Source organism: Haliotis asinina, chromosome 11, assembly GCF_037392515.1.
Source record: "Haliotis asinina isolate JCU_RB_2024 chromosome 11, JCU_Hal_asi_v2, whole genome shotgun sequence".
Lineage (NCBI taxonomy): Eukaryota > Metazoa > Mollusca > Gastropoda > Lepetellida > Haliotidae > Haliotis > Haliotis asinina.
In genome coordinates this window covers 50831585-50886289 of record NC_090290.1, presented here as the reverse complement: position 1 = coordinate 50886289, position 54705 = coordinate 50831585, and the positions used below count along the sequence as shown (strand labels likewise).

General features: G+C 40.9%; 2 protein-coding genes across 2 annotated transcripts; one reads left to right on the top strand and one right to left on the bottom strand.

Annotated features, from left to right (window-relative positions):
• The first annotated feature begins 26063 nt into the window (after nt 1–26063).
• On the top strand, nt 26064–38630 carry LOC137255589 (uncharacterized). The gene is made up of 5 exons (XM_067793025.1): nt 26064–26081; nt 31626–32725; nt 33119–33288; nt 33562–35646; nt 35970–38630. Exons 2-5 carry the CDS (start codon nt 31662–31664, stop codon nt 36317–36319), a joined length of 3669 nt encoding a protein of 1222 aa, XP_067649126.1. The 5' UTR covers nt 26064–26081; nt 31626–31661; the 3' UTR covers nt 36320–38630.
• Nucleotides 38631–42405: 3775 nt separating this feature from the next.
• On the bottom strand, nt 42406–47471 carry LOC137255914 (leucine-rich repeat and immunoglobulin-like domain-containing nogo receptor-interacting protein 1-B). The gene is made up of 2 exons (XM_067793504.1): nt 47406–47471; nt 42406–44982 (listed from the first exon to the last, which is right to left on the bottom strand). The coding sequence occupies exons 1-2, from the start codon at nt 47418–47420 to the stop codon at nt 44026–44028; spliced, it is 972 nt and encodes a 323-aa protein (XP_067649605.1). The 5' UTR covers nt 47421–47471; the 3' UTR covers nt 42406–44025.
• Between the last annotated feature and the right edge of the window lie 7234 nt (nt 47472–54705).

Here is a 54705-nt window from a genome sequence, read left to right as displayed (position 1 = left end):
GCTGGGGGGAAAAGTGGTTTCAATAGCTGTGCTGCGCCATAACGCATGCGCAGAGAATAGGTTCGCGGAGCTTGAACAGTATGCATGCCCGGAATATGAGGCCGTGAGCAGTAGTCTCATCTTGGATGTGTACACAAACAAGTAAATAATCTACTCGTTACATATAAAAAAATGTTGATTGTGGTAAGCAGCTTCTGTCACAGAGAAAGCTCAATGTCTGGTTTATTGACATCTGTATGTCTGCCTGCCTATCTGCTAGAGACAATGTGCAATACACAGCTTCAATCATTGACCATATGCAATTTGAACTTAACACCTATCAGACTATACGCCATAAACAAAATAAACTGATTTATGACTCGTGCACCCCAGTCCTGCCTCTGCCACATTATGTAATGAGGCAAACATGCATACACATGTACACATGACATGTTTTTATTTGTAAACAAACTACATCCATTTTTCTCGGATGACTTGGTCTGACGGAAACTGGTACAAAGTCTTGTCAGTTTCAAGTCCTGCTTTGTACTTGGACGAATGACAGTTTCCAACCATGCAGTAGTTCACCATCTCTACTGAAATGATGGATCGAACGCAAATTCAGAGAGCATGTATTTACAAAACCAACATGTCTATGTACGTTCTTCATGGATAACAACTTCTTCTAGTGTAAATGAGTTTGTTTGACAACGGTATATGAATCCATACTGAAACGACTCATCAAGTACAGTAAATGGAGTTGTTATCCATAAAGAATCTTACTTTCTTGTGACTAACCATACTTCTAAATTGTCCGTCAAACAGATCATCTTTCTGTACACGTAATGAACCCTCAGCGTATCAGGGAATGAAACAGCCAATCGGAAGCCGTCGTTGCACTTGAGTGTACAGCGACCCGCTAAGACTGGGTTCGGGCTCCCGAGGGCTTCGTTTGGAGGGAAGTAAGCCCAAGTACAAAATATTGTACTTTTCAATCGCGATTGTACGCTTATAATTTAGTTTCTTTGTTTTTTACAGACGGCAAAGTATATTATATGTCATGAATAAGTGATAAATGTGTTTTAATTATGTTTGAATTTTTGGTTGCATGAGACCTTTAAGCAAATCTTCTGCATGCACTCTATTCAGATATTGTCCTGAAGCAGTCCCCACGGCCTTTCAAACAGATGTCGCTCACACCTGTCTGAAAGGTATTGCCCGCCCACTGGTAACATTTCATTTATGTATTACAATATGATACGAATCTGAATCATCATTGAATGAAAGAAATAACTCACAAATGGACCGTTTTCCTGTTCCTGTGGTGCGTGGAAAACTTTTCCCGTATGATCATGTTACATTCAGCACAATTCACCAGGAAAGTAATACAGGATGCTAAATCGCTACTGCGCTAGTGTGACACTTGCTTCAAATGTATTTTAAATTTCATCATAAGGCCAGATATGGTGATGTATGGCATGATATTCCGGACATGTAGGGTGTTGTTTTTTTTCTCAGCTGGCACGTTAGGATGGAGTAGCCTAGTGGTTAGGGTGTCCGCTCTCAGTGCAGATATAACTCCAGAGTAAGACGTAACACCAGGATACAGTGGCAGTGAAGACGCCTAGTAGTCAGGTGTTCCTTTCTCACTCTAATGAACCGGATTTGAGTCCCTGCATCAGCACAATTTGCAATTTCGGGTGTCCCCTGCCGTTATTGCTGGAATATTACTAACATGGGAGTAAAACTAAACTCCCGACGGTCCTTCGTATGTTTATCTACCTTCAGCTGTTGGCACTATGTAGCCTGTTTTATATTGTATTGTCCTTTGTGTTTAAGCTGTTTTGAAGTTACACACTAGTTCTAAATTCATATGTGTGATAATCTAGTTATTTTACTGTCCTTTGCTGACAGCTTTTCACAATTTACTATTAATTACTAGGTATAATACATGTAATTAATTGTTCTCGTCACTATATAACTGAAATAGTGCTTATGTGACAATTGATCACTCACTCACAAGTCTAGTCCGCACTTATGGTTGATGCAAACTAACATGACATGGATCTCCACCCCAACTTCACACCCTTGCACTTCAGTGTCAGCATGTCTTCGTTAATTCCTCTAATGCTAGGCGACACGCAAGGTATTAACAAGTAACTTCACAGGCCGGGATCAAACCAGTAAGATTTCTCTTTCCCTTGAGTCACGAACCGTTCTGTTATGAGAACAATGTTCAAAGAATCCGATCCTCATTTGTGAGCAATGTCGTATCTACTTGGAAGGATCATATTAGTCGTAGACAGCAGATGGAGGTCTTCTCACTTCTTTTAGTTCTTCATGCTTCACAATTTCCATTTATCAATTATTTAATAAATTCAAACTTCATTTACTAGTCACTCAGTTTGTGTCAAGTATATAAAGTTACCAAATTTCTATTCGTATTTCACTCTCAGCCTAAAGATGCAAACAAATATATATTTTACTAATATATAATGATGATTTTGTTCTTGAAGAGAGACTATTGAAATACGTATTGTTTGAATCATTAATGAACACCATATATGATGGTTGTCAGTAGATAATAACACCCCGGGTTCCCTTGTACAACACAACCGTAGTCTTTGTGAAGGTATGGGAGATACAGTCACCTTAGTGATAACATCGCTTTGTACAAAGGCACCATAGACCGTCACTGTAACCGCGAACAACACCGTACCTGAATGCATCGATAACATGTACCGAACCACCAGGTCATTCTACATGCAAACAAACTTCCTGGTTCCTATTCAAGCCTGTTCGAGTATATTTCCCGTACATAATTAAAGCGTAATGTGAGTAAGCCCGAAAGGATTGGCATTCTTTGGACACAATAGCACGGCAGCCCATATCGACGTATGCTTGAAAATATAATAATAAATTATTACAATTGGTATCTTCATCACGTGACACTGAAATTTCAGGAAAGTCTTGTGTAATCATGTCCTTTATTAGGTATTGCAATCCAGAATTGGAAAATAATCAGATCTGACCAGATATAATTGGATGAAGTGTTTTACATCCCTGTAACCTTCAGGTAGAAGTATGAACGCCGTATGGTCCTGTATGTTTTGCAGTACTAAATACAATGCGCTGCTAACCTCCAGTCACCCTGCCTAAAACCAACCTCACTCGCTCACTCATTGTTTTTGAGTGACTACGCTGTCTGAAATGCTTGGGTGTTAGATGAACAATGGTGACATCCGAGTTCGTTAAACTCTCAGACAATATTATTGTTCTGATGCTACAAGTATGTTAAATCACGTCTGATCAATTACGAGAAATTACGCGTTGTGTGCAAACCGAGGAACATGAAGCTGGATTTGCATGAGGCTGGTTTTAGATTAGATCCCAAACGCTCTGTAGGCAGAGCGTGTGGTTGAGTAGCCCAGTTATAAATTACTTGCCTGTATATATTTGATGTAATTGATACTAGTTCAAACAAACAAGTGCCTACGTCTTTGAGCAACACTAATCAGTATCGAGTCTTTGTTGAGATCCGAAGGCCACAGTTCAAGACTAGAACTACATACATACACACGCACGCACGCACGCACACACGCACGCACGCACGCACGCACGCACGCACATATACATACATATGATAAGATAATTTTTCAAATTCATAATAGATATATCACGTTGCAGGAACCATATTTCCGTCCTGCTGATGTTGCATATTGCTGTGTTTCAGAGAGAGTGTGGATGTCCGCTTCGTCACTGCTAATGACCATTGTTCTCACCGAAATGTTCATGTAGAACCTTTACGCTTTTACAAATCTAATTATGCAGCAGTTAAAGATTAGGTTGTAGCTGCACATTTAAGTTGTTTCATAAGGAACTGGAAAATGTGTATGAAGTACATAAGTATCGAATATTCACCGTTTAAAAGTTTAAAATTAAACATACGTGTATGCTTCCTGTTATCTGGCTGTTCAGATCAACTTTCTCAGGAAATGGGCATAACTGAGAAAACCTTCGTACTTCTAAAACAGAATACACTTTGTTACCAATTTGGTCCTGTAGATGTTTTGATTGTTGAAAGCTCCACTGAGAATTATTCCTCCTATATGATAGTGAAATGTACATAATCGAAACTGGACTAGGCAATCCAGTCATGAGCGCCGATCTACGCAACAGAGAAAAGATGATGTATCTCCACTAAATCAGGGAGCCAAGTCCAGTTAGTCCCGTTAACCGACTTTCATTATTTACACGATACTAAGTTAACACATTACCAGGACAGACAAAAACTGACAAAAACGCACCTGGAGAAACAGTCCATAAAACCATATCATACCGATTCCGTGGCCAGACAATATTCCCCATAAGTATGTGTGCATATATGCTCAATAAAGAAAAAATAACACATTCACAGTAATATTGTCAGTTTTAGTAATAAGAAAAACGTCGCAGCTCACTAGCCTGTTTGTGATATATGGGTCACAGCTGAGCGTGAAATATACAAAATGTAATAATTACAAGTTTTGGAGACAAATGATTTCAAAACACAATCCAATATGGCAAAAAGCTGTCTTCGCAGTTCGTGTTCGTGTATTTTCGAAAACATTCCAACCGATTCTAGGTTTGTTAGGGAATGTTCAGAATTATCACTGGTGATTTGACGAAAAATTGATGTTTGTGATCCATATCATACGCTATCTGCCAGTTTTCTCCAGCATCAACAAGAACGCAGACGTGTTGAAATTATTTGAAACGACAACCTTAGCAACACTATGATAGGGTTGGGCAAACTAAGGTGATCGTAAGTCACTAAGGTAATCTTAATGCAATGTTAAAGAAGCCGTCGTTAGACTTGAGTGCATATATACCCGCTATGATTGGGTTCGGTCTCCTGAGGGCTTCGTTTCGGGGGAAGTAAGCCCAAGTACAAAACATTGCACTTTTGAATCGCGATTGTACGCTTATAATTGTGTTTATTTGTTTTTTTTAAAAGCAGCAATGTATATTATATGTCATGAATAAGTGATAAATGTGTTTTAATTATGTTTGATTTTTTGTTGCATGTGACCTTTAATATTTAAGGAGATGAAGAAATCTTAGCGCTAGTATTGTTTTGTACAACGGCATTTAGGTCCGTTATGGCGACGAACATTTCTTACACTTGTCGTTACCAGGGTTTCCAGGGAAACAGGTTCAATGATCTATTGTACTGTCAATAAAATTGATTTTATGTGCGTTTCAGTAATTGTTATGTAGCTTCATTAAATGATCAACTACATTGTGATTATCCATCATTGACGGTATGTATGATAGAGAAAACACTTCTCCTCGGGTTTGGTGACAAAGAAAAACAGGAGGGGTAAGGAAATTTCCCACATAAAGAATGTCAGTTAAAGTTAACCATAGTAGAGGTTACTTCGTGAAAAGAGCCCCTAACATTTAGGTTCATGGCCGCTCTGCATGCCCATCGTTGCTAACGTGAAATTACAAACGACGGAAAACTTGTGAATGTAAATGAATTTTCACCAGTGTATGTTTTTATCACTCGAGCAAAAATTTTGTCTTCAAACACATGACAAGACGTATATCTAGTAATGAAATAATAAATCATGAAATATATTTATCCTAATTCTTATAACAATAACCTTACAACGGATCTTTTTTCAATAAAAAATTACATGTATTGATATATTTCACAAAATACTGAGGAAAGAAATATCATGTTTGCAGCTGTTTATACTCGCGTTGAATGTGGCCGTTCAAATAACAGTTGCATCAAATGATTACTCTCTGACTAATTTGAAATTTTGGACTGTATGGCGTGCTAGTTACATCCTTGTTAGAATTTCTGTATATTGGCCTCAATTTCGTACTTACATATATACAGACATGTGTTATATGTTAATGTCTTATGTGGTGCAAATACTGACTTTGGTATTGGTCCAGGAACTTCCCTCGTTCCTGTTACTGACCTTTGCATTAATGTTCAGTTTCACTAAGAGGGACGCAGAACTTCATGTACACATTTGAAAAGAACCGACATTCTGTTGAAGCAATGACACTTCGAACACAAATAAAGCTACAAGGGATACCGTTTGGTGGCAACAGCCCGACATGACTGTTCAGAATAACTCAAAGAGGGTGTTCGGACGAGTCGACAAGAGTGAAGTAAATGAAAATCTGGCAATGTGAAATCTGTATCAGGAACAGGATTCGTCGTCAGGATTTACTTGTCTTTGTGCGTAAATATGATTCCCACTGAATGCTTCTTTGTTGGCATGACCTATTGCTTCATTTATTCAAACACAACTGGTAGTAGTAATACTTCGTAATACACGACACCGCTCTACACCATATAACACTTTTATATCAGTTTCATCGCACATCAACAAGCATGTAACCATGTTGAAATTAGTTACCCTTATCATTATTAAATGTCTAAAAGACTAACAAACATTTGGCACTTTGAGTATGTACTAATATACACTTATGTGACAAGCACTTAAGTAATTAAATAGCATCATCTTATCTAATTATACATGACGTGCAAGGTGCGGCGGTCAGCAGTGTACATTGGAAGGTAAGCGTTGTCGTCAAAGTCGTAAGGTTAACTGCCTTTGCCAGTTATATTGAGTCAAAAAGAAACTTCACAAAATGCATTTTTTAAAAATAATGAATATTTTTTCTCTGATGATACATCTATGTATCCGAAATGGGATCCGTACCTGTCGACTCTAGAAAAAACACGAGCAAAACCCACTCAAACCCACCCATTCGTCGTACAGGATTATCATAAGAGGCGTCTAAACGACCAGGTGATCAGACTTGCAGACACATGTCATCGTTTGCTGGTTGCCTAGATCGGCGCTCCGGATGTCAATTATTGATTGCACTGCCTAGTCCAATTATGTACATGCCAATGACATATAGCTATGTAGCTGGAATATTGCAGGTTTAAACATCATCATCAACAACAACAACAAGAACAATCAACAGGAGAAAGTTGGTGACAAGTCCAATTTATTTTAGGAATAAATTACAGATGTCAGTTTTGCCTATTTTCTATGAATGTTGGTCTGAACTGCTGGACAACAGAAGGTGCATATGCAGGTTTATTGTTTAATGCTGGATAAACTTGGCTGTTCTACATGTATGTAGTTCAAACATATTTCCCAGTTTGGTTTCGAACTTGAACGTGTAATGTTTGGGACATATAGTAACGTTTAGCAAAAGCTTAGTGCAAGCATATTTCAAACATAGATTTCTCCTGCCCAGCATGTTGCATTGTCGGCTGCACGAATTCATATAATTCACAGATTGATTCAGCATTATAGTACACCCCTAACTCGCGACAGTTAGAGATGCGGACAAAACGCAAAGCAAACGTTACAGTCTTCAGACAATAAATGCATCTCTCGTAAATTATTTCTTGCTTTCAGTGATTGTGCAATATTAAATTAGACTAATTACAATGTGGTTGTTTACCGGTTCATAATTAGATTGTTTGAATGCGTAAAGGTTTTACATGAACATTTTGGTGAGAACAATGGTCATCAGCAGTGATGAAGCGGACATCCACACTCTCTCTGAACCTGAAACACAGGAATATCAACATCAGTAGGTAGTACGCGTTTCTACAACGTGATCTAGTTATTATGAATTTAGGGAAGTTATAGTATCGTGACTGACCTGGTGTAACCGGCCTGAGTATACCCCAATCCTAGACTATACCCGAGGTTACACTGGGCTACCCTATACCTAGGCATATTCAGGGTTAACCTAGTTTATACTCAGGGGTATGTCCACGACTAGGCCATATTATACCCCCAGCCCAGATTATACACCTGCAACAAATGGTCTGACACCTTATCCGGATGCAAAGCATAACCAGTCTAGGTTTCAAGCTGAAGCTGGCGGGATATGTCAGCCATGACACTGACTTACCTACTGTACTGTAAACGTAAATGTCACATCTTAACAAACTGGCTTTTGACATTACTCCTGCATCTGTTGCTGGGCAATGGTGTATTTCAACCCCTGAGGCAAAACGTCAACGCCTCGTGCAGGAGGTTTTGGTGTAAACAATCTACCTGTACGTACCACAGCCTTGCTGATTTAAACTTTCTGTTATTGTATCAGCTGTTGTACAGTCGGGACCCAAACAGTCTCGGTAGGCGTAACCGGCGCTGAAATATGTCAAAAAACTTAATGAGTGTAGATCTTACAGAATGACAACACTTGCGACATCTGTGATATTCTGTTACCAGATAATACAATTGCTGGTGGAACAGCCAGTCGAGGAAGCTGCTCGAAATTGTTTTACTAGCATGTTGTCCCCCAAGTACAAAAGAAGGAAAAGTCACATCAAACTAATCATCGTTTGTTAAACAACTTTTTTTATTCGGGTGTCCACACTTGTGAGACAAATTATCAGACTTTGTCTATTGATTTCATGTGACAAATTTGGTTTTGTTGCAGTTATTATGTTTTGTCTTAGTGAGCAATTCTTCAGTCTCAAATGAAACCAAACTGACTGTATATGACTCTCTTGCCTTCTGCACATGAGTTGCTTGCCTTCAACTACAGTTACACTGGCAAATGATAAAGCAAACCACAGAGGTCAGATCTAAAACATTCGGTATACATGTATTTCAGTATGGCGTGATATATCTGTTTCAAGAGTAGATTTAACACTCTTCTTAGAATAAACTCTTCATCCTCTAGAAGACAAAAAAAACCCGTGTTTCCCCAACGAATTTTGCATTGGATAACCTTGTCCAACGGTTCACAAACACTTAATGATTCAGTTGGGAAGAAGTCTTCCTTACCTGCAAATCCTGTTCTTGTCTCCACTGATCACAGCATTCAGCCAGTCCTCAGATTCTGATGTACACCCAGAGTTACACCCGATTGCAAACCCCCCTGAAAAAGTATCACTAGTTGGAACTGCATGTATTTAATGCTTCTTTCAGCTTATTTTGGGGACAATAGTTACCGGATGACCAATACTCTGCAGGTGGCAGGTGAACAGCGCATCCAGAAATACTTAAATGTGCTTTTAATGAGAAGGGAATATTATTCTGCATAAGAGCGGCTGTAAAGATTCAAAACAGTTGGTAACTACAGAAGGTAAGGTATGGAACCGTGTGTGAAAAGGGCAAACTCATCTTGCCCCAGCACTTGAGAGTCACAAATACTTCAGTCTTAAAATGGAAGCACGTCCCGAGGCCAAGCGACTATAGCCTGTAATAAAACCAGGAGATCAAGTGATCGATGGACCAGAGACTCTAGTTCCGATGCTTTCGAGTAAAGGAGAAAGGTATGGAGAAATATTTTAAACTGATTGATTCGGCATGCTTTAACTGAACTTTAAATGAACCTCTGGGACTTTAGTTCACAATCCGAACCATCGATTCAGTTAAATTAAACAGAGAACACCAGCGCAAAAGAATATTAGTCTTGGTAAGTAAGCATGTGTGACTCATATATATATATATTATCAATATTGTGAAAATAAGATCGACCGTAGCCCAGTTTCGTTCAGTTTAATGCATATAATCCGGTAGAAAGGAATATATCATACAATAAACAAATAAGTTGTTTAACAAACAAACCCCAGACCTTATATTTAATCCTACATTGTCAACTAATGGCCGTATTTAAATCGAGAATAATTTGTTCATTTATCATGCCTGTATGTGAGAGATATTCTCTGCTGGTGAACAGTATAATATCATAAATATATAACATTTTCATCAAATGTCATTTTTTATCCTTACCTGGTAGAAAGCCAACAATTAATCAAAAATGTTATATTTTTACATACTTATCAGGTAAGAAAGCCAACATTGCCCAGAATGGCACAGAGACGGAGGGCTGACAGCGTGGACGCGAATGCTCACATCACTTCCCCGAGTCGCGTTTGGGCCTGACAAAAACGGGGGAATAGAACCCGGGAGTCAGATCCTGAAGGGGGATTTCCTGAACTGCCCACTTGGAGATGAGAGACTCCACCTGTTTTAAGGTGAGATGGAACCTGAGCGAGTCCATCGGACGTTCCACCGGAGAGCAGGCTAGAGGGGGCGGAGAAGAGATCGGGGTGCGGAAGCCCCGCTCCAGCATCCGACACACGAATGGGTCTAGTCCTAGTTGACACCATTTCGAGACAAAGAGGCTCAGACGGCCGCCAACGTGCCCGTCGAGTGGAGGAATGATAGGTGGTGGAAGGACTGACTGGCACCAAGAGTCATTTCTTCTTGAGTGTCCACTTATCCTTGATCCACGCCCGGGGAGTGCCCTTACTGGGGGTTTGGAACCCCTGGTTACCCTGGCTGGACTGGTTAGACTGGTTCGTGGGTCCTCGGCCACGACCTCCAAAGCGAAAGTTCACCTTCCCCGTCCGCTTCCTAGGAGTGGACTGGTCCGCTGGAGGATCTCCCTGATGCTTGCGGGGGGTGTAGCCTGTGGAGGGTCCGCCACTTGTCATAATCCGATTGGTTAGATCCTGCTGCTGGATCTCATGGCGACTGCAGAGGGCTTCTGGGATCTCCCCCGCAAAGAAAGTGTCTGCGGACACTGAGGCGTGACGGAGAGGGCGTCCCTAATCTCCGGAGGGAGATTAGTACGAACCAGGAAGCCTTCCCGTCTGAGGTTGACTTGGGCCACTCCACTCGCTACAGCACCATATGCCCTCTACAGAGGCTCCTCGCCCTGCTAGATCCCCGCCTCTTTGGCAAAAGTGGCCATAGCTTGGCAGGCTTGAGCAACATAGTTGGTCAGCCCCATGATGGATCTTGCCTCCTTGTCCAAATGGCTGAGGTGATTGTCTGACACCTTGTGGGGCATGCCTACAGATGATGTCCGCGTCCAACGAGGGAGGATGTAGCGGAATGGGCGCCACCAGAAGCCGAGAGGAGGAGCTGAGGGATAAGGCGACCTGGTCCGGGGGAGGCAACAGCTTCCTTCAATTCCGTAGCAGCTGCTTCAAGGAAGCCGTGTGGAGGGAGGACCTTCCAAGGAGAGAGAACCGAGTCTTCAGGGCAGAAGGATTCTCCTCTCACCCTAGACGCGGCAGAAGGTTGGTCCTCTACCTCCGCCAACATCACGCCAGTGTATTCGGCAATAGCCTCCAGCCAAGAAGCAGAGTGAGAGACTGGAGGGTTAGGTTCTGGAAGGACAGGATCGCTGTCATTACCCACCTCCTCCGGAAGGATGGGAATAAGAGGAGGGTATCTTGTGTCAACGAACTCCAGAGGAGGGGAGGACCTTGGAGAAGGAGAGAGAACAGGCGCCTGCCTCCGGCCAGAAGACGCCACATAGACAAGGGAGCGGAGTGGAGCCCCCTGACGGCTTGGGCGGAGGATGGACTCCACTAGCCCTTTAACCGAAAGGAGAAGTCTCTCCCTGCCACGAGACTTCTTCGCTTTCTTACCCTTCGAGGCATGGTCGAAGTAGTAGACAGGCTCCCCCTTTTAGCATCATCATGGTTCACATGCCAGGAGCCAAGAGCATCCAGGCAGACGCTCTCTCCCGGACGGACTAGCCTCCTTCAACGGCGTGTCAACTGAACCCGAGGACGTTTCAGTCCCTCTGTCTCCATTTCGGCAGGCCCATGCTGGATCTGTTCGCCACCAGGCTGAACTGACAGCTCCAGACTTTTTTGATCCCAGTGCCGGACCCAGCGGCCTGGGCCCTCCATGCACTATCATTAGAGTTGAAAGAGGATGGACGCTTATGCCTTCCCTCCCCCAGCGATTCTAGCACAGGTAGTGGCCAAGCTTCAGACCACCAAGTCCATCAGAAAGCTTCTGCTTCTGTTGCCCGCTCGACCCTGGTTCGTTCCCCTTCGCAGACTTTGTCTGCAGGCTCCCATTCGGATCACTCTCCGGAGAGACCTACTCCTAAGCAAGCCAAGCATCTGCGTTCACGAAAACCCTCAGGTACTCGATCTGCACATTTGGCTTGTATTCAAAGGGGGCTCAGGAAGCGTGGAGTAGCCTCCGACCTGGCTTCCTCACAGAGGAAAATCACTCAGAAGCTCTACGACTTCCAGTGGGGCTCTTTTTCCACCTTCCGTGGAAGCGGATTCTGCCACTCTGCCCCAGATAGCTGACTATCTGGTTCACCTGCGCAATATGGCGGCAATATGGCGGCAATCATGTCCGTTGTCAGGAAGAGGTCGCCGGGACTGGATATTTCGGTACTGAGGGAACTCAAGTCTTTCGGACAGGCAGAGGTTCGGCGCAAGTCGATGGCTCCTGAGTGGAATCTGGCGGTGGTCCTTGACCACCTCAAGTCAGATTTTATGAACGCCTGGCTGAGGCTCCCCTCCTTCGCGTCACTGTCAAAACCACCTTTCTAGTGGCCATGGTCTCGGCGGCCCGAATATCGGAGCTTCACGCTCTTCAGGCGGACCTCCTGAGATTCGAGACCGCAGACGGAGTGTCTCGGCCACCATGGCGTATGATCAGAGCATTGCGGTGGCGGACATTATGACGGGCTGCTTCTGGAAGTCCGACTTAGTGTTCGCCAACCACTATTTAAGAGCCCTCTCCAACGAGGACCTGGTGGGCATTTCCAGACTAGGTCCCCAGGTCTTTGCCCAGCAAAGAACGGGGGCTCCTCATCCTCTGAGTCGGCGCGGTGCTCCTTCTCCTTAGGCCTACATTCCCCGCCTCTTGATAGGTCCCAAGCTGGGGACCTCAGCTCCCCCCCCCCCCTTTGTTTGTGTTAATAAACACTTCCGTTGTTTCTCTCCACTCCTTCGGTGATGAGCTGTCTTTTATCGTGTTGGTTTCCATTCTGGGGTTGCTGTCCGCTCCCCGTCCTTAGCGGAGTTGTCCGGGCAGCGTGTCCAACCAGCTCTCTAGTGCGGGGACGGATGCTTCCGCAATGTCGCTCCCCTCAGGGTTTTCTTGCTTCTTCTTTACGTAGAGACGCACGGGCGAGGTCTCGCGTCCACGCTGTCAGCCCTCCGTCTCTGTGCCATTCTGGGCAATGTTGACTTTCTCACCTGATAAGTATGTAAAAAATATAACATTTTTGATTAAACGTCATTTTTTATACTTATCTGGTAGAAAGCCAACAGTCGGGACTTCCCGCCCGCGCAGCCTCCTCTCCTGAGGGTTTTATTAACTTGACCTCTCTACATTGTGTAAACTGTGTTATGAGAGAAACTGAGTAATCGCCACCCAAATGGGCAATGATGGCTTTCTACCAGGTAAGTATATAAAATGACATTTAATAAATATGTTATATATTTGTACTGTTGGACTGTGGAATTCTGGTCTGAACAAAGATTATTAACTAGTGAGTAAAACTATCAGTTACGGCTTTAACACGCATAAACACAGACAGAGACACACAGAGACATACATACATAGACACACACACACACACACACACACAGAGAGAGAGAGAGAGAGAGAGAGAGACACAGAGAGAGAGACAGAGAGAGATCACACAGAGACACACGCACGCGCGCACACATATAACATTAAGTTTTCTGATAAGGAAAATACATGTCAAGGTTGATCTTAATCGGCCAAGCGCTTTTCAGAGACAGACATACCTGACGATCAAACACGCATCGTATGTCAGACACCAGTGACGTTGAATGAGAACGTCGGAACTGCTGAAAACAACATTTAATGAACAAATACTCACAAAAAAGGCACAGGACAGCAACTGGCAGCAAACAGTTCATGTCGTTCAGTACGTGACAAAATTCTATGCACGAACGTATTATACGCATTATATTTATACCTGAAGGTGATAGGGCTATAAAATGTTTTACCCAATCGTATTATGTCAATGAAACGTTCAGAATTGTGCAATAGCTTCATGGCTTCGCTCTGACATTTCACGACACTTTAAGTGGAGTGAAAAGGCTGCGTTGTTATTGTGACTGCAAATTACCCTTCCAGTAGGTCATAAATTCACTTGAAGGAGTTTCAGGTTTTAGGTACAACTACGCCTTGTAAATTATAAGTTAACAATAACTTATGAATTCACGATGCATGTAAAGAAAAAAAATGGTTGCCAACGAAGGACAGTATACAAACCAGATTATCACCATGGAAGCAATGCAAGGAACCCTGTGGTCTTACAATGCATTTGTTACTTGCATGGACCCCAGATTGATTTACACTATCCTGTTGGCTTGCGACTTGTGATATAAGTTGGACAATATGCAATCATTACTCGTTCATACACATCCTGCGAGGTATTGTAAGCCATTGTTTTTTCTGGATGTTTTCATATTCATATTCACAAGTACAGATTGGTCCACCTCAAACTGTTTCCTGTGAAAACTAATCATGATGTACCAAAGGTTTCCCTGATAACTTTTTATATGGTTACTACATATCGTAAGTGACTCACAGTTTGGTCACCGGAACAGTCTATATGCAGCTAGTAGCAATTTCCGCGTATTATTTTTGTGAATGTGTGTCAAATAACACTGACTGTTGGTTATATAAAATGACAAACATACAAGGGTTACACGTATCAATAATTATTTCCAGAATAGTTCTTGCAAACGTTCCATCAATTGAAAATGTTTATTATTTCTGGCAAATATTTCTCAACTGCAAGGACTGGGACACACTATGGTCAATGTTAAGGACAAGTTTTCCGAAACGTCTTCCTCAGAATCTGTGTTATATCATGAGCCTATGATACGCTGACACAGAAATACTCAAATTGTAAACACTGTGTAGTTTGGTCTTAAACAAACATATCTAACACTGCCTAATGCAATGGGTTGTCAGTGAGGTTATAGGAATACAGTTGCATGTCGCACTATTGTGAATTCAGTGATGAAATGTTCTAGGCGAGGTGAAACCAGCCTTATGCCTTTAAGAATGATTCACGTGTTTGTGCAGATGTTTGAAAGTGTCACAGCATGTTTCCATGCTTACACATTCAACGTCAAAGATATGCAATACCAATAAATGTAGAAAAGGTGAAGGTACACTGCTGTTATCATAATTAGTTGCTGAATATTGAAATGAGTAAATTACATTTTAACAGACTCAAGTTTCCAGTTTCATTGTTTATCATTCTGTCATATCTATAGAAGTTAAGAATTGCTAAGGGTTAAGTAATCTTGAGTTCATCGGCACATATACAGGAATCCCACACCATACGGTCGTCTTTCCTGAAACACAGCCACGTTGGCTAAGCAGGTTAGGCGCCTGACTTTGTGTGCAGGCGAATAGGTGCCTGACTCTGAGGGTACGGATTCAAATCCCGTATGGGACCGTCTAGCGAAGCTGAGGTAGAAAACTGTATTCCATGTTATGGAACTACATAATACATTTTGTAGATTTATTAATTTTTTTGCAACGGGGCCCATTGATATCCAATCAAATAGTACCAGGTAACATGGTATTGCGTAAGTTCCATTCCTACACTTATCAGTTCGAAGATTTAAATTCTCACATAAGTTCTAATAATTGTTCGAACCCGTAAGGTAGAATAGACCTTCAGCAGCCCATGCTTGCCATGAAATACGACTATGCTTGGCGACTGACGGGATCAGGCGGTCAGGCTCGCTGGCTTGGTTGACACATGTCATCGGTTCCCAATTGCGCAGATCGATGATCATGCTGTTGATCACTGAATTGTTGATCAGGCACAAATACTTGTGACTGGCTACTTATTGGATGGACATATGTTGATCAGGCACAAATACTTGTGACTGGCTACTTATTGGATGGACCTATGTTGATCAGGAACATATACTTGTGACTGGCTACTTATTGGATGGACATATGTTGATCAGGCACAAATACTTGTGACTGGCTACTTATTGGATGGACCTATGTTGATCAGGCACAAATACTTGTGACTGGCTACTTATTGGATGGACATATGTTGATCAGGCACAAATACTTGTGACTGGCTACTTATTGGATGGACATATGTTGATCAGGAACATATACTTGTGACTGGCTACTTATTGGATGGACCTATGTTGATCAGGAACAAATACTTGTGACTGCCTACTTATTGGATGGACCTATGTTGATCAGGAACATATACTTGTGACTGGCTACTTATTGGAAGGACATTTGTTGATCAGGAACATATACTTGTGACTGGCTACTTATTGGATGGACATATGTTGATCAGGCACAAATACTTGTGACTGGCTACTTATTGGATGGACATATGTTGATCAGGCACAAATACTTGTGACTGGCTACTTATTGGATGGACCTATGTTGATCAGGCACAAATACTTGTGACTGGCTACTTATTGGATGGACCTATGTTGATCAGGCACAAATACTTGTGACTGGCTACTTATTGGATGGACATATGTTGATCAGGCACAAATACTTGTGACTGGCTACTTATTGGATGGACCTATGTTGATCAGGCACAAATACTTGTGACTGGCTACTTATTGGATGGACCTATGTTGATCAGGAACATATACTTGTGACTGGCTACTTATTGGATGGACCTATGTTGATCAGGAACATATACTTGTGACTGGCTACTTATTGGATGGACCTATGTTGATCAGGCACAAATACTTGTGACTGGCTACTTATTGGATGGACATATGTTGATCAGGAACATATACTTGTGACTAGCTACTTATTGGATGGACATATGTTGATCAGGAACATATACTTGTGACTGGCTACTTATTGGATGGACCTATGTTGATCAGGCACAAATACTTGTGACTGGCTACTTATTGGATGGACATATGTTGATCAGGAACATATACTTGTGACTAGCTACTTATTGGATGGACATATGTTGATCAGGAACATATACTTGTGACTGGCTACTTATTGGATGGACATATGTTGATCAGGAACATATACTTGTGACTAGCTACTTATTGGATGGACATATGTTGATCAGGAACATATACTTGTGACTGGCTACTTATTGGATGGACATATGTTGATCAGGCACAAATACTTGTGACTGGCTACTTATTGGATGGACATATGTTGATCAGGAACATATACTTGTGACTAGCTACTTATTGGATGGACATATGTTGATCAGGAACATATACTTGTGACTGGCTACTTATTGGATGGACCTATGTTGATCAGGCACAAATACTTGTGACTGGCTACTTATTGGATGGACATATGTTGATCAGGCACATATACTTGTGACTGGCTACTTATTGAATGGACCTATGTTGATCAGGAACATATACTTGTGACTAGCTACTTATTGGATGGACCTATGTTGATCAGGAACATATACTTGTGACTGGCTACTTATTGGATGGACCTATGTTGATCAGGAACATATACTTGTGACTGGCTACTTATTGGATGGACCTATGTTGATCAGGAACATATACTTGTGACTGGCTACTTATTGGATGGACATATGTTGATCAGGCACAAATACTTGTGACTGGCTACTTATTGGATGGACATATGTTGATCAGGCACAAATACTTGTGACTGGCTACTTATTGGATGGACCTATGTTGATCAGGCACATATACTTGTGACTGGCTACTTATTGGATGGACATATGTTGATCAGGCACAAATACTTGTGACTGGCTACTTATTGGATGGACATATGTTGATCAGGCACAAATACTTGTGACTGGCTACTTATTGGATGGACCTATGTTGATCAGGCACAAATACTTGTGACTGGCTACTTATTGGATGGACCTATGTTGATCAGGCACAAATACTTGTGACTGGCTACTTATTGGATGGACCTATGGTGATCAGGCACATATACTTGTGACTGGCTACTTATTGGATGGACCTATGGTGATCAGGAACAAATACTTGTGACTGGCTACTTATTGGATGGACCTATGGTGATCAGGAACAAATACTTGTGACTGGCTACTTATTGGATGGACATATGTTGATCAGGCACAAATACTTGTGACTGGCTACTTATTGGATGGACCTATGTTGATCAGGAACATATACTTGTGACTGGCTACTTATTGGATGGACCTATGTTGATCAGGCACAAATACTTGTGACTGGCTACTTATTGGATGGACCTATGTTGATCAGGCACATATACTTGTGACTGGCTACTTATTGGATGGACCTATGGTGATCAGGAACAAATACTTGTGACTGGCTACTTATTGGATGGACCTATGGTGATCAGGAACAAATACTTGTGACTGGCTACTTATTGGATGGACATATGTTGATCAGGCACAAATACTTGTGACTGGCTACTTATTGGATGGACCTATGTTGATCAGGAACATATACTTGTGACTGGCTACTTATTGGATGGACATATGTTGATCAGGAACATATACTTGTGACTGGCTACTTATTGGATGGACCTATGTTGATCAGGAACATATACTTGTGACTAGCTACTTATTGGATGGACCTATGTTGATCAGGAACATATACTTGTGACTGGCTACTTATTGGATGGACCTATGTTGATCAGGAACATATACTTGTGACTGGCTACTTATTGGATGGACATATGTTGATCAGGCACATATACTTGTGACTGGCTACTTATTGGATGGACCTATGTTGATCAGGAACATATACTTGTGACTAGCTACTTATTGGATGGACCTATGTTGATCAGGAACATATACTTGTGACTGGCTACTTATTGGATGGACCTATGTTGATCAGGAACATATACTTGTGACTGGCTACTTATTGGATGGACCTATGTTGATCAGGAACATATACTTGTGACTGGCTACTTATTGGATGGACCTATGTTGATCAGGAACATATACTTGTGACTAGCTACTTATTGGATGGACCTATGTTGATCAGGAACATATACTTGTGACTGGCTACTTATTGGATGGACCTATGTTGATCAGGAACATATACTTGTGACTGGCTACTTATTGGATGGACATATGTTGATCAGGCACATATACTTGTGACTGGCTACTTATTGGATGGACCTATGTTGATCAGGAACATATACTTGTGACTAGCTACTTATTGGATGGACCTATGTTGATCAGGAACATATACTTGTGACTGGCTACTTATTGGATGGACCTATGTTGATCAGGAACATATACTTGTGACTGGCTACTTATTGGATGGACCTATGTTGATCAGGAACATATACTTGTGACTGGCTACTTATTGGATGGACATATGTTGATCAGGCACAAATACTTGTGACTGGCTACTTATTGGATGGACATATGTTGATCAGGCACAAATACTTGTGACTGGCTACTTATTGGATGGACCTATGTTGATCAGGCACAAATACTTGTGACTGGCTACTTATTGGATGGACATATGTTGATCAGGCACAAATACTTGTGACTGGCTACTTATTGGATGGACATATGTTGATCAGGCACAAATACTTGTGACTGGCTACTTATTGGATGGACCTATGTTGATCAGGAACATATACTTGTGACTGGCTACTTATTGGATGGACCTATGTTGATCAGGCACAAATACTTGTGACTGGCTACTTATTGGATGGACCTATGTTGATCAGGCACAAATACTTGTGACTGGCTACTTATTGGATGGACCTATGTTGATCAGGCACAAATACTTGTGACTGGCTACTTATTGGATGGACCTATGTTGATCAGGCACAAATACTTGTGACTGGCTACTTATTGGATGGACATATGTTGATCAGGAACATATACTTGTGACTGGCTACTTATTGGATGGACCTATGTTGATCAGGAAGATATACTTGTGACTGGCTACTTATTGGATGGACCTATGTTGATCAGGCACAAATACTTGTGACTGGCTACTTATTGGATGGACATATGTTGATCAGGAACATATACTTGTGACTGCCTACTTATTGGATGGACCTATGTTGATCAGGAACATATACTTGTGACTGGCTACTTATTGGATGGACATATGTTGATCAGGCACAAATACTTGTGACTGGCTACTTATTGGATGGACCTATGTTGATCAGGCACAAATACTTGTGACTGGCTACTTATTGGATGGACCTATGTTGATCAGGCACATATACTTGTGACTGGCTACTTATTGGATGGACATATGTTGATCAGGCACAAATACTTGTGACTGGCTACTTATTGGATGGACATATGTTGATCAGGCACAAATACTTGTGACTGGCTACTTATTGGATGGACCTATGTTGATCAGGAACATATACTTGTGACTGGCTACTTATTGGATGGACCTATGTTGATCAGGCACAAGTACTTGTGACTGGCTATTTATTGGATGGACATATGTTGATCAGGCACAAATACTTGTGACTGGCTACATATTGGATGGACATATGTTGATCAGGAACATATACTTGTGACTGGCTACTTATTGGATGGACCTGTGTTGATCAGGAACATATACTTGTGACTGGCTACTTATTGGATGGACCTATGTTGATCAGGCACAAATACTTGTGACTGGCTACTTATTGGATGGACATATGTTGATCAGGCACAAATACTTGTGACTGGCTACTTATTGGATGGACCTATGTTGATCAGGAACATATACTTGTGACTGGCTACTTATTGGATGGACCTATGTTGATCAGGCACAAATACTTGTGACTGGCTACTTATTGGATGGACATATGTTGATCAGGCACAAATACTTGTGACTGGCTACTTATTGGATGGACCTATGTTGATCAGGAACATATACTTGTGACTGGCTACTTATTGGATGGACCTATGTTGATCAGGCACAAATACTTGTGACTGGCTACTTATTGGATGGACATATGTTGATCAGGCACAAATACTTGTGACTGGCTACTTATTGGATGGACATATGTTGATCAGGAACATATACTTGTGACTGGCTACTTATTGGATGGACCTATGTTGATCAGGAACATATACTTGTGACTGGCTACTTATTGGATGGACCTATGTTGATCAGGCACAAATACTTGTGACTGGCTACTTATTGGATGGACATATGTCGATCAGGAACATATACTTGTGACTGGCTACTTATTGGATGGACCTATGTTGATCAGGCACAAATACTTGTGACTGGCTACTTATTGGATGGACCTATGTTGATCAGGAACATGTACTTGTGACTGGCTACTTATTGGATGGACCTATGTTGATCAGGCACAAATACTTGTGACTGGCTACTTATTGGATGGACCTATGTTGATCAGGAACATATACTTGTGACTGGCTACTTATTGGATGGACATATGTTGATCAGGCACAAATACTTGTGACTGGCTACTTATTGGATGGACATATGTTGATCAGGCACAAATACTTGTGACTGGCTACTTATTGGATGGACATATGTTGATCAGGCACAAATACTTGTGACTGGCTACTTATTGGATGGACATATGTTGATCAGGAACATATACTTGTGACTGGCTACTTATTGGATGGACCTATGTTGATCAGGCACAAATACTTGTGACTGGCTACTTATTGGATGGACCTATGTTGATCAGGAACATATACTTGTGACTAGCTACTTATTGGATGGACATATGTTGATCAGGCACAAATACTTGTGACTGGCTACTTATTGGATGGACCTATGTTGATCAGGAACATATACTTGTGACTGGCTACTTATTGGATGGACCTATGTTGATCAGGCACAAGTACTTGTGACTGGCTATTTATTGGATGGACATATGTTGATCAGGCACAAATACTTGTGACTGGCTACATATTGGATGGACATATGTTGATCAGGAACATATACTTGTGACTGGCTACTTATTGGATGGACCTATGTTGATCAGGAACATATACTTGTGACTGGCTACTTATTGGATGGACCTATGTTGATCAGGCACAAATACTTGTGACTGGCTACTTATTGGATGGACATATGTTGATCAGGCACAAATACTTGTGACTGGCTACTTATTGGATGGACTTATGTTGATCAGGAACATATACTTGTGACTGGCTACTTATTGGATGGACCTATGTTGATCAGGCACAAATACTTGTGACTGGCTACTTATTGGATGGACATATGTTGATCAGGCACAAATACTTGTGACTGGCTACTTATTGGATGGACCTATGTTGATCAGGAACATATACTTGTGACTGGCTACTTATTGGATGGACCTATGTTGATCAGGCACAAATACTTGTGACTGGCTACTTATTGGATGGACATATGTTGATCAGGCACAAATACTTGTGACTGGCTACTTATTGGATGGACATATGTTGATCAGGAACATATACTTGTGACTGGCTACTTATTGGATGGACCTATGTTGATCAGGAACATATACTTGTGACTGGCTACTTATTGGATGGACCTATGTTGATCAGGCACAAATACTTGTGACTGGCTACTTATTGGATGGACATATGTTGATCAGGAACATATACTTGTGACTGGCTACTTATTGGATGGACCTATGTTGATCAGGCACAAATACTTGTGACTGGCTACTTATTGGATGGACCTATGTTGATCAGGAACATGTACTTGTGACTGGCTACTTATTGGATGGACCTATGTTGATCAGGCACAAATACTTGTGACTGGCTACTTATTGGATGGACCTATGTTGATCAGGAACATATACTTGTGACTGGCTACTTATTGGATGGACATATGTTGATCAGGCACAAATACTTGTGACTGGCTACTTATTGGATGGACATATGTTGATCAGGCACAAATACTTGTGACTGGCTACTTATTGGATGGACATATGTTGATCAGGCACAAATACTTGTGACTGGCTACTTATTGGATGGACATATGTTGATCAGGAACATATACTTGTGACTGGCTACTTATTGGATGGACCTATGTTGATCAGGCACAAATACTTGTGACTGGCTACTTATTGGATGGACCTATGTTGATCAGGAACATATACTTGTGACTAGCTACTTATTGGATGGACATATGTTGATCAGGCACAAATACTTGTGACTGGCTACTTATTGGATGGACCTATGTTGATCAGGAACATATACTTGTGACTGGCTACTTATTGGATGGACCTATGTTGATCAGGCACAAATACTTGTGACTGGCTACTTATTGGATGGACATATGTTGATCAGGCACAAATACTTGTGACTGGCTACTTATTGGATGGACCTATGTTGATCAGGCACAAATACTTGTGACTGGCTACTTATTGGATGGACATATGTTGATCAGGCACAAACACTTGTGACTGGCTACTTATTGGATGGACATATGTTGATCAGGAACATATACTTGTGACTAGCTACTTATTGGATGGACATATGTTGATCAGGCACAAATACTTGTGACTGGCTACTTATTGGATGGACCTATGTTGATCAGGAACATATACTTGTGACTGGCTACTTATTGGATGGACATATGTTGATCAGGCACAAATACTTGTGACTGGCTACTTATTGGATGGACATATGTTGATCAGGAACATATACTTGTGACTAGCTACTTATTGGATGGACATATGTTGATCAGGCACAAATACTTGTGACTGGCTACTTATTGGATGGACCTATGTTGATCAGGAACATATACTTGTGACTGGCTACTTATTGGATGGACATATGTTGATCAGGCACAAATACTTGTGACTGGCTACTTATTGGATGGACATATGTTGATCAGGCACAAATACTTGTGACTGGCTACTTATTGGATGGACCTATGTTGATCAGGCACAAATACTTGTGACTGGCTACTTATTGGATGGACATATGTTGATCAGGAACATATACTTGTGACTGGCTACTTATTGGATGGACCTATGTTGATCAGGCACAAATACTTGTGACTGGCTACTTATTGGATGGACATATGTTGATCAGGAACATATACTTGTGACTGGCTACTTATTGGATGGACCTATGTTGATCAGGAACATATACTTGTGACTGGCTACTTATTGGATGGACCTATGTTGATCAGGAACATATACTTGTGACTGGCTACTTATTGGATGGACATATGTTGATCAAACACAAATACTTGTGACTGGCTACTTATTGGATGGACCTATGTTGATCAGGCACAAATACTTGTGACTGGCTACTTATTGGATGGACATATGTTGATCAGGAACATATACTTGTGACTGGCTACTTATTGGATGGACCTATGTTGATCAGGCACAAATACTTGTGACTGGCTACTTATTGGATGGACCTATGTTGATCAGGCACAAATACTTGTGACTGGCTACTTATTGGATGGACCTATGTTGATCAGGCACAAATACTTGTGACTGGCTACTTATTGGATGGACCTATGTTGATCAGGCACAAATACTTGTGACTGGCTACTTATTGGATGGACATATGTTGATCAGGAACATATACTTGTGACTGGCTACTTATTGGATGGACATGTGTTGATCAGGAACAAATACTTGTGACTGGCTACTTATTGGATGGACCTATGGTGATCAGGCACAAATACTTGTGACTGGCTACTTATTGGATGGACCTATGTTGATCAGGCACAAATACTTGTGACTGGCTACTTATTGGATGGACCTATGTTGATCAGGCACAAATACTTGTGACTGGCTACTTATTGGATGGACATATGTTGATCAGGAACATATACTTGTGACTGGCTACTTATTGGATGGACCTATGTTGATCAGGAACATATACTTGTGACTGGCTACTTATTGGATGGACATGTGTTGATCAGGAACATATACTTGTGACTGGCTACTTATTGGATGGACATATGTTGATCAGGAACATATACTTGTGACTGGCTACTTATTGGATGGACATATGTTGATCAGGAACATATACTTGTGACTGGCTACTTATTGGATGGACATATGTTGATCAGGCACATATACTTGTGACTGGCTACTTATTGGATGGACCTATGTTGATCAGGCACAAATACTTGTGACTGGCTACTTATTGGATGGACATATGTTGATCAGGAACATATACTTGTGACTGGCTACTTATTGGATGGACATGTGTTGATCAGGAACAAATACTTGTGACTGGCTACTTATTGGATGGACATATGGTGATCAGGCACAAATACTTGTGACTGGCTACTTATTGGATGGACCTATGGTGATCAGGCACAAATACTTGTGACTGGCTACTTATTGGATGGACATATGTTGATCAGGCACAAATACTTGTGACTGGCTACTTATTGGATGGACCTATGTTGATCAGGAACATATACTTGTGACTGGCTACTTATTGGATGGACATATGTTGATCAGGAACATATACTTGTGACTGGCTACTTATTGGATGGACATATGTTGCTCAGGCACAAATACTTGTGACTGGCTACTTATTGGATGGACCTATGGTGATCAGGCACAAATACTTGTGACTGGCTACTTATTGGATGGACCTATGTTGATCAGGCACAAATACTTGTGTCTGGCTACTTATTGGATGGACCTATGGTGATCAGGCACAATACATTATCAACTTTTCTCCTGAACCGTTTTTTTTCATTCTGGTTTGCTTGGATTAAAGGCGACCTTCCTTTTCATGGTCCAAAGTCTGTTGTAATCACTTTAGTAGACGGCCTTGAATACCATATGTTTTTTCAATACTAGATCATAATAAATCGATATGAAACCATCGTCAGTATGACAGCACATTCTTTTCTGCAACGTGGCAAATATTTTTGCATCAGGTTATCGCTGAAACTAACCAATCAAAGTTCACGCCGCGCGACGACGTAGTCCAGCAGTTGCAGTGTTCGCTCGTCATGCCGCAGGCCCGGGTTCGATTCCCCATATATGCGTACAATGTGTAAATCCCATTTCTGGTGTCCCATGCTAAAAGCTCATTGCTAGAAGCGGAGTAAAACTAAACTCACTCACTCATATCTCAACGTCGTTTTACAATAAGAAACGTCTCTGAATGCACTTTATGAGTTTGCTTCTCTTCGAATCAATTTTTCAGAAATGTTTTATATACATGCTGTAAACACTCTGTCGAGTGAAAGAGTTTACATGTAAAATTACAGCCATTTTGTTCACGTGACTTTTTCACAAGGAAATTATCTCACAGCGATAAACAGCCCGGTCGCACGGAAAGCGAAACTAGGCTCCCTCTGAAAAAGACAAGCAGAAAAAACATTACCTCATACTCAAATGCCGGGACTAACAGAGACGGTGAGATAACATTTTACTGTTGATGTTTCATCATACTGTTAAAATACGGGTAAAAATCAATCGATTCCTTAACTCACCGGGTTGTTCGCTTCTGATTTGACCATTTAATAACAACTTTCGTGTCATCATAGTGTAGAATTTCAGTTTCATTCTCTTTACCGTTATAAATTCGCAGATTTAATTTCTAAGACTCTCACCATGTAGGGATACGTGGTTTTTATGCTGACTTAATTAAGGTAAGTTGTACAATAAACGTTATATTACAACCTTTCATGCAATTTATCACTTGGGGTTTATAAACCATAAATACATGCTCTGTTACAGCTGTAACATCGCTGAAACAAATATCGGCTCATGATATCGTCACAATTGTACAATCAGCTCCTCTTTTCGCAGAAATTTCTAATAGATTTTCGCCTCTATTCACTCATAATGAACCGTCGTTGGTAATAACTAGAGTACATGAACATGTGGACACTGTTAGAGAGTTAGAGGTTTGGGTCAGACAATGAAGCGCCTGGAGAGATTTGAGTCAGTGTATCTATACAAAATAGGTCTATAGCTCACAAAGAATACACACTTCCCTGGTAATGTTTCACTTTCAGTGAGTGAAGTCACTGGAGACTTAAGTTTCATAAGTCATGACTTAACTAGCTTCTATGGCAGTTGAACATCGTTATCCATGAACCCCTGGTGTTGGATGTTTGGTGTAGCTTGTGATATGACTAAGTATAAAGTTTTCAATTTACGTCAGTGTCTCTCATGTACACCACTTTGTAAACGTATTGGACCATTAATGGCAATATAAAACATTACCTGTTTTTTTTCTATTACGATGCAACGTTCCTGTGCAGGCCCGTTGTCAATCAAGCGTGTTTTCAGAGATTCATTCATGTGTACACGTGCTTGACAACGGTACAAGAACAAACCTCCCAGTCATAATAGAGTACCGATTTTGTCCTCCACAAGAATATCTTGCCTTTACCCTTTGTCTCCATCTACATATATCAATCCAACAATAATGAATAGCTCAGTCATTAGCCCTGATTTTGAGGAATTTTCCACCGTCATCATAATATGAAGAGCTTCTTTGCGTTTTTAAGCACAGGAATTGTCGATGTATTCCTTGAAAATAAATAATTTCCTTATTTCTGATTGTACGAAATGGGGGTCAAATGTTGATGTAACGTTGTATACTGTATCACCTAATTTGCAGTCTTTGGGAAGCGTTCAGAAATGGTTCCATGGATATACGTATTTACAGTACACGTTCCATTTATGCTAATCCCGTTATCAAGCAAGGAATGAGTACATCATTGTTTGTTGGAACTTTAGAAGTTGGTCAGTCAATAACAAGCCATGCGCCTTTATGGATAACACCTTTTTGTGTAATTGCGTAGAGCGACGTGACAGATTATATACATTATTAAGTTGTATATCAATAAAACTTTCTCTCTTGTTAAAAGTCAAATTTCATCAGAATTAGAAGAATGTCATAATGTTCATTATGGTTCATGGCTAGAAAGTTAATAAGGGATGATAAGGCCACATATAAAAATATTCTTGTTTTTCATATACCGTCCAACCCAAAATACGACCCTGTCTTAATATTCTTTTCAGTTTTATACTCCTTCGAAAATGCAACTTTGACTCAAAATCTGCATGAGCGTTTCACAGTTTTGAATTTCCATGGGAGAAAAGGTGTAAAGTTCCCCCGAATTCAAGATGTTTTGTCATAAAATAGATTTATATGTAAAAGTTAAATCCGCCCGTAAGACACAAACACGCTTATCCCTTCCTCTCGGTACCATGAGTGAGCAAGCGCTGCTTGGGGCGATACCACGTCAGGTCAACAGGTCATACCGATAAGTGAAGTTCAGTGACCATGATGTTGGTGAAACAATAACAGTTTCTCGTGCTGGTGATTCAATGCTGACTTCAGGCACGATTTGAGTAATTCACGTATAAACAGGTAGTGCCCCGTGTTATTAACGTATCGCTTAATGGCACCTTCGCCAACATTCCATCTGAGGCTATGTTCATTTCACTACTAGCAATTGTACACAATTAGCACTCATATCGTGACCCGAAGTCATTTAAGTCTTCACATGAAGATATTCCCTTGTCTGTTTTCCAGCAAGCCAGTCCTCCTTATAAGTAAAACAAGATCGGTGCTTGGTAATTTGATTCATAGCGTTTATCATCCTAAACCACTGTTTATTGTGGATCGTTATATCAATCACTGGATTGTCTTTTTTCTGGCTCCACTATTTACAGATCGCGGTCCTACACATGAAGAAGAAATACAGGGGAAGACGATTTTTGTTCTGACCTACACTGGATGTTTTGTTTTTCATCAAGTAAAACATGCTCTGTATGAGGTTATTGTGCTGATTCTTGAACTATTGCGTCCATCTGTCTGAACTACTCTCAAACGAGCCATTTTATAACAACTCAAACACAATTTTGTTGTTGTTTTTCAAAGATAACTGTTGTCGTATTTACTGTGTTTATAGATTACGGGAGCTTAGATAATATGACTAATTAGGTTAGTGAAACCATTTACACTTTGTCCGAGGTAACGGAGATTTGGTGACATCACACGGAAGTCAGTGAGATGTCTGTGGCAAAAGTATAAATGACATGTCGTCAAACTGGAAGACTTTTTTTTAAGAGTGCAGTAAAGCTTCACCATCCGAGAATGTGCTATTTTAGCAAATTTCATTAAACTCGTCATTCGAGCTTGTTACATGTATTAGTTTAATTGTAGGCTCAAAAGACGCACAACGATACCGTTTAGTTTCTGTGAAGAACTCATTTGTAGCAGTTGAATGAATGAATGAATGAATGAATGAATGAATGATAATTGATTTGTATAGCGCCGGGCTTCCAGATTAAACATCACTGCTCAACGGCGCTTGCTGATGTGAGCTGAAAGTATGAGTTAGAATGGAGTCTTTTGTTGAACGATTTCTGATTTCCCGTTGTTGAACATTCTGCCGTTTTGGAGATGCAAAACATAGAGCCACTTCACCCATTTGCGGACGATTTCAAGCATTAAAGTCCAATTCTACATGGGGTTAAACTTGTTACAATTGCGCCATTATAATGCTTGGTTCTGTGCAAGAAACGAATGCACAGTTCTCGGAAACGTTAATGCACGTTTACGTTTGAAAATGTCAATTTACATGTAAATGTCACAAAACGGTGGTTAGTAATATACATTTTCTGTCCTGAGGAATCCTGAGCAGTCCTTTGCCTACTTAAGGCCTTTTGGCTTTTATACAGAGGTTAAGCAGAGGTTATAAAAGGTTAAGCACCAGCCTATTTCAAAACTAAGATGTGAAGCTGTGGAAAGGCTGAACTAATTGGGAAGACCAATCCACAAGTTTCAGCTGGTAAGTGTTTTAGGGATGTCATTATCATTTGCATGTACAAGTAAAGGAAATAGTGTTACAGATATGATGAAGCCGCTTTTAAAATCAAAATAACTATTCCTGTTGTGCTTATACAAGACTTTTACATTTAGATTTCACTTGTTAACAGTGACAATCATGTGACCATATAACAATCATTTCTGATTTAACTTTTCAAAAGAAGCTAACCTTTTCAGAAAAACAAGATGCATGTTTTCCAAAAGCGCATGCATCTTGTTTAAAGCAAAAGATAATACCTGCTGTAAATGGAAACACTGGATGAGTTGAGGCTGAGGAGTCTCAGTCTGCCGTCACACGTCACCCGTTCACCAGGACTAGTGAAGGTCGGGGTAGAATAGGCCTTCAGCAACCCATGCTTACCGCAAAAGGCGACTATGCTTGTAGTAAGAGACGACTAACAGGATCAGGAGGTCAGGCTCGCTGACTGGGTTGACACATGTCATCATCGGTTCCCAATTGCGCAGATCGATGCTCATGTTGTTGATCACTAATTTTCTGGTCCAGACTTGATTACGTACAGTCCACCGCCACATAACTGAAGTATTGCTGAGTGCGGCGTAAAACGTAACTCAGTCATCTATTCACCAAGGTATCAGCAGTCGTTTGTGGGGCCGATGTCAACAAACCAATCCTAAGCAACATCAGCCTCGACATATTAGACGTTGGATTATCACTGCAGGATCACTGCCAATCACAGCTTGTCAAGCTGTACGTTGCACTTCAAACTTCAAAGTTATGTTTTATTAAGTATTGACTGATGTATCTGCTGATACCCAGTTTACTGTCGTGAAATATGATAATGCTCACTGCAGGAATAACTGGGCATTCGAAATATGAATTTGAGTCTGCATATTCTGTCGGAATTCACAACAGACTTGTAAATGTTTCTACAATTTACGTGACGTTAAAGATCTAGTTAACAGTATAGGTTCAAGTAACGTTTAGTGGTATCAGGGCAATTTCTCTTCTGGGGAGAGACAAGGGCCAACATATTGAACTCTTTGGGAATCAAACCCATTAAACCACCAGACTCACCCAACGCCTTGAAACAGAAATTAAAGAAGTTCATTAAAATGTAAAATCTTTATGATGGATTTCTTCATCTGTTCTGATTAACTTGATTATATCTGATTATCGCCAAAAACATTCCACTGGGCATGAAAGGAAATATAGTTATGACAACTGTGTGATTTCTAGCTGAAAATCGGAGATTTCACCTGGTAGTCTGTCCTAATCTGAACTGTATACTAAGGATAGAGTGATTATTTGTATGTTGTAAGTAGAGACTCCAAGGTTAAAACCAGGAAGTGGAAAGTGCTGTCAGTGACCCAGGAAATCGAAACCAGAGCCCACAAAAATGATACTATTGATTAACATATCTGCAATATGAAATATGAAAAGCCTTCAGTTAATATTTCCTTCTAAAAACACACGTGGTAATTTAAGTACAATATATGCAAGTGACAATAATCCTGAACATTAGAAACTTGACAACAATATTATTGTTGATAACTGTGAAACTGTGAAGATGGTAATTAGTATTACATTCTTTGTCCATACAGTCAGCAATGACATGTTGCTATATGCACATTGTCTTGACGACATACATTGCTAAACAAGAAGGAAACCATTCAGTATATTTCAAACATAGTTATGCAACAATGCATTACTTATCGTCTGTATTTCAACCTTGATGATAGAAATGAGACACACACCTCTTCGTAATAATGCACAGAGCATTCCTCTGTCGGATTCAGTTTTACAAGTGTCAAGTTTCTTATTTGGTTGAGTATATACATTCAGGTATCAGTTAAGGATATTACCATCCTATACCTAACAGTCAAAAACGTCTGTAATGTTATACTGCAATCTGCATATTGCAATAACGAGCCAAAATAGTGAATTAATGAAAGGTCACCATGACATGCCGATCGTGTTTTTGGATTCTAGTCAACAAGTGTCCAGTAATTTGGTTCAGCATATACACAATTTATGACTTTAGACTGCCTTCCCAGTATCTGTTTATTGTCCAGTTTGTAAGTAGGTAAAGTACATGACTATGTTCTTGTTTCTACTTATTTTAAGTGTATTTCTCTACTTTTTGCAGCCATAAGGTACACCAGGGTCCCTACAGCCAGTCGCCATGGAAACGGATAGAGTCTACGTGAATTGGAAAGGCATTGATCCTACAGGACAAACCATGAGTCTGAACCGCCTTTATAGCAGGGATTCCTGGGATCGCGACGACCCAGTGCTGTTGCACGACTTGTCTTCACATAACTGCAACTTGAGGCGCTCCATTGGAAACCACATCAACCAGACTATGGGTATAGCCGTGCCTTGTGAAGGGATGAACACGTACTTTGATGAACACTTTGACCACCAGGAGCCTATTTATAGCACAGTGAAAAGCACTGCCAAACAAAGAGCCATATGCTTCGAGAACAACTTGTTTGATGAGAATTCAACAAATCTGATAGATGATAGAAAATATTCGGTAAACGTTATCAATATGAGTGCTGATGATACTCCATGCTTGCTGCCAGAGGTGCCGAGGTCAATACCTCTTGGAAAGGCCCAAACAAACTCTAGAACAGAACTGTCTCCAGTAATGTTCCGAAATCGACCACGCCCTTGTACGTCAACGATTCAGTCAGAGAACATATATGAACCTGTGGGGAATCGCAGAGCGATCAGCGCCCCTCGGACGGTTCATAGTCAGTATATTAGCTTTGAGAGAGCGTTGTCGATGGAAGAAACACCGCCAAGAATTCCTCCAAGGAATAAAATCAATCTTGACCAGCGCGACAGCTTCCTTTGCAACATGACCAGAAACGAGAGGGCTGAAAATACCAAGTCACACGACAAAAAGATATGTCTGCCAACCCAAATGCAGCCACAGACCATGGCTGGTAGATTATCTTGCCAACGCAAACAGAGTGCTAACCTTAAACCGTCTCAAGACCCAACAAGGAGCTGTTGTCGAACTTGCAAGTCGATGGGGCTGAATGACCCAGGAATATCCTTCTCAGACACTTATGTCAACATGAAGAAAGACCGACAAAGTGAGACTGGTGCTGGGTTATCGAAAGACATGGATTGGAACCTGTATATCAGTACGGTCGCGACAGAAAGAACACCTTCAAGTGGTCATGCGCTTCAAGTACAGCCGACTGCTGTGACGCAAACGTCTGATTTTGAAAACAGGTATTCTCATTACAATATTGTCTAGCACATATTCATTGCAATGCTATCTTGCACGCATTCATTCAAAAATATCCTGCACATACTTGGTTGCATGCTTGAATGCCGACTTGAATAGATTCCGAGTGTTGTCTCACAGTGAGAGTAACTCCCGAAATGATGCATGCCTCAGACGTTTATCACTACTGTTAAGCCCACAAATACGGGCATGATATGATAAACTTAGAATTAACGCCGATGAATCCAACTCACGTACGCAGGTTCCTGATATATCCAAGGGACATACTTTCCACCTCGAATGGGTGGCACCTTACGCCTGCGCTATTCATACCCCATCAACACTAGGTAAGCACTAGTTTTTGCCACTTGAATTAATAAGACATCTTTACCTTTCAGGCAGTCGAGCGTCTTGTCTCGCTCCTGCAGTATTGATACTCTTTCATCGGTGGCCACTTCCATTCACACACCAGCTTGGTTTGATGATTTGATTTCAACCAGTTTCGCTAACTATGCTGTGGGTCATCAGCGACACAGCCGCAGCATTGGCACTCTGCCAGAGTCCATAGGTAAGTACAATGCATCTTAAGATGTATATTATAACCGTAAATTTTTAAAAATGACTCATGATATGCTGTGAAAATTTTATATTTAAATGTAGTTCTTTGTATAGTTGGATAGCAATGTACAACTAATTATTTTGTAAATGCCATACAGGTTTCCATAAGTGTAAGAATGATCGTATCAAACTAAAGTATTTCGTATGATTTCAAGCATATTATAATCATGTGTTTATGTGTCACTATTACTTAGTTATGTTCTGAATAATTTTGTAATTTAAGGTAGTATGGACTTTATGAACAACATCAAAAGAGATCAACGAGTGTACTCAAAGACACATATATACCAACAAGTCAAAGCTCAGTTCAAACGAGATGGTCATATCATCATCACTGGTCGACCAGGGACGGGGAAGACAGCCATGGCCTTTCAGATTCTCCGAGATATTACTGCTGAAGGAGCAACTCCAATTGTTGTTGACACCCCGGGAGACTTTCCAGATCGCAAACCGTGTGAAAATGTCGTCATCCTGATTGATGACATGTTTGGGTCATATAAATATGAAGGCCATGACATTGACTTATGGACGAAGATACTTAAAAGGCTGGAAGGAATCTTGGATGAACAAACTAGAAAGCAGTACAGCAGTCCATCATTTTTCTTTATTTGTACGTCAAGGACGTATGTCTTGAAAGAGGCACTGCCATTTCTTGGAAAGTATAACAGCACGATCTTCAGTAGCGAGTATATCGTTGACTTGGGAAAGGAGGGTGGCTATACGAATGTGGAAATGATGAACATGTTAGACAATCACACGAAGGAAGGAATGATGCGTGGCCGTACAATCGATCGAGCAGAGAAAGAAGACATCGTTCACTGCGGTACATATGCATTCCCACAAACATGTCAGCTCTTTACAGTAAGTCAACAACTGCCTGGAAAGCCATTACTTTTCTTCCAATGGCCCGTGAAGTATCTGGTGGATATTCTTGAGCCCCTGTACCTCAGTGACAAGATGAAGTTTGTTGCTTTGCTCTTGATTGCAATCTATAGGAACAAACTGGACATCACACTGCTTTCAAATGACAAGAATGTTGACGACGATTTTAAGGAAAGCGTCCAACTTGCTTTGAAGTACGCAGACGTGAAGGATCCCACATTAAAGCCGTCAGAAATCTATCAAGTTCTCAAGATACTGACTGGAAGTTTTATAGTATTGGACGGAGATTCCGTTTCCTTTCTTCATCCAGTCATATACGATGCTGTAGTCTACATCATCGGTGAGAGAGATTCTGAATTTGTCCTGAAACACAGCACAATGAGATTCATCTACGACAGAGTCAGATTGATTCCATCAACTGAATCCGGAACGGCCTCACGACCTACAGAAGGGGACAGGTCACATTTTTTTCTCCATTTGTCACCAGCTCACTTCCAAATGTTGGCAAAACGTTTTGGGCAAGAAATATCAGCGGGGCATTTTGCACTCGTTTGTGCGCATGAAGCATGTGCACTTCCTGAGTTTGTGACGATCTTGTTTGAGTACCTTAAGCGTAAAGGGCGAGTGGCACGACCAGTTTCAAAACTCTCCAAGAGACTGGGAGCGAGATGTACAATCCACAATTCTGACGTCATGTATGGTGGCAAGTTCCTGTATTGGACGGTATGGAACAAATCAATGGAGCTTTGTAAGATCTTCCTCGGGAAATTGTTCTTCACAAAGAGAGAACGATGTCAAGCTGTCATAGGATGCGCTCTATCTGGAAATGTCAAAGCAATGTCACTTCTGTTGGATTCACTGGGATCCGACCATGCCACGTACGAGCTTGATTCATCATTGCCCTACCTAATGACGGACCATCCAGAACGTGTACAGAAGCTTGTCCTGCAGATAGTAATCCTCGGTTCGACGCCACTTCACATTGCATCAGAGAGAGGCCGACTTGGAATCGTGAAGCTTCTGCTATCAAGAGATTATGACATCAATGAAAAGGGACCAAGGGTTGCCGCAACACCACTCCACTACGCATGTCAAGGTGGCCACATGGATGTTGTTTGTCACCTACTGCAGAATGGAGCTGACATCAACAGTCCTGACTGGGTGTGCAGGACTCCATTGCATTGGGCTGCGTCTTGTGGAGAGTCAGACGTCGTTAAGATCTTAACGTTCAACAATGCCAATCTTGATGTAAAGGATGATGAAGGGCTGACTCCACTTCATTGCGCAGCATGGGGTGGACATTTGCAGACATGCATTACTCTCTTGAATGGCGGGGCCTCACCTAAAGTTCGGACATGCTATAACAAGACTCCCTTGGACATCAGCATCGATGACAGCTTCAGAAGAAAGTTCCAAGACACAATCGGTATTTTGAAGGTTTTTTGGTAAATGTATTTTTTCCTCTAGCGGCTGTAGAGCAATAAAACTGACATGATAATTTTGTTCCTTCACTGAAAAAGAAATTATGGAACTGAAACATCGTGGCCAAAGCCAAATTCACATTGCTTACAACTAATACAGAGTTAATGTTAAAAACTGATGAAGGAGTTAGCATGCGCTCTGAGACGTTGTGTTGTCCACAAATATATAAGTTGATATCCATAAATCTGACTTTTCATACATACAGCGATTTCCACGACGCGTCAGATCTTGGCGTCAGAATGCCTTATGTCTTGTACGTTGTTTCAGTTTTCGACTTTGATTGCTACGTGGACAATTCCGGGCAGGCTGCATACAGGGTTGGACTCCGTGGACCATTAATTCTGTCGGTTGCAGCGTCAGCAATAATGATCAAGAGAACGAGGAATCATGAAATACTGTTCGAGTGGTCCTTCCGGTCAATCAGGCGGTTTGGCCACACTGAAATATCTTTCAAGTTTGAGGCTGGCAGAAACTGCGAGACTGGGGAAGGGGTGTTCATCCTGCTCACGATAGATGGCGCTGACATCATGGAATGCATCAGAATGAGACTGAAGTCACAAGAAGAATCCACAGAACCGGATCTGTTGATACACAGGAGGGCGCCGCCTGTCTATTAAAGGGTCAGATTTGTGCACTTCAAATCCGCAGTGCCTTTAACGACAAACCAACTTTTCCAAGAACAGTCCACTTAAACATTTGTTGCCAATGCGCCAGATATAACTTCCAATGAAATTTAGACAGGCTGACAGGTAGGACAATTCAAATTGTTCCTGACATTAAAAACATAACATAGACAGTTTAGATTTAGACAGACATATCAAATGGTGTCATAAAGATGTTTCTGACGTAAGAAGCATAAGATTCCAGGATTCAGCATTTATACACACATTTCGTGTCAAATGGTGTCATAAACAGCCTGGTAGAGTAAGTCAAACCTCTTGAAATGAAAATTGTGCCTCTTCGTATTATTATGCATTTTTATGTACCAGCGGAGAGTGTGTAAATAGTCAGTTGTATAACAACAATATTAACCTACACATAAAACGTGAAATGTTTTCCCCTCTTCCCTGAAGAAAATTTGGTTCCTTACAACTGATGATGGTTATGAGTTACGACATCAGTTGTTGGTAGACACACTTGATTACCTGTTAATGTTCTCGATAACAGGAATTGTTGTGCATAATGTCAGTATTGAGACTGCCTTGTCCTCAATGGATTTCTACTCACCACCGTTATACACCTGGAATATCGCTCCAGGTGGCGTTAAACGACAAACGCTTAAAAACATTGCTTTTCCTGAGCATTTAACCTATACAGTCTTGGTAAGGATACGCTGAAAATGTTTATGTCTTCTTAAACTTTGCGCAGTTTGAACACTGAGACAAGGTTTTTGTTTCGTTGTTTATATTTTTATTATTAAGGATTGGTAGATCATTGAACCAGAGGTTGAAAGATTAAGATTAGGTATAGGTCAGACTCGGTCACGGAGGAATGGTCACATAATGAATGGTAGAGGTGATGTCAAATATAGGACTTTGAGGCACAGATAATAAGGTAGTCTAGTACCAATGGGCGTTTTATTGATACTTATCCCTCACTTTAATTGCTGTCTGCTTATTCTGGGCAGATTATGCCCTTTAACTTATAATGTACAGTTCACTATGTATAATGCCCCTGGTTATGACACCAATCCGGTTATGACGTCAGTTTTTGCTAGTATGGATTTCCACCGATTTCATGGATGTTACATTAAAATGCCAATGCCACCGCCACACTTTCTCAGAACAAATGTTCCCGCCCCCTTGTAATGCCACTTTTTGTGCCAAATGACGGACTTTGCAAGTTGGTTGGTCTGATCAGCTGAATCCTCAGTGTGTGTACGGAGTGAAGTAATGCTTTTTTATCATCTGCTTCCTTGGTTATATTGCCACCATGCTTATAACACCAAGATGACGTTATAACCGGGTAGACTACATGTAGATCGTTGTTCATTTATGTAAGGCTCTTTATCACTGGCTTCCCCAGTTATTTTGCAACCCTGGTTATAAGGCCATAAGTGATCCTATACCAATGGTGACGTTATATGTAGATTGTTGTTTATTTATGTACAGTTCCTGGGACGTCTTTTTCAAATTTTTAATTCGTCCAGGACGTTCATGTGTGTTTTGTATTCCAAACTACGGCTGTGCGGTGATTACCTCCCTTCAACTGTTACCCGACCAAAACGCATTCGCATTAGTGTTGTCACGTATATTTTTCCCGGGACCACGTTACTGTGTAACATTTGAGTTTGAAAGGTGAAAAAAACATTGTCTGTTCTTTCCGCTAAAGTCTAGTCCATCGTACCATTCCAAAATATGACACAGACATGTATTAATATCTTACATGAATCATAACATATGGTATGGATACTAAGTTCTCAGGAAATATGAATCAGCATAGGGGAGATGGGGCTTGCGGGGAAGAAATGGGGGGGGGGGGGGGGAGGGGATTTGTAAATTTGCTATGATAACAATGAAGTTTCATTTTTCCTTAAACACTCCTCGTACTCTTTTTTTAAAATGTTGCTTGAAATAAATTTGTTCTGAATCTCTTATTAAAACGTTATCTTTGCCCGGTATTTTAAAAGTATTTACTGTCTTACTGCAGCTGTTTATCTGACACGGGTTTCGTACAGGCAATGATTTGATTGAATGTGTTTTATGAAACAGTCGTTTAACAAGGAATCGAGGTTGTTTGTGAACTCTTTAACTCTACTTTGAGGTCCGGGTAGGTGGTATCGATTTCATTTGGGTAGTGGAGATATTTCCTGCTGAACTCATTGAATATTCTCGAAGAAGAACTTAAATGTTTCAAATTATATCTAGCCTCCGTGCTCCATTTACCCCAAGAGTTTTAATCAGGTTCTCGTTGAAGGTACATAGTATTAATTTACATTGACCGTTGACATTCAAATGTTACTATTCAAGATTTGAATGCAATAGATGTGAAGTTTCGTTTTGTGTATATTTTTATCACAAAAACTTCTCATGAGCTTCATGTATATATTCCTGAAATACATTTCTAATTCTACTGTCAAATGTTTATGTTGGCATTCGCTACAGAACTGCTGACAGGCAGCTCATGCTTGTTGAAATATACGGCTCGGTGGGATAGCCTTGTGGGTAAAGCGTTTGCTCGTCACGACGAAGACCCGAGTTCGATTTCCCAGATTTAGTGGTGTGCCCCGCCGAGATATTGCTGGAGTAGTGCTAATGGCGGCGTGAAACTAAACTCAGTTACTATATCCGGATTTCGTAGATGAATGGTTGTGATGTCGGTTACGGAATTAACTGGTCTCGACATATTTTACAGAACACCGTCGAGCAGATTTAATTTGCCAGAATACAACGTTAGGCAATAAGCAAAACAAAACGATAGAATTCGAAGCTGATTGCGAAAGTGTTTGCTCAACCGAAAACATATATCTTATTGTTGTTTACTTTCTACAGCGAGAGCGGACTGCCTTGCTCATTTCCAATCGGCTAAATTTGTCAAGGATATTAGGCTTGATACGCGTGCTAAGAAAGTAACTTTTAGAATTCTGGAAGCGGATCTTTGTAAAATAAGAGGAGCAACTGCACCCCAAATATTTCACAAAAACCTCAGCCAAAGTCAGCGTTGAATGTACAGCTTGATCCATGTAAGGTGAAATGTGGCTTAAAGTAACTTTGTTTTATTTTTTAACTTAAAGATGCAGTGCTATATTAAGTAGAACTCTACACCTACACCGGGCTTATGATACTTTGACTGAGATACCATGTGATAGTCCAACCTGGACACCCTTCTCACACACATTACACTGACTCCGACCCTTGAAGATCCGGGTTAGAAGTATTGGTTTTCACACACCCATGCTTGTCGTGACTAACGGGCGACTAACGGGACCGGGTGGTCAGGCTCGCTGACGTGATTGACACATGCCGTCGTATCCCAGTGAGGTCGATGCTCGTGCTGTTGATCACTTGGTTGTCTAGTTCAGACTCGACTTTTCACGTACCGTCACCGTACAACTACAGTAGTATAACAAACACAACCAAGCCTTTCGTCAGTTTATTCATGTAGGACAGCAGGCTGTCAGCTGTCAAGTAGGACAGCATGCAGGGTAAGAACAAGTACCATCTTTTATCGCCTTTTGGTATGACAAACGCCATTGGGGATTCAAACGCCGTTCTTCCGCCCATCCCCACCTACCAGGACAGATATAGGCGTATAACAGTACGTATGCATTAATATTGTACAATATCGACCTCCAGTGGGGTAACCCTCCTATATAAAGTGACTTAGTTTAGTTTTACGCCGCATTCAGCAATATTCCAGCTATATGGCGGCGGTCTGTACATAATCGAGTCTGGACCAGACAATCAACTGATCAACAGCATGGGCATCGATCTTCGCAACTGGGAACCGATGACATGTGTCAACCAAGTCAGTGAGCCTGACCACCCGATCGCGTTAGTCGCCTCTTACGACCAGCATAGTCGCCTTTTATGGCAAGCATGGGTTGCTGAAAGCCTATTCTACCCTGGACCTTCACGGGTCCTCTATAAAGTCATGTCGTATCAAGGTGTCACGATAGCCCTGTGTGGTAATAAATCTGCCACAGGTCAGCTGGGTGTTTGTACGAGTGCGCTATCATGGAGGCCTGCCCGGCTGCCGCTCCTGCTGCATTGATTTACAATGTAACCGGGGACGTATTTACAATGTAACTGGGGACGTATTTACAATGTAACTGAGGAAGTATTAGTCATTCACAAACTACTCTGATCGAATATTTATTAAGACCTGCTCTTTTTGGGGGTACATTACACACGTGACGTCATATTTTAACGATTATGCTTCATGTGAGGATGAACTCCTAAAATCAGAGACAGTACTCGCATTCAAAAACATTATTTCGAACAGTTACTTTTTTATGTATGTACGTGTGCTCACACAATCATTACCTCACAGCCGCGCACACCTACATACATACATATATACGTGCATACACACACATTCTCCCTCTTTCTCATACACACACCCTCACACACATATGTACATGCATACATGAACACGCACACACACACATACACACGTACATACATACATACATACATACATACATACATACATACATACATACATACATACATACATACATACATACATACATACATACATACATACATACATACATACATACATACAAAAAATGATGCATGACACAAATTACAAGTGCACTCTACGTGAGAACCATCACATTCCGCACAATCGTAATATCAAACAGTGGACCCTATGATAAGCCTGAACCATCCAAACATTCAATGTGTGACTCAATGGAAAATGCACAAATGAAGGGGCGAAGCAAACGGGCACTGTATATAACATAAACTACGGAGGTGTTAATATACATCACAAATTGTCTTAAGGTAGGCTTGCTTTAATTGTCTTGTCCTGAAATCGGCCCGTGTGTGAGCGCTTATAATGAGTGAATGGGTAATATGGTTTTGCGCCTTTTTAGACACAACCCACAAATATCTCGACAAGGACACTATAAATTGTTTTGACGCAACGAAGGTGAGATGCGGTGAAATGTAGTTTCAAGTAGTATTTGAGAATACTTGAGAATATGTCGCTCATTAGTGTAACGACGTGCGTGCGCATACGTGTGTATGTGTGCGCATGTGTGGCTGCTTGTACGCGTCCTATAAAGTGGTAGCTTACTGAGATGCCATGCCGCAGGTAAGCATCAAACATTATGCTAACTCCGAGCCGACCAGTCCTTCCTGTGCCCATTAATGCCAAGCACCAGGTAGAGAGTGTATAGTGGCCGGGGATTGAACCCGCGACCATGTAGGGGAATCAAACCTGGGCTACTGACGTTATGAGCAACAATTTAACCACTAGGCTATCCACCGCCTGGTCAGTACATAAATTTAAGTGCTGACTGAGTTTTATTTAAGTGATGCTCAGTAATATTCCAGCTACACCTACATACATACATATATACGTACATACACACACACATTCTCCCTCTCTCTCATACACACACCCTCACACACATACGTACATACATACATGCACATGCACGCACACACACACACACACACCCATACATACATACACACACACACATACACACATACACACATACACACACATACATACATACATACATACATACATACATACATACATACATACATACATACATACATACATACATACATACATACATACATACATACACATACAATATATCAGCTATATAGCGACGGTCTGTAGTTTAATTTAAGTGGTTCTCAGCAATATTCCAGCTATATGGGGGCGGTCTGATATAATCGAATCTCTACATAATGAACAATATCGAGACGTGTAATATCACGGTTCCGAACCTGTAAAGATGTACATGAAACGGATGTAATGATATCTGAAACACATAGTTTATTTAGAGTAGAAAAGGAGACGCATTGCACACGTGATAAACTATGCCTATAATACATATTTCAGTATGACAATATATACTTCAGTATGATATATACTTCAGTATGATATATACTTCAGTATGATATATACGACGAGTATTCAACATATGAGTCATATATGTCGCGATGTACACAGCAATCACGACATCCAGTTCCAAAGGTGCAGGTGCACATCTATATGAAGCCTTAACGTTGTTAATACGTGTTCAGAGTCACGATTCAGTGTGTACGTTTCACAGCGACCATGGCCAGGGACTGCAATAGACCAGCGAGCCGGAAGTAGTCACACAGTTTTAGTAAATGCTGCGAACTAGGTCAAGCAGCTGGTTGCAATGTCCTGTTGTCTTGGTGATTTGACTCTGCATTAGTAACAAAGTCAACACTGATGCTGTAAATCAACTACCAGATGGGAAATATTCAGATTTCATATGTGCCCTTACCAGATTACATTTTGAAATGGTGTATGTTAGATACCGTTCGTACATGTCTGTCAGTGATCTTCACTTACCTGAGTAGAATAACACCGTCAATATGCGGCAGTAAATTCAATTATACATCAGTTGAAGGGTCCTATTGCACAAAGCGATCCTAGCCCTAAGACGGTCGTAACTTCCTACTGTATCATAGATCTTAGTCTTAGTTCTACGATCGTCTTGTTGAACGTAGCCCAGGGCCTAGATTATCAAAGCTTTCTTAGCGCTAAGACAGTTCTAACTGCCATACATTCACATTAACTTGACTGTATTAGTGCTACGAGAGTTTCGAAAATCTGTGCCCAGGGTGCCATTGTCCAAAGCAACCTCAGAGCTACGGCTGTCGGATGTCAATGTTAAGGCATGGGAGGTCCGATGAGCCTAGCACTAAGACCGCTCTATACAACGACACACTGGTTACCTTATACAACATAGATTGACAGGGGAATTTGGTCGTCGTCATTTGGCAGACCAGAATAGGCCCCTCTTATTTCTAAATGAATATGATTATCACCGACTTTGTTCCTGTTACCACTGACATCGTATGGGATTGTGCGGTTGTAAATTTATGGTTTTATACAGGCTTCCTGACATAGAGATTTAGGGGTTGACTACATATTGTTTCAGTTATAGAGTCCACAAGTAACAACGATTAAACGTAAAATAACTAGTACTCATTACAGTTTACAGGAGATGCTCAGCGTGGGCGTGGAATGTAATCCTCGCTGATGTCTTGAAGAGGGGCATCAGTAGTATGTGTTTCACGAGACCTTCATGTTACATTTCAATACAAAAGTTTTGTGTGACAGAAAATAAACCGAAATATCAAATGAGACAGAAGTGTATTTATAACAGTAAATAAACCTTCCTGACGTGTTACTGTATCCTGTTCCCTCGATGGTTCCAATAACAAACACATGCAGGGACATATTCATCTGACATCCTTTTTCAAATAATACTTCTAAATGTACCTAAAGTGAGTGAGTGAGGGAGTAAGGGTTTACACCACTTACAGCAATATTTCAGCAATATCACGGTGGGGAACAGCAGAAATGGGCTTCACACATTGTCCCCATGTGGGAAATCGAGGCTGGTCTTCGGCTTGACGAGCGAACGCTTTAACCACTAGACTACCCAACTGCCTTGGATGATGTTTGAACAGTGAAACATGATGTAACAATTGCACACCTTAAAGCATGTGTGTAACACCAAGTCACCACTGTGATCATCTCCATTATTTAATTTCTGACGTTCTTTCTATAGTGAATGTGGATGGTGTACTATGCAGCTATAAGTAGAATTTGTACAATGGACATTTCACACTAAGAGTTATCACGTCCTGTCTCACTGAGCTAGCATACTGACGGAATAACACATCAGATATATGATGAACACACTGGACACCAATGCGTTTCCAGCATTAACATCCGATGTACAGGACGTGGGTGGCGTGGGAGACAGGTTCTGACAATTGGGTACGGACATGCTACTACACAGATCTGTTGCTGTAAGACTTTTTAGGTGAACATGGTGCAGTGATGCTGGCTTGTAACACATAACATCTTCGAGTTTCAAATCAGAATCTCTCTGACTTGCTTCAAGAAGCCACACCAATCCACAGTCGCAGTTTACACGGAAGCTATGAAAGCTGAAGTTGCTCCCCATCTGAGACCGCAGCGTTTCGACAGTATTGCATTCAAGGTAATTGAACGTGGCATGGTAAATGTCCATGGTTTTAACATTCGTGACATCGCTAATTGCAGAGCTCTGCATTTCAGTGATGTTCATATCAAACATCATGAACTCGTCAATATTGCTAAACTTATACATGGCAAATGATTGGATGAGTTCAACTTCTGTTGAGTGCATCTGGAACAAGCTGAATCCTTGGATGTTCGTGAAGGCGAAAGACTCAATCCTACTGATGGTTGAAGAAGACAAGCTGAAGTCTTTGGTACCGGAGCCGTGCATGTTGTTAAATGCGTTGGCTTCAATGGTGCCAATCTCACAAAGTTCGAAATCAAAGCCAGTCCCCAAGGATGGGAATGCGCATGGCTTGATGACACCTATGCTGACCTGACGGAAGTGGAAGTACTGAACATTCAGGGCATCCTTGAAGGCGTTTGGTGGTATCTCGGGTAGAGATGACAGATATATCTCCACTCTTTGGGCCGATGTTTTGAAGGGTTGAGGTAACGCTGTCAGTTCAAAACAAACGATGCGGTCGACTTCGCATGTGCATCCCGTGATGCATGATGTCTCACAACTCACGGAATATACTGCTAGCATAAAAACGAGGACCTGAAACAAAAGAAAAAGTGTTTAAAATATATTTGTACTTTTAACGCTGCACTGGGCAATATATTAACTACATGGGGTTGTAAGAATGAAGCTTGGGCCAGCCAGTCCAATGAGTTCTATTAATATAAAAATCAAATTTAATTTGTTAAAAAGTGAAAAGCTGATTAAAATTTTAACCCCATCGATGCCGGTTGATCCCTTAACTAACACACCGCTTATCAGCTTGATGCAGGAGTGGCTGGCTGGGAGTGATGAAAGCCTTCTATGTTTACCATTTTTATGCGGATGCAGGCAAATATATTCGCTAAAAAAGCGTGGGTCGATGCTCATGCTGCTGATCACTGGACTGTCTGGCCCAGACTCGATTATTTACAGAAGGTCGCCATACAGATTGACATTAAACAACCAACCAACTTTTTGATGATGATGATTCATGAGAAGATTATGCTGATTATAAAGTCACAATCGTGCAGCTAATTCCGCTTTCGGTAGGGACTGCTTATACAGGATTAATTGGATTTTCGGAATAGTTTAGTCAAATACAATACAAGTGGAGTAAATGTGAGAAGTCTAAAGCGCATTTTGACGAAGGGGAGTGCGGCGTAAAACTAAACTCACAAAAAAATTTGACGAAGGGACCTACAATGGATTCCCTGCACTGGACTGGTTTAGTTTTACGCCACACTCAGCAATATTCCAGCCATATGTTGGAGGTCTGTAAATAATCGAGTCAATCAGACAATCCGGTGATCAACAACATGAACGTTGATCTGCGCAAATTGGGAACCGATGGTCAATTAACTCAGCGAGCTTAACCACCCGATCCCGTTAGTCGCCTCTTACATCAAACATAGTCGCCTTTGCTGGGTTGCTGAAGACCTATTCCATCTCGGATCTTCACGGGTATTTACCAAACGAAGATCTCATGTAATGATGCTCGACACAAAAGGTAAAGGTGATCATTGAACAGTTACAGGCATTTCTTCTGCAAATACAATCTTGTTGAAATCGTACAGTGTGGCCACCAAAGATTTGACAGACATGGCCTAGTCACAGTATAACCAGGGATATTCTACAACAGGGATAGATCCCTCGCTTGCTTTCTTTACCATTTGTACTAATTAACGTGTGCCTCGTCATGCTCCAACGCAAACAGAGACTTGGTTCATTCCCAGCGCAACTTCAGTTGTGTTTAACAGAACTTCAGACAGTTTATTGTATCAGACGGAATTTTACACTGAATGAATGAATGAATTATAATAAGAATTAAGAGCAAGAATTATGTGAATGAATGAAAGAAATAAAGAAAAAGCATAAAAGAAAGTAGTACAAATGTGAATGAATGAATGATTAAATGATACACCGCGGCCTTCCCTCCTAAAACATGTTAAAGGACGCAAAAGTATCGCGAGAACACATGTTAAGATCAGTTGTCCTTATAAAAAATCTACTTTGATACATTTTGTTTACAATAATAATTAATTCAGATATCTTATTGCATCTGGGGAATGGAATGGACATTAACGAAATGTTAACTGACACTGTCACACTACCCTCAGAAATAAAGTGTAAAACTGTCACAAAGCGTTCTAAAACACCTTTCCAGTTTTGTCAAATAATAAGATCAAAAAGAAAGAATGAAGTTACAGAGCTATAACCCTCAAGCATTAATGGCAAATCAGATCAGATCGGCAATATGTCATATTTTTCACACACCTCAAATACACTCTAACATTTTGTTTTAGATTATGAAACTATCACTATTACTTCATATAAATTAAAGGTGTATGTGAAAGATGTTTTTGAAGTCATAACTAGAAACACTCAAACAACGGCGTGTAGTATTTCAATGGTGGATCAGAACAGATCGGCGATGTGTGATATTTTTCACACACCTCAAAAACACCGTCACCATTTTTTAAAATCATAAAACTGTCACTATTACTTGCACATACATTTCAACTGACGGTATGTTTTCCTTCTAAACTTAAACGAATGTGTGAAAGAAGTTTTACCGGCACAATTTAGTCTATCTTCACGGTGAATCGAGAACAGAAGCCAGTGAGCTATAACATACCGACTTGAAACTTTACTACAAATCTACTGTCATAATACGGACACTAATACCAATTATTTGACTTAAACTGAAGTGACAAGACAATTAACCTATCTTCTGCATGTAGGACTTCAGTTCTTACTACAACAGCGAACTGAAACAGCTCAATCCTAAATACTACGCTGCCACCACATTGGCTACACTGGTTACGTAACGACCCGAGACTTACGTTCAACGGCTTTTCGAGGAGTTTCTTCTCCCCCCTCTATATAGGCTCCCTGATATAACAAAAAAATCCATTTGAACTAGTTATTCGGATCTTGAGTGGACAGTGAGACGTGGAAAAAATATGCCATTTTATACTTACTGTAAGAATAGCCATATCAAACCGGATCGACCTTTCAACAACTCTGCTCGGGAAGGTATGTTCTGTAACTGATTCGTTCTGTTAATTCTAGCGAAGTCGGACCACTCCAGTGTCACTGTTTATTGCCTATGAGTAGCTGTTCTGATACTTTATGGCCGCGTGGTGTAGTCGAGGAGTGCTGGTGTCTATACAATGTGCGTCTGTCTTGCGGGATTGGAATTTTGTATGATAGTAATTGGAAGACGTTGCACTGAAAGCTGTGTGAGGGGTTTGGCATTTCGCCTTGAACAGTTACAACAAAAACGGACAGTAATGCCAAATAACCTTTCATGCTGTATATTAGTGTGTGTGTGTGTGTGTGTGCGTGTGTGTGTGTGTGTGTGTGCGTGTGCGTGTGCGTGTGCGTGTGTTTGTGTGTGTGTGTGTGTGTGTGTTTGTGTGTTTGTGTGTGTGTGTGTGTCTATGTGGATCCAGAGAATAATGCCACGGCACGAATTCCCCTATACACTGCTTCACACAAACGCACACATGTACGTATGTATGTAGGTAGGCACGCACGCACGCACGCACGCACGCACGCACGCACGCACGAACTTGCGGGATCGGGTGGTCAGACTCGCAAGGTTGACATATTTAATAGTATCCCAATAGTATTACCCTACAAGGACCGAACAAGACTGACACCGGTGCACATTAAATGCTGACTGCCCCGACAAAACATTTGTTTTCCTTTGATGAAGCATTAACGGATTACGAAACAGTGATTTTATTTCGTACTTAAAGCAGTTCCAAATAATATGTCTTGTGGAAACTTTTGTCGACAGCGGTTTTATCAAAGACTGGTTAGATGATTATGACACTTATTATAGCCCAGCAATAAAGATATCTGACTACGGCTGACTATCCGGTGATGTGTATGTGTGTGTATGTGCGTGCGTGCGTGCGTGCGTGTGTGTGTGTGTGTGTGTGAAGACTTAGGGTAACTCGTACTAGTCTTGACCGGAAAACGTCTTGTGAAAGTAGATTTACTGAAACAAATATGAGAATTCTTGTCGGAAATTCAAACAAAAGAAACTGGTAGATTCTATGAGCAACGCGTCATCATTCTAGAAAGAAATACGATACCTAGAAATATGGAGCCCATGTTAAAGACAACATATCCAAAACACAGTGGCTTAGTCATTTTAAGAAGGTTTTCTCAAATGAAACAATATTAGAGACAGAAATTGATGACATGCAGAATGATTTTACTGAATACCATACTGCTGGTGATGAAATATTTGATGTAACAGATCACCTAAAAAGGGGGAAAGCAGCAGGCCCAAATGATTTAATTATTGAAATGCTAAAATGTTCGAGATTTGCCATTATGCCTTTCCTATGCAAATGCTTTAATATGCTATTTGAAAAGGGTGTTTCCTCCAGCTATTGGTCATGTTTCATAATAATTCCCCTGCATAAAAAAGGTGACCGTAATGACCCAGATAACTACAGGGGTATTTCACTGATGAGCATACTAGGAAAAGTGTTTAAATCAGTACTAAATAATAGAATTTCTAAATGGGTAAACATGCGTGATAAAATTCCTGAATTTCAAGGTGGCTTTAGAAAGAATTATTCTACATCAGATCATATATTTACTCTTTATGCACTTATCCATAAGACGTTGTCACGACGAAAACCTACATCATTTGCAGCATTTGTAGATTTCAAAAACAGTTTTTGATTCAGTTGACCTCCCCAAGTTATGGAAATGTGTTCGGAAAGCTGGACTACGGGGGAAAATACTTGCTATTATAAAAGCAATATACCGTAATGTGACATCATGTGTTCCTTTCAGGGAGGCGTGAGAGATCTCTTTGATTGCCCATTGGGTTTAAGACAAACCTGTATTTTGAGTCCTATATTGTTTTCACTTTTCATTAATGAATTATATCTTGAAATAGCTTCAAATGGCAAACGTGGCATCCAAATATTTACAAATCTAATAGAAGTTTTGGTGTTACTGTCTGCAGACGGTGTCATTTTAGTGTCGGATACTGTGGCTGGTCTCGAAAGGCAACAAAATATTCTAGATGCATACACAAATGAACGGAAATTATCTTGAATCTAGATAAAACTAAAATTGTGATCTTTAGGAAAGGTGGTCCAATATAATGGCCAGTTGGTCAATGTAGCGGGTCATTATTCATATTCAGGAATCTGGTTTTCACATACTATGAACTTGAACAAATGTACCAAGGATTTATCATTGCGTGCAAAGAAAGTCCTAATGAGTGCAATATCAGTTGTTCATAAAGTTGGACCCATGCCACCTAAAATATTCTTTAAACTGTTTTATACCCAGATACAACCAATTTTATTACACGGCTCAGAGGTATGGGGATTCCAGCAGTATGAATGTTTGGAGAAGGTCCATTTATTAGCATGTAAAAAGTTTTTAGTGCTGGGTCTTCTAAACCAAATTGTATAGTATATGGTGAATGTGGTAGATACCCCTTATATATTAATTTCCAAATTAGTTTAGAATGCTGGTTCAAACTTCTTCATATGCTCGAACAGCGTCTTCCCAAAATAGCATACCATATGCTTTTACATTTAGACAACTTGGGGAAAAATACATGGGTAACGCATATAAGGAATCTTCTATTTTCCCATGGTTATGGCTTCATATGGTTATGTCAGTCAGTTGGTAGTGTAGATATGTTTCTTAAGGAATTTAGAACCCGGACTGGAAATATGTCTTACCAGGAATGGTCAACTTTAGAAGATATGCTTATTTCAGAACTTTCAAGATTTTACTCCAACCAGAAATTTATTTACCAATACTCACGGCGGAAACTTTAAGGAACCATTTTATTAGATATGAACTAGGTTTATTAGACCTTGTTGAAAATAAGGGAAGAAATGTGTCCATTGCAAAATCGAAACGAATTTGTCAGTTATGCAATATAGAAATAGAAAATTTTATAGTGACATTCGATAGCTTTCGTATATGTTTTAGCTGCTAAAAACGAAGCTGAAATATTAAACCTTTCACTATATATTAAACATGCATTAGTTAAAAGGTATGAATTGCTTAGAGAACGTGTTACTCCCTGTGGGTAACAGTATGTTATATACGTACTCTTTTGTATATGGGCCGGAGGCCTTTTGTGCAATAAACCTTTTGACGTAGTATCTCAGTTGCGTTGATCGATGTTCATGCTGTTGATCACTGGACTGTCTCGTTCAGATTAGATTATTTACAGACCGCCGTCATGCTTATAGCTGGAGTGCGGCGTTAATCAACAACCAAACCAAACTTCAGCGTGACGAGTGAAAGCTTTAACCATTAAGCTACCCCGCCGCCCCTGCCAGTGACTAAACTGACTGATAGAATGTTCAGTGGCAAACATCGGCTTCACAATTTTACTGGTGGTTCAATCGGTTTGTGAAGACACTGTTTCGAATGCAATTGTAATTGTTGACACATTGCATGGCATGTTCTGTGATTTCACACACTGACTGTTGCATGTAGTAATTTTATGTTTTGTCATGACAGCATGTCAGTCTGTTGTGGGAGGAACACCTCAGATAGGTACCTTGGCTGAAACGCTCCAGCATTTTACGGAAACATTCCAACATGTTACGGAAACATGATCAGATCGTACCTGTGACGATTCGGGTTAGAATTAAGTCTTCCGCAACCCATGCTTGTCGTAAGAGGCGACTAACGGGATCGGGTGGTCAGGCTCACTGACTTGATTGACACATGTCATCGTATACCAGTTAGATCGATGTTCATGCTCTTGATCACTGCATAGTCTGGTCTAGGCATAATGTAAAAATCCATGATCTTAATGTTCCACAGGTCAATCAAGTACCGGTTAGGCGGCTAACGGGATCTGGTGGTAAGGCTCTCTCACATGGTTGAGACGTGTCACTGGTTTCCATTTGAGCAGATCAATGCTCATGCTTTTGATCACTAGGTTGTCTGGTCCAGATTCGATTATGTACAGACCGGAATAGCTTGAATAATGCTGAGTGTTGTGTTACGAAACAAACCAACCGACACAACCGAATGGACGTGCCTTAGTTCATTATGCCGGGCAGTAGGTAGATTAACATGCACCATAATTTAGCATCTTTCGCTATGACACGACTGGAAATTGAAGCACCGTTCTTTTACCACCCATCCCTCACCATCTGGGCAGGTATAGGTGTAAAACAGTACGTATCGACAATCCTGTTGTTGATAACTGGATTAACTGGTCCAGACTCGATTATTAACAGGCCGCCGCCATATTGCCGAGTGTGGCGTGAAACAAACCATCAAGACATATGCAGGTATATGAAGCATATATCTTCAATGAAATATGTAAAACAGTGTGAATTCAGAATCGACAAGCATCCCCATCAGTTTCGATAAATTCAATAGGTACACAATGCCTCTTAAAAAGGTGGTTAAATGTAATATTCGTGATTACACTCTCTCAGTAACGTTCAGGTTCTAGAACATTTTGGCATTATTATACAATATTCATCAGCACCACAAAGAGGAAGCTTATACAAGTTTCCAACTCACACACGCGAATGGGAATTGTTTTGCTGATAAGGCAAATAGTATAACATTATATTTCAGCAGTAATCAGTTAGATTATACCCCATACTGACGAAGTCGCGGTAAGTCCTGCCATGATTTAGTGTACACGTTGTCTCCCGTTTGAACTTGCATGTTACCTTGCTGCCACAGACCTGTAGGAATTTAGGATGAATGCGGTAACATAAAGATGTGAAGGACCACAGCCACCCCACCCACGTCAGTCGCCACTGAAGTGAAGTGTGACCACATTGTCGCATTCTAATGGCGACCAGTTATGCAAAAATAGTTACAAAGCTGGTAGTTATTTTTGAATTTCGTTACCCTGGAATATCGACTTGTGTACGTAAAACCTTCAGACATCGTCAGAGAAGTCCCTATGTTGGACCCTTAAAGGTCACATGCAACGTAAAACACAACTTTGCAGATTCTGGTACCTTTCGGTATGCACTTACCGAAACAAATCATAAAAAATGCCAATTCAACCTATAAAGTTGAAAAAAACGCAATGAAAAAAAAGCCCGCGAAATCGGAGTTCAAACGTTTCACTAAATTCCCCCCAGCGCTGGGGGAAAAACTGGTTTCAACTGCTGTGCTGCGCTGCGTCCATAACGCATGCGCAGTGAATAGGTTCGCGGAGCATGAAACAGTATGCATGCTCAGCGTCTGAGGTCGTGAGCAGTAGTCTAATCTTGGTTGTGTACACAAACAAGTAAATAATGTACTCGTTACGTCAAAAAACTTGTTGATTGTGGTAAGCAGTCTCTGTCACAGAGAAAGCTCAATGTCTGATTTATTCACACCTGTATGTCTGTCTGCCTGTCTGCTAAAGACAACATGCAATACACAGCTTCAATCATTGACCACGTGCAATTTAAACTTAGCACCTATCAGACTATACGACATAAAGAAAATAAGTTGATTCATGACTCGTGCACCCGTGTCCCGTGTCTGCCATATTATGTAATTAGGCACGTGTGATACACATGACATGTTTTTATGTCTGTGGGTTGCAAACAAACTACATTCATTTTTTTCGGATGACTGGATCTGACGGAAACTGGTGCAAACTCTTGTCAGTTTCAAGTCCTGCTTTGTACTTGGACGAATGACAGATTCCAGCCACGCAGTAGTTTACCATCTCTATTGACATGGTTTTTTATTGGATCGAGCGCAAATTCAGAGAACAAGTATTTTCCAAACCCAACATCTCTATATACATTCTTCGTGGATAACGACTTCTTTTCGTGTATATGTTTTTGTTTGACAACAGTATATGAATCCATACTGAAACGACGCATCAAGTACACAAAAAGAAGTTGTTATCCATAAAGAATCTTACTTTCTTGTGACTGGCTATACTTCTAAAATGCCCATCAAACAGATCATCTTTCTGTACACACAATGAACCCTCAGCATATCAGCAAATGAAACAGCCAATCGGAAGCCGTCGTTACACTTGAATGCATAGCCACTGGGTTCGGTCTCCCGAGGGCTTCGTTTCGGGGGAAGTAAGCCCAAGTACAAAATATTGCACTTTTGAACCGCGATTGTACGCTTATAATTTTGTTTATTTGTTTTTCTAAAAGCAGCAATGTATATTATATGTCATGATTAAGTGATAAATGTGCTTTAATTATGTTTGATTTTTTGGTTGCATGTGACCTTTAAAGTCGTTTTGTAAGCAAGCGCACGTGAGTATTTGAATCACTCATAGTTCATAGCATTATAAAATTCAAATTAGACAATATTATTTTGTTAGCTATATTCTCTGTAATGCCAAAGACATTCGCCTACTGCCTTGACCGACTTAAGTACTCGGGATTGCTTTTATCAAAACACCTCAATCCTTATGTCTGGTTCACACTGGGTATACGATGGTCTACGGAGCTGGTAAACTGCCAGAAGCTCCGTAACGAGAAGCGATCAGCGTGCGCCCTCCGTACGATCTCCGTACAGCCTCCATACGATGCTCGTAGACAATGTGAACACGAACGTCCATGTCGGAGAGCGCGGTCACCCATGATGGCTTACAAATCGTAGACGACTGTAGCTTCCGGCGCCCGTGAAAAATGTGATACAGGTCTTATGCGTGTTCTGATTGGTTCGTCGTACACGGGGGGTTACGATAAGGGACCAGTGGTGACGAACACAAGAGGCAAACGGGCAAAATACGACATAATGATGAAAACGATTTCATAGCAAAATGACTACAAAGCCGAGGCACTTGGAGTTTCAACATAGTGGCACAACATCCTGAAAACACCACAGAATACAACGCATTTCCCCGGCATGTCCCACTGTTGGTGGATAACATACGGGACCTTTACGATCTTTCCATACAAAATGTCAGGAGAAAAACACAGTTTTTGAACCACTAAGAGTGGGTTTGCCAGTGCAGGTTATCGAAGGATCATGACCCTTCTTGCCGAGGTAGCTATGTTATCCATGAACGATCAGGGTCAAATATTTGTCAGAGGCACCTGTGAGTGTCAAAAGAGGAGAAGAGTCGGGTTGCAAGTCATGCTGACTTTGTTGGTGCATGTCATCAAGTCCCGACTGCTCAGAGCCAATCACTGTATTGTCTCATCCACATCCATTGCGTATAACGGGATGTTGGTAGTTTATGGCTAGATATCTCATAACGAATAAACTACCGGGAAAAGCACGTTTCACCGTACTCATCAGCTCCATAAAGAGAAGGACGTGTTTTATTTA

Coding starts and splice junctions, on each gene's coding strand:
- LOC137255589 (XM_067793025.1), top strand. CDS start 31,662: ATGGAAACGGATAGAGTCTACGTGAATTGGAAAGGCATTGATCCTACA. Junction 32,726..33,118: donor ACGTCTGATTTTGAAAACAG/GTATTCTCATTA, acceptor TTTACCTTTCAG/GCAGTCGAGCGTCTTGTCTC. Junction 33,289..33,561: donor CACTCTGCCAGAGTCCATAG/GTAAGTACAATG, acceptor TTGTAATTTAAG/GTAGTATGGACTTTATGAAC.